General features: G+C 45.7%; 5 protein-coding genes across 14 annotated transcripts in view; 3 read left to right on the top strand and 2 right to left on the bottom strand.

The window, feature by feature from the left end:
- The window catches only part of LOC135530278 (lysyl oxidase homolog 4-like), a gene marked incomplete at its 3' end in the record, with an annotated part of 29,173 nt that extends 18,167 nt beyond the window's left edge, over positions 1-11,006 (bottom strand). Inside the window, exons 1-4 of the mRNA XM_064958627.1 lie at positions 10,599-11,006; positions 7,511-7,786; positions 6,636-7,282; positions 3,999-4,210 (exon numbers count right to left, since the gene is read on the bottom strand). Coding sequence (XP_064814699.1) covers positions 3,999-4,210; positions 6,636-7,282; positions 7,511-7,775 — 1,124 coding nt within the window. The remainder of the gene's footprint in view (positions 1-3,998; positions 4,211-6,635; positions 7,283-7,510; positions 7,787-10,598) is intronic.
- Positions 11,007-20,945: 9,939 nt separating this feature from the next.
- Positions 20,946-31,183, bottom strand: LOC135530277 (uromodulin-like). The gene is made up of 9 exons (XM_064958626.1): positions 31,093-31,183; positions 26,747-27,550; positions 26,359-26,445; positions 25,706-25,893; positions 24,178-24,329; positions 23,482-23,730; positions 23,189-23,339; positions 21,549-21,624; positions 20,946-21,363 (listed from the first exon to the last, which is right to left on the bottom strand). Exons 1-9 carry the CDS (start codon positions 31,154-31,156, stop codon positions 21,344-21,346), a joined length of 1,791 nt encoding a protein of 596 aa, XP_064814698.1. The 5' UTR covers positions 31,157-31,183; the 3' UTR covers positions 20,946-21,343.
- A 5,849-nt stretch (positions 31,184-37,032) lies between these two features.
- On the top strand, positions 37,033-56,346 carry LOC135530284 (zinc finger protein 37-like). Of its 8 annotated transcripts, none has more exons than XM_064958643.1 (4): positions 37,033-37,193; positions 37,887-38,012; positions 54,255-54,865; positions 55,023-56,346. In XM_064958643.1, exons 3-4 carry the CDS (start codon positions 54,575-54,577, stop codon positions 55,908-55,910), a joined length of 1,179 nt encoding a protein of 392 aa, XP_064814715.1. In that variant the 5' UTR covers positions 37,033-37,193; positions 37,887-38,012; positions 54,255-54,574; the 3' UTR covers positions 55,911-56,346. The 8 variants fall into 8 exon arrangements, with proteins under 8 accessions (XP_064814715.1, XP_064814717.1, XP_064814716.1 ...); XM_064958645.1 differs by lacking the exons at positions 37,033-37,193; positions 37,887-38,012 and adding exons at positions 42,396-46,565; positions 53,932-54,022; XM_064958644.1 differs by lacking the exons at positions 37,033-37,193; positions 37,887-38,012 and adding exons at positions 42,396-46,565; positions 47,013-47,225.
- Positions 40,995-41,783, top strand: LOC135530275 (zinc finger protein 239-like). Its single transcript, XM_064958624.1, has one exon. It carries the CDS (start codon positions 40,995-40,997, stop codon positions 41,781-41,783), a length of 789 nt encoding a protein of 262 aa, XP_064814696.1.
- Positions 56,347-58,174: 1,828 nt separating the features above from the next.
- LOC135530283 (zinc finger protein 37 homolog) lies at positions 58,175-66,123 on the top strand. Of its 3 annotated transcripts, none has more exons than XM_064958636.1 (4): positions 58,175-58,298; positions 60,320-62,415; positions 64,052-65,256; positions 65,840-66,123. In XM_064958636.1, exons 2-4 carry the CDS (start codon positions 61,450-61,452, stop codon positions 65,943-65,945), a joined length of 2,277 nt encoding a protein of 758 aa, XP_064814708.1. In that variant the 5' UTR covers positions 58,175-58,298; positions 60,320-61,449; the 3' UTR covers positions 65,946-66,123. The 3 variants fall into 3 exon arrangements, with proteins under 3 accessions (XP_064814708.1, XP_064814710.1, XP_064814709.1); XM_064958637.1 differs by lacking the exon at positions 58,175-58,298 and adding an exon at positions 58,368-58,791; XM_064958638.1 differs by lacking the exon at positions 65,840-66,123 and having other exon boundaries at positions 64,052-65,829.
- Positions 66,124-70,573: the final 4,450 nt, after the last annotated feature.

Raw genomic sequence — 70,573 nt, 5'->3', positions numbered from 1 at the left:
GCACCAGCCATCGGTGTAAAAATAAATAATACTGGCTGGCAAAGTGGGAGGCCCTCTGCTCTTCCAAATGACTGGCTGGCAAAGTGGGAGGCCCTCTGCTCTTCCAAATGACTGGCTGGCAAAGTGGGAGGCCCTCTGCTCTTCCAAATGACTGGCTGGCAAAGTGGGAGGCCCTCTGCTCTTCCAAATGACTGGCTGGCAAAGTGGGAGGCCCTCTGCTCTTCCAAATGACTGGCTGGCAAAGTGGGAGGCCCTCTGCTCTTCCAAATGACTGGCTGGCAAAGTGGGAGGCCCTCTGCTCTTCCAAATGACTGGCTGGCAAAGTGGGAGGCCCTCTGCTCTTCCAAATGACTGGCTGGCAAAATGGGAGGCCCTCTGCTCTTCCAAATGACTGGCTGGCAAAGTGGGAGGCCCTCTGCTCTTCCAAATGACTGGCTGGCAAAGTGGGAGGCCCTCTGCTCTTCCAAATGACTGGCTGGCAAAGTGGGAGGCCCTCTGCTCTTCCAAATGACTGGCTGGCAAAATGGGAGGCCCTCTGCTCTTCCAAATGACTGGCTGGCAAAGTGGGAGGCCCTCTGCTCTTCCAAATGACTGGCTGGCAAAGTGGGAGGCCCTCTGCTCTTCCAAATGACTGGCTGGCAAAGTGGGAGGCCCTCTGCTCTTCCAAATGACTGGCTGGCAAAGTGGGAGGCCCTCTGCTCTTCCAAATGACTGGCTGGCAAAGTGGGAGGCCCTCTGCTCTTCCAAATGACTGGCTGGCAAAGTGGGAGGCCCTCTGCTCTTCCAAATGACTGGCTGGCAAAATGGGAGGCCAGCACAGGGCCACTAACTGACTACTGAGGTGAAATGTTTGTCTAAAATCCTCTAGAGTTGTGTGTGTGTGTATAAACACCTTTAAGCGCTGTGTCAACATTGGCCTAATGTTCTCTTTGAAACAGATTTAGAAACTGTAGAGAGATTTGGAGAGACGAAATGCTGGCATCTAATCACTGTTATTTCCTCTGAGAGGGGAACAGCAAACGTGGCAATGTTTTCATCTCATGAAGAAAAAGAACAACAACAAAAAGCTTTTTTTTCTCTCTCTCTGGCGGTGAAACATTCACAACCTCTCACAGCCTTTCTCCAGCCTCACACCTCGTCAACTGGGGCAGAAAACCTCTGTTAAAAAAGCTGGAAATCTTCCCCAAAAAGGGGATTCCTAGACGAGAAAAATGTGGAGGTCTCGGTGGGTTTAGTGACATAGAGTTGGAGAGAGGGCACCTCTTTGGGTCTTTGCCACAATGGTGTGCTAAGTGCCTCCCCTATCCAACTCTATGGTTTGTGATCTCAATCAGGAAGTGATTGTAAAGAGGAACAGATCTTTTTAAATGTAGCAGTGTGTGTGTGTGTGTGTGTGTGTGTGTGTGTGTGTGTGTGTGTGCCCTCCACCTCTCCATCTCTCTATCTCTCTGCCTCTCCATGTCTCTATGCATGTGTGTGTGAAAGGATATGTGTGTGTGTGTGTTTATTCAGCAGCCTAACCTGGACATTAGCTGTAATTATCTGGGATGTAAAGATAGTTTAGGGTAGAGGAGACATCCTCCACACAGGCCGTAAATAAAGGCTGTGGCTGGACAGACAGACAGAGGTGGTCTGTGTGTCTGTAGGCTTTAAAGGTCTGTGCCTTTATAAAGGTTATTTACAGCTGGGGACAGACAGATGGACGAGATTCACCGAGACGTCCATCGCCCGGGTAATGGATTCTACAGGTCTAAGTGTTCTAGAATATGACTGTAGAAGTGACATGTGGGAGACTTGGGGAAATAATGGAACTACTGTAGCCTACAAAAACACAAACAAAGATAATTGTATCAATAAACGTTTCTCACTGAAAGACACAAACCTTACCCAACCAAACCATGTATAGCCACAAACACAGATACTGAAACCAGAGGTAGAGAGAGAACAGAGAGAGAGAAATAGATAGAGAACGAGCGATAGACGGGGTGAGAGATAGACGGGGTGAGAGATAGAGAACGAGCGATAGACGGGGTGAGAGATAGACGGGGTGAGAGATAGACGGGGTGAGAGATAGAGAATGAGAGAGACGGGGTGAGAGATAGAGAATGAGAGATAGACGGGGTGAGAGATAGATGGGGTGAGAGATAGAGAATGAGAGATAGACGGGGTGAGAGATAGACGGGGTGAGAGATAGAGAATGAGAGAGACGGGGTGAGAGATAGAGAATGAGAGATAGACGGGGTGAGAGATAGATGGGGTGAGAGATAGAGAATGAGAGAGACGGGGTGAGAGATAGAGAATGAGAGATAGACGGGGTGAGAGATAGACGGGGTGAGAGATAGAGAATGAGAGATAGACAGGGTGAGAGATAGACGGGGTGAGAGATAGAGAATGAGAGATAGACGGGGTGAGAGATAGACGGGGTGAGAGATAGAGAATGAGAGATAGACGGGGTGAGAGATAGACGGGGTGAGAGATAGAGAATGAGAGAGACGGGGTGAGAGATAGAGAATGAGAGATAGACGGGGTGAGAGATAGATGGGGTGAGAGATAGAGAATGAGAGAGACGGGGTGAGAGATAGAGAATGAGAGATAGACGGGGTGAGAGATAGACGGGGTGAGAGATAGAGAATGAGAGATAGACAGGGTGAGAGATAGACGGGGTGAGAGATAGAGAATGAGATAGACGGGGTGAGAGATAGAGAATGAGAGATAGACGGGGTGAGAGATAGACGGGGTGAGAGATAGAGAATGAGAGATAGACGGGGTGAGAGATAGACGGGGTGAGAGATAGACGGGGTGAGAGATAGACAGAGAATGAGAGATAGACGGGGTGAGAGATAGACAGAGAATGAGAGATAGACGGGGTGAGAGATAGACGGGGTGAGAGATAGACAGAGAATGAGAGATAGACAGGGTGAGAGATAGACGGGGTGAGAGATAGACGGGGTGAGAGATAGAGAAAGAGAGATAGACGGGGTGAGAGATAGAGAATGAGAGATAGACGGGGTGAGAGATAGACGGGGTGAGAGATAGAGAATGAGATATAGACGGGGTGAGAGATAGACGGGGTGAGAGATAGACAGAGAATGAGAGATAGACAGAGAGAGATAGACGGGGTGAGAGATAGAGAATGAGATATAGACGGGGTGAGAGATAGACGGGGTGAGAGATAGACAGAGAATGAGAGATAGACAGAGAGAGATAGACGGGGTGAGAGATAGAGAATGAGAGATAGACGGGGTGAGAGATAGACGGGGTGAGAGATAGACAGAGAATGAGAGATAGACAGGGTGAGAGATAGACGGGGTGAGAGATAGACGGGGTGAGAGATAGATAGAGAAAGAGAGATAGACGGGGTGAGAGATAGACGGGGTGAGAGATAGACGGGGTGAGAGATAGATGGGGTGAGAGATAGATAGAGAATGAGAGAGATAGAGAAAGAGAGATAGAGAAAACTAGAGAGTTTTTACAAGACTTATAGGAAGTGCTGTCGTATGCTTTTTCCACCGGTTGTGTATAATTACATGAGATTAGAGGATCCGTTCCTGGTCTCCATCCAAACACACATGATGCTCCTCCTACAGCCAGCCTCTGACATTAACAACATACTATTTAAGGCTACGTCCCAAATCACACACTATGTTTGACCAGGGCTTTGATAAAAAGTAGTGCACTAAAAAGGCTAGCTAGTCATTTGGGACACACACCTGCTCTTTAAGACTATTTAAAAGTGCACAGCCTACTATGATGAGGCAAAGTCCAGACACGCAGGCATGGTTAGCCCAATGCTGGTGAGTAACTGCTGTGTGGATGGTGGTAGTAATGCTGGCTCTGCACCCCCCCCACATACACACACACACACAAGCACTCACACATGCACACACACACACAAGCACTCACACATGCACACACACACACACACATTTAAGTGAAAAATGAGGATGTCAAAATGGGGACACACCTTTCCAGACACAAACACACCCTCTCTCCCTTACCTGTAGACGGTGTGGTCGTATGCTTCGGCGGAGGGGTATCCCAGCATGCCACACACCACACGGCTGCCGCTGAGGTCCCAGCCCTGGTCACACACATGACGCCACCTCCCAGCATGCTTCACTTCCAAAACGCCCTCTGACAGCAGGCCGGTACGGACGCCTGTCAGAACGGGCCGGAGACGTACCTCCTCTAGTCTCACCCTACTGGCCGTCTGGGAGAGGAGGGGGGGGGAGAGAGAGGGGGGAGAGAACAGAATCTAACTTTAGTTGCCATCGCAGTCTCTACACAACAAGGACATGAAGGAACAAACACACTGAAAACAGGGTGTGTGTGTGTGTGTGTGTGTGTGTGTGTGTGTGTGTGTGTGTGTGTGTGTGTGTGTGTGTATGTGTGTGTGTGTGTATCAAAAGTTTCGGGTAGAACCTTAGAAATGTTCCTGTTTTTTAAATAAAACATTTATGCCCATTAAAATAACATCAAATAGATCAGAAATACAGTGTAGACATTGTAAATTACTATTGTAGCTGAAAACGGCTACAATAGCTTAAATTAAATAGTACCCGCAAAACACCAGTCTCAACGTCAACAGTGAAGAGGCAACTCCGGGATGCTGGCCTTCTAGGCAGAGTTGCAAAAAAAAAGCCATAACTCAGATTGGCTAATAAAAAGAAAAGATTAAGATGGGCAAAAGAACACAGACACTGGACAGAGGAACTCTGCCTAGAAGGCCAGCATCCCGGAGTCGCCTCTTCACTGTTGACGTTGAGACTGGTGTTTTGTGGGTACTATTTAATGAAGCTGCCAGTTGAGGACTTGTGAGGCGTGCCTAATGTACTTGTCCTCTTGCTCAGTTGTGCACCGGGGCCTCCCACTCCTTTTTCTATTCTGGTTAGAGCCAGTTTGCGCTGTTCTGTGAAGGGAGCGTTGTACGAGATCATCAGTTTCTTGTCAATTTCTCGCATGGAATAGCCTTCATTTCTTAGAACAAGAATAGACTGACGAGTTTCAGAAGAAAGTTCTTTGTTTCTGGCCATTTTAAACCTGTAATCAAACCCACAAATGCTGATGCTCCAGACATTCAGCTAGTGTAAAGAAGGCCAGTTGTATTGCTTCTTTAATCAGGACAACGTTTTTCAGCTGTGCTAATGTAACAGTATAGCTTCCGTCCCTCTCCTCGCCCCTACCTGGGCTCAAAACAGGGACCCTCTGCACACATTAACAACGGCCTCCCAAAAAGCATCGTTACCCATCGCGCCACAAAAGACGCGGCCCCTGCAGAGCAAGTAGCAAACTACTTCAAGGTCTCAGAGCGAGTGATGTCACCGATTGAAACGCTATTAGCGTGCACCCCGTTAACTAGCTAGCCATCGGTTACACTAACATAATTGCAAAAGGGTTTTCTAATGATCAATTATCCTTTTAAAACGATAAACTTGGATTATCTAACACAACGTGCCATTGGAACACAGGAGTGATGGTTGCTGATAATGGGCCTCTGTACGCCTATGTAGATATTCCATAAAAAAATCTGCCGTTTCCAGCTACAATAGTCATTTACAACATTAACAATGTCTACACTGTATTTCTGATCAATTTGATGTTATTTTAGTGGACAAAAAATGTGCTTTTCTTTCAAAAACAAGGACATTTCTAAGTGACCCCAAACTTTTGAAGGGTAGTGTATATGTGTGTGTATACAGTATGTGTGTATATGTGTGTGTGTGTATTACGTTCCAAAACAGTGGTAAGGTCATGAACTTAGCTTCAGTATATAAGATGTTACGAGGTCTAACAGATGGGTAGGTGATAGATGGGCTGGTCTTTCCTCTGTGGAGGCTCTGCAAACAGCCCTGTGTTTAGGGAGTTGGGTCTGTTTACCTACTAGAGGTTGAGGCCTGAACGTGCGGGATACTGCCCATTATGAATTGGATCCGGAAAAGGCCTGGTTTTAGGGCCGTCTGTAATTACGGCGTGCCTATCGGGCTGTGGGCTCCTGGCTCCACCAACCAGCTTCCTGTACCCCGAGAGTTGCCATGGGGCTACGTGAGGCGACCGTGGATCGGTACAGTACAGTAGTGTTGGGGTGTTGAGTGTGTGGGGGCAGGTGTGTGTGTGTGGGGGTGGGAGGGTTGAGTGTATGTTTGTGAATGCGAGAGAGAGAAAGGGGAAGCAAGAGAGAGGCAGAGCAAGACAGAGAGGATGAGAGAAAGGGGAAGCAAGAGAGAGGCAGAGCAAGACAGAGAGGATGAGAGACAGGGGAAGCAAGAGAGAGGCAGAGCAAGACAGAGAGGATGAGAGACAGGGGAAGCAAGAGAGAGGCAGAGCAAGACAAAGAGGAGGAGAGAAAGGGGAAGCAAGAGAGAAGCAGAGCAAGACAGAGTGGATGAGAGAAAGGGGAAGCAAGAGAGAGGCAGAGCAAGACAGAAAGGATGAGAGAAAGGGAAGCAAGAGAGAGGCAGAGCAAGACAGAGAGGATGAGAGAAAGGGGAAGCAAGAGAGAGGCAGAGCAAGACAGAGAGGATGAGAGAAAGGGGAAGCAAGAGAGAGGCAGAGCAAGACAGAAAGGATGAGAGAAAGGGGAAGCAAGAGAGAGGCAGAGCAAGACAGAGAGGATGAGAGAAAGTGTTTTTCGTCACCTGTCCGTCTGTGATGTCAACGAAGCCCACGTTGGTGATGTCTGCCTCTGGTTCAACATGGTTCCCACTGGGCTGCCTGGGGATCTCTGCCTCCCATCTGGCCGCCTGTGGTCCGGTCCGCCCCACATCCTGGGCCTGCCTGTAGGCTGCACCATTCCCCAGCCGGGGGGGGATCTGATGCCCCTGGGGCACGGCCAGGTTCTCCTGTCTCGTCCTGGCCTCCCCTCCCGCCTGACTCTGGCCGTTCCGGGTACGCAAGTGGATATCATGACCCCGACGCTGTTGCCGTGAACTTTGACCCTGACCTCTGGGGGTGTTGCGGTGGAGGGCGATCTCATGACCCCTTCTCCCGGGGGATGTGATGTGAGCAGGGGGAGGAGGGGCCACCCCTTCTTGGACTGTGGCTAGACGTGGCGGTGTGGAGAGGTTGGGGATCCTCTGTGGTCGGGCCGAGGCCACTGGGACGGCCAGGGATGTGGGGGAGCCCTCTACCTGGTTAGGGGAGTAGTCGACCCTCCTCTGGGTGCTACAGACGACCCCCAGGTCCTCAGAGTGGGTGCAGTCATTTATCCCCCAGCCGTTGGAGTGACAGTCAGACAGGGAGAGCTCCGTCCCCATGCAGTGCACGTTATCCAACCAGATCAGACCTAATGGGACAAGAAGGGGCACACTTCCTCGTTAGCAGCCAATCAAGAGCGATCAATAAGATACAACGGATTCTCCCAGTTGACCAGCCCACATAAGTAAAGGTTGAACCGATGTCACGAAACATAATCTCCAGACAGGCAGAAGACGGGCAACAGTGACGCTCTCTTGTGAAAGCCTTAAGTTCCAGCAACGAAGAGGATTATTAAGGAAGTAAGGTGTTACCGTACCTTGTCCTTCCCCAAACTTAGAGCTGTGAGCCCAGGTGAGACTGCGTGAGAAGCCCAGCTCTCGACACACCACGTTGGCCAGGTTAATATCCACCTCGTCATCACACACCGTCCCCCACGCCCCATTATAGAACACCTCTACGCGACCCTCGTTGGGGCCCCGCCTCCCACCTGCCAGGCGCACCCTCGGCCCTGATCCCTGGGCAAGGGAGGGGGAGAGGAGGGGAAGGAGGAGGGAACTCACACACAGGAGGAGGCCCAACATCCTTATTCAGTCTGGAACGGAGAGATCACGAGAGACAGAGAGAGACAGAGAGAGACAGAGAGAGAGACAGAGAGAGACAGAGAGGGAGATAGAGAGAGATAGACAGAGAGAGTGATAGAGAGAGTGATAGAGAGAGACAGAGAGAGACAGAGAGAGACAAAGAGGGAGATTGAGAGAGATAGACAGAGAGAGTGATAGAGAGAGTGATACAGAGACAGAGAGAGACAAAGAGGGAGATAGCGAGAGAGAGAGAGCGACAGAAAGGGTGATAGAGAGAGAGAGAGACAGAGAGAGAGAGAGAGAGACAAAGAGGGAGATAGAGAGAGATAGACAGAGAGAGTGATAGAGAGAGTGATAGAGAGAGACAAAGAGGGAGATAGAGAGAGAGCGAGAGAGAGAGAGCGACAGAGAGGGTGAAAGAGAGAGAGAGAGAGAGAGAGAGAGAGAGAGAGAGACAGAGAGAGAGAGAGAGAGACAGAGAGAGAGAGAGAGAGAGAGAGAGAGAGACAGAGAGAGAGAGAGAGAGAGAGAGAGAGAGAGAGAGAGAGAGAGAGAGAGTGACAGAGAGGGTGAAAGAGAGAGAGAGAGAGAGAGAGAGAGAGAGAGACAGAGAGAGAGAGAGAAAGAGAGAGAGAGAGAGAGAGACAGAGAGAGAGAGAGAGAGAGAGAGAGAGAGAGAGAGAGAGAGAGAGAGAGAGCGACAGAGAGAGCGATAGAGAGAGAGGGAGAGAGAGAGAGAGACAGAGAGACAGAGAGAGCGACAGAGAGAGTGACAGAGAGAGCGACAGAGAGAGCGACAGAGAGAGAGACAGAGGCAGAGAGAGACAAAGAGGGAGATAGAGAGAGAGAGTGTGCCACAGTGAGTGTGCCACACGGAGAGACAGAGAGAGAGACAGAGACAGAGAGAGACAAAGTGGGAGATAGAGAGACAGAGAGAGACAAAGAGGGAGATAGAGACAGAGCGAGAGAGAGAGCGACAGAGAGGGTGATAGAGAGAGAGAGGGAGAGAGAGAGCGAGAGAGAGAGAGAGAGAGAGAGAGAGAGAGAGCGATAGAGAGAGAGGGAGAGAGAGAGAGCGAGAGAGAGCGACAGAGACAGAGACAGAGAGAGACAAAGAGGGAGATAGAGAGAGACAGACAGAGAGGGGGACAGAGACAGAGAGGAGAGAGAGAGAGAGAGAGAGAGAGAGAGAGAGAGAGAGAGAGATATCACTTAAAATCACGCACAAAAAAATACATTGTTTCTCAGACACTTGTGAAAATTACATAAAACCAATCAACACTATTGTAAACTACCAACATGAAAAGCCTTTTGAAATGATAGTTTGTTTGTGCACCAACCCCCAGTAGAACCCTCAGATCAGATGGAAACATTCCACTGTGGAAACATGCCATTAGTCAGGCACACACCTCCATGTATCCAACGGCCTTAGAGCCAGAGAACAGCCCCCGAAGCACAGTGGAAATAACACTGATAACAGAAGCACAGAAGCACTCAGTGTCTCTGCCTGCGTTCCAAATGGCACCCTATTCCCTACATAGTGCACTTCTTTTGACCAGAGCCCTATGGGCCCATAGTGCACTATATAGGGAATAAGGTGCCATTAGGGAGTTAACCAGAAAGGGGAAGAGAGTAGCGACCGACCAAAGCTAAAATCAGCAGAGGCCCGTCCACAAACCCTCAAACCTCGTCTAGTTATACTGAGACAGCCAGGCAGGCAAATAAACAGGGCCTTAAAAATGCCCACACACACAAACAACACAGTATCAGGCTGCTACTGTGTGTAAGATGAGCTGCATCTCAATGCTCTGAATATTGGTTTCCTCTCCTCGTCTCCTTGCCTTCATCTGCACTAATATTAAGATCCAGAACAGGTGAGAGTATGGATGACTGCACTTTCATCTGTCCGGTGCTTTCACATCACGTTTACATCAGTGCAGATGAAGGGAAGGAGACAAAGACAGGAAAGGAGAAGAGGAGGGAGTAATCCACTGTAGCGTATTGAGACGCATCCACAGTCAAATTAGTGGAAGGTTACAGTGTTGGGTAACATTTGGTTCTAGACAAGACAAGACAAGGGAAGCACGACACTGGAGAATCTAAATGCTGTAACCATGAAGGTAGAGAGGAGAGAGAAGAGGGGGAGAGAGGAGGAGAGGAGAAGTGGAGAACGGAGGAGAGAGGTGGGAGAGAGGAGGAGAACGAAGGAAGAGAGGAGAGAGGTGGGAGAGAGGAGGAGAGGAGGAGAGGAGAAGAGGAGAACGGAGGAGAGAGGTGGGAGAGAGGAGGAGAGGAGAACGCAGGAGAGGAGAGAGGTGGGAGAGAGGGAGGAGAGGAGAAGAGGAGAACGGAAGAGAGAGGTGGGAGAGAGGAGGAGAGGAGAAGAGGAGAACGGAGGAGAGAGGTGGGAGAGAGGAGGAGAGGAGAGAGGTGGGAGAGAGGAGGAGAGGAGGAGAGGAGAAGAGGAGAACGGAAGAGAGAGGTGGGAGAGAGGAGGAGAGGAGAATGCAGGAGGAGAGGAGAGAGGTTTGAGAGAGGAGGGGAGCAAAAAAGAAGAGAAGAAAAGTGGGGGGAGTGAGACCCAGCGAGGGATGGAGAGATGGAAGAAGACAGGAGGAGAAGAGGACTGGAGAGAAGAGAAGTGAAGAGTGAAGACAGAATAGATGGAGGTAAATGACAGATGATAGGAGGGAGATAAATAGATAGAAAGATAACAGAAAGATGAGAGAAAGAACAAATGAAAAGAGCGAGGAGAGAGAGAGAGAGAGAGAATGAAGAAGGGATGGGATGAATAAAAGTGAACAAAATCAATTCATAACTCACCTGGCAGTTGTGCTCTGTCTCAGAGTCACCAGCTCTCTCTCTCTGTCTCGGAGTCACCAGCTCTCTCTCTGTCTCAGAGTCACCAGCTCTCTCTCTCTCTGTCTCAGAGTCACCAGCTCTCTCTCTCTGTCTCGGAGTCACCAGCTCTCTCTCTGTCTCAGAGTCACCAGCTCTCTCTCTCTCTGTCTCAGAGTCACCAGTTCTCTCTCTGTCTCAGAGTCACCAGCTCTCTCTCTGTCTCGGAGTCACCAGCTCTCTCTCTCTCTCTCTCTGTTTCGGAGTCACCAGCTCTCTCTCTCTCTGTCTCGGAGTTACCAGCTCTCTCTCGCTGGGACGGAGTGGGTGAGTGAATGAAAGAAAGAGGGCAGGAAGACTTGTCTGGCTTTCTCTCTGTTCTCTCCCTCCCTCTTTCTCTGTCACTCCCTCGTTTTAGTCACTTTCTCCATCCCTCCCATTTTTTCTCCATTATGTAAAAGTAATTTTTTCTCCATTTAGTCATTTTCCTATGCTGGTCCTTTCACTGAACCCCTCCACTCCACTCACACCTGTTACCCTTAAAAAAGGGTTTTATTTATTTAACCTTTATATAACTAGGCAAGTCAGTTAAGAACAAATTCCTATTTACAATGACGGCCTACCGGGGAACAGTGGGTTAACTGCCTTGTTCAGGTGCAGAGTAACAGATTTTTACCTTGTCAGCCCAGGGATTCCAGGTAGCCTCACTCTAACCATTAGACTACCTGCCACCACAAATCCACCTACCTACCCTTACCCCCTCTGCCACCCAACCAGGAGCCCCAAATCTAGCATGGCAAGGTGAGCACATGCTTTGGTTGACTACACCTCTCTCTCTCTCTCTCTCTCTCTCTGTCCCCCCCCTCTCTCTCTGTCTCCCTCCCCTACCCCCTCTCTCTCCCCCTCTTCCCCCCTCTCTCTCCCCCTCCTCTCTCCCCCCTCTCTCTCTCTCACTCTCTGCCCCTCTCTCAATTCAATTCAATTCAATTCAAGGGCTTTATTGGCATGGGAAACATGTATTAACATTGCCAAAGCAAGTAAGGTAGATAATATATAAAGTGAATATATAAAGTGAAAAACAATAAAAATTAACAGTAAACCTCTCTCTCTCTCTGTCCCCCCCTCTCTCTGTCTCCCTCCCCTACCCCCTCTCTCTCCCCCTCTTCCCCCCCTCGCTCTCCCCCTCCTCTCTCTCTCTCTCTCTCTGCCTCTCTCTCTCTGTCCCCCCCTCTCTGTCTCCCTCCCCTACCCCCCTCTCTCTCCCCCTCTTCTCCCCTCGCTCTCCCCCTCCTCTCTCTCTCTCTCTCTCTCTGCTTCTCTCTCTCTCTGTCCCCCCTCTCTCTCTCTCTGTCTCCCTCCCCTACCCCCTCTCTCTCCCCCTCTTCCCCCCTCGCTCTCCCTCCTCCTCTCTCTCTCTGCCCCTCTCTCTCTCTCTCTGTCCCCACCTCTCTCTCTGTTTCCCTCCCCTACCCCCTCTCTCTCCCCCCCTTCCCCCCTCGCTCTCCCCCTCCTCTCTCTGTCTCTCTCTCTCTCTCTCTCTCTCTCTCTCTCTCTCTCTCTCTCTCAGTCTAATTGTACAGAAGGATCCTGGGCTCAAACCAACACCCACAATTAGTGGTGCAGTGAAATAAATACATGCTCTTCAGCAATAACCTGTTGAGAACTGTTGCTCCTCCCTCTTTCCCTTTTTCATTTTCTTTCACTATTTATATCTGTCAATTTATTCTCCCTGTCTCTCTCTCTCTCTTTCTCTCTCTCTCTCTCTCTCTCTCTTTCTCTCCCTGTCTCTCTCTCTTTCACTCAGTCTCTCTCTCTCTTTCACTCCCTGTCTCTCTCTCTCTCTCTTTCTCTCCCTGTCTCTCTCTCTCTTTCTCTCCCTGTCTCTCTCTCTCTCTCTCGTTCTCTCCCTCACCCTGTCTCTCTCTCTCTCTCCCTGTCTCTCTCACTCTCTTTCTCTCTCTCCCTGTCTCTCTCTCTACCTCTCTCTCTTTCTCTCCATCTCCCCCTCTCTCTCTCCCTCTCTCTCTCTTTCTCTCCCTCTCCCTCTCCCTGTCTCTCTCCCTCTCCCTGTCTCTCTCTCTCTCCCTCTCTCTCTTTTGTAACTGTGTTTTGTAACTTCCCTGCCCTACTCACTGGTTTAAGGCCAGAAAGTTACTTAACAGAAACTTCTCACCATTGACAATAACAGGTTAGCATGTCTTGGGGGTATGATATTTTCACAACAGTAATTCATACAACAGGAATTTGCATTTTCTTGCCCACCCACTTTTAACCCCACCACTCACCCCATCTACCCCCCCCCCCTCCCCCCACCCATCCCTTCCATTTGGCCAGGTAAAGAGCAGACAAATCATAACAAACTCTTAAACATAAATAAAAATAACAATAACAAAAATAATAATCATATAATAACAATTATAATAACAATAATAACAATAATGATCACAATAATAACGCAAGAAACAAAGCAAAAACATGCAACAAAAAAAATGTATTATAATAAAAGCATATGAAAAGTCGAAGTAGAGTTATTTATTTGATAGTCAGCGACAGCGTCTGACTACTGTAAAACCATTGGCCAAAAGGCCAGCCTGAACTTCCTGTCTGGAGAGTGTCACACAGAGGTAGTGAACACACACACAATGCAAACAATGGTAACCTTGGAGACAATGGAACGTTACAAATGCTCATGTATCAAAATGTTTTACAGCAAACAATGGAAAACTACTACGATTGTTTATATCCAATATTAGCTATAAGCTAAAACATTGGAACTGAGCATGGACCCGAGCTGAGGCCTGCTGTTTAACTTAGCTACTGTATCCACAACACAACGAAGCAGACCACAACTACATAAAACAAAACTAAGACTACTTTATTTGCAAGAGTCTTTAGTGGTGCCAATTATTTAGACATCTACCTTTTGAGACAATACGTATTACTTGTTAAACAAGATCTCTTTCTCTGGCAATTGTATTAGTATAAAATAATATAACTTCCTCCTTTTTTGTAGCGTACAATGTAGCTCAGTATTTGATTTATGTATTTTATACAGTCGTTACTGCTCATCTTTTATCAAGGGTGTCAATCATTTTGGACCTCACTGTATAACCAAGCTATAACAACTTGGCATGTCTTACGACTGTCACCTCATTCAGGTACCAAGGGGACTGGATGCCAGCGTCATCCCCGAGGGACACTTCATGGACAACAAGAAGGCTTCTGAGAAGCTGCTTGGGTCCTTTCATATAACTCACAATGGTTTTTCAATCATTTCCAAACCCACTGTGTTTCTTTCCCTGTACCTGAGTGAATCCATTCCCTCTGTGATCCACTCACATGTCTGGTTGTTGACTTTAAATAAACATCATCTATCCACAGGTGTAGGTCAAACTATGGTGGTAGGCCTTTCCCTCTGATAGGCTCGGGGTGGAAGTTTCAACCATATTGCTTATTCCAATCAAATCCTCTCATATCTCCAGAAGTGCATAGGTCATCAGGTTTAGGGAGCGATTTGGGATTGGTACTGAGAACGTGGTAATTCTGTAGAGTGCTTTCAGCGGGCAAGTGTATTCTATAAATCATTTTTCATTGTTTTAAATGGGAATGTCATTTGCCCTCTGTGACATCATCATAGCGTGCCTGTAAAAAGGGGGAGGGGCTCAGCCAGCCCACTGTAGAAATAATGACATCGCCACCATAGTTTTTAAAGGGATGTTGGGGTCTTTAAATGTCAATAGCCTCATTATTGAGACTTTAGCGCTGGTATAAAACGTCTTAAAGGATTTCATGTTCCCACACAAGCCTTTGTTTAATGAAGATGATGCAGAAATCTTCCATTATAAACTTAACTTGAAGCTCACTTTAACCACGTGGTAAAAAAAAATGTAAACCTTAAAATAGTGTTCTGTTTGTCTTCATGATTCGGCTTCACTCAAAGTTCACATATGAACGACTCAACTCAAAGTTCACATAAGAGAAAGTTTGGCTGTTGGCCCAGTCCTGAATCAATCCCGAGCAGTGGAGGCTGCTGAGGGGAGGACAGCTCATAATAATGTCTGGAACGGAGCAAATGGAATGACATCAAACAACTGGAAACCACGGAAACCATGTGGTCCACCAACGTTCTGTGATCCCTAGACTCTAATCCAGTGTTTCCCAAACCCCTCCTGGATCACTCTCGTCTCTCCACTTGTTTGATGTATTCCAGTAGTAGCACCAGCTGTTCTCGTCAACCTGTGTAGATCTGATAGAATGGGATGAATAAGCAATATGGTAGTAGGTCAACCCTGCCCTCTGATAGGCCAGGAGTTTTCATCATATTCTTTCCTATCCAATCCTTTCAGGGACCATATGTATTTTTTGGGTTGGCAGGTAGCTTAGGGGTTAGAGTGTTGGGCCAGTAACCGAAAGGTTGCTGGATTGAATCCCCAAGCTGACAAGGTAAAAATCTGTCGTTCTGCTCCTGAACAAGGCAGGTAACCCGCTGTTCCCCGGTAGAGCGACATTAGAAATAAGAATGAGTTCTTAACAGACTTGTCTCGTTAAATAAAAGGTCATCAAATGTACATGTATCATGCAGCTCAGAGTAGGAGTGATTTATGATAGTTTTTAAATCATAATGAATAAGATGACATGGACAGGGTGGGGTCAGGGGGGGTCTGATAAGATGACATGGGCGGGGTGGGGTCAGGGGGGGTATTTGATAAGATGACATGGACGGGGTGGGGTCAGGGGGGGTATTTGATAAGATGACATGGACAGGGTGGGGTCAGGGGGTTTGATAAGATGACATGGACGGGGTGGGGTCAGGGGGGTTTGATAAGATGACATGGACAGGGTAGGTTCAGGGGGGTCTGCTAAGATGACATGGACGGGGTGGGGTCAGGGGGGGTCTGATAAGATGACATGGACGGGGTGGGGTCAGGGGGGGTCTGATAAGATGACATGGACGGGGTGGGGTCAGGGGGGGTATTTGATAAGATGACATGGACAGGGTGGGGTCAGGGGTGGGTTCAGGGGGGTCTGATAAGATGACATAGACGGGGTGGGGTCGGGGGGTCTGATAAGATGACATGGACAGGGTGGGGTCAGGGGGGGTCTGATAAGATGACATGGACAGGGTGGGGTCAGGGGGGGGATCAGTGGGGGTCTGATAAGATGACATGGACAGGGTGGGGTCAGGAGGGGTCTGATAAGATGACATGGACAGGGTGGGGTCAGGGGGGTCTGATAAGATGACATGGACGGGGTGGGGTCGGGGGGTCTGATAAGATGACATGGACGGGGTGGGGTCTGATAAGATGACATGGACGGGGTCAGGTCAGGGGATCTGATCCTAGATCTGTGCTCGTACCTTGATGCAGTATTCATACCCCTTGGATTACTTCACATTTTATTATCTTTAAACGTGGAAGTCAAATGGATTTAAATGTAATTGTTGGTCAATAACCTACTGAAATAACTCTGTAATGTCAAAATGGAATAAAAAAAATAAAAAAAATAAAAAAAGACTCAACTCAAGGTTCACATACGAACGACTCAACTCAAAGTTCACATACGAACGACTCAACTCAAAGTTCACATACGAACGACTCAACTCAAAGTTCACATACGAACGACTCAACTCAAAGTTCACATACGAACGACTCAACTCAAAGTTCACATACGAACGACTCAACTCAAGGTTCACATATGAACGACTCAACTCAAAGTTCACATATGAACGACTCAACTCAAAGTTCACATACGAACGACTCAACTCAAAGTTCACATATGAACGACTCAACTCAAAGTTCACATACGAACGACTCAACTCAAAGTTCACATATGAACGACTCAACTCAAGGTTCACATATGAACGACTCAACTCAAAGTTCACATATGAACGACTCAACTCAAAGTTCACATACGAACGACTCAACTCAAAGTTCACATATGAACGACTCAACTCAAGGTTCACATATGAACGACTCAACTCAAAGTTCACATATGAACGACTCAACTCAAGGTTCACATATGAACGACTCAACTCAAAGTTCACATACGAACGACTCAACTCAAAGTTCACATATGAACGACTCAACTCAAAGTTCACATACGAACGACTCAACTCAAAGTTCACATATGAACGACTCAACTCAAGGTTCACATATGAACGACTCAACTCAAAGTTCACATACGAACAACTCAACTCAAAGTTCACATACGAACGACTCAACTCAAAGTTCACATACGAACGACTCAACTCAAAGTTCACATACGAACGACTCAACTCAAAGTGAAGACAAGAGGATGACGTGGCCCAGAAGCAGTCCACAGCTCCTGTCCCCAAGCCGAGGCACCTGTGTAGATCAGGGCTGTAGGTGCACTGCCTTGTAAAAGTAGTCCTACTCCTTGGATTTATTCACATTGTATTGTTACAAAGTAGGATTCAAATGGTTGAATTGTGACAAGAAAATCAACAATCTACGCAAAATACTCTGTAATGTCAAAGTGGAAGAACAAAGCGATTAATTCTGAAGGGAAAATACACCAATCCAGTTGTTGCATAAGTATTCCGCTCTCTGAGGTAATACATGTTAGAAACACCTTGGGCAGCGGTTTCAGCTGTGAGTCTTCTTGGGTAAGTCTCGAAGAGCTTCACACACCTGGATTGTGCAATATTAGGCCATTAGTCTGTTCAGAATTCTTCAAGCTTTGTCAAGATGTTGGGGATCATGGCTCGACAGTAATGGCCAAGTCTTGCCATAGATTGTCAAACAGATTTAAATCAAAACTGTAACTCGGCCACTCAGGAACATTCACTGTCTTTGTAAGAAACTCCAGTGTAGATTTGGCCTTGTGTTGTCAGTTATTGTCCTGCTGAAAGGTGGATTCCTCTCCCAGAGTGTGGTGTAAAGCAAGGTTTCCTCTAGGATTTTTGCCTGTGCTTAGCTCCACCCCTTTTCATTTTATCCTGAAAAAAACCCTAGTATTTGCCGATGACAAGCATACCCATACCATGATGCAGCCACCACCATGCTTGAAAAATAAAAGGTTGAGTGGGTTACTCAGTGATGTGGTGTGTTGGATTTGCCCCAAACATAAGGCTTTGCATTTAGGCCAAAAAATGTATTCCTTTTCAGTACTGTTTTGCAGTATTACTTTAGTGGCTTGTTGCGTACATGAATGTTTTGGAATATTTGTATTCTATATACTTGTATTCTTCTTTTCACACATTTAAGTAATCATTGTGGAGTCACTACAATGTTGTTGATCCATCCTCAGTTTTCTCCTATCACAGTCACTGAACTCTGTAACTGTTTTAAAATCACCAATGGCCTCATGGTAACATCCCTGAGCAGTTTCCTTCCTGTCCTGCAGCTCAGTTCAGAAGGACGACTGTATCCCTGAGCAGTTTCCTTCCTGTCCTGCAGCTCAGTTCAGAAGGATGACTGTATCCCTGAGCAGCTTCCTTCCTGTCCTGCAGCTCAGTTCAGAAGGACGACTGTATCTTTGATGTGTCTGGGTGGTTTAATTCATCATCCACCGCATCATTATTAACTTGGTCAAAGACGCTTAAAGAGATATTCAATGTCTGATTTGTTATTGTTACCCATCCACCAATCACTGCCCTTCTTCATGAGGCTTTCTCAAAGCTCCCTGCTCTTTGTTGTTGAATCTTGACTGAGGGACCATACAGATGTTGTATGAATGGGGGACAGAGGATGGGTTAGTCATTCAACCACTGTTATTTCACACAGAGTGAGTTCATGTAACTTATAAGGCGTATTAGGTTTGCCTAAACAAAGCGGCTGTATACCTACGCAACGACTAGATTTGAGTTTTGACATTTTTATGAATCTTTTTTTATTTTTTTAATTCGAATTTTTAGAGTTATTTCAGTAGGTTATTGACCAAAAATTACATTTAAATCCATGTCATCCATTCAGACCCCCCCTGACCCCACCCCGTCCATGTCATCTTATCAGACCCCCTGAACCCACCCTGTCCATGTCATCTTATCAGACCCCCCTGGCCCCCCTGACCCCACCCAGTCCATGTCATCTTATCAGACCACTCCTACCCCCCTGACCCCACCCTGTCCATGTCATCTAATCAGACCCCCCTGACCCCACCCCGTCCATGTCATCTTATTAGCCCCCCTGACCCCACCCTGTCCATGTCATCTTATCAGACCCCCCTGCCCCCCCTGCCCCCACCCTGTCCATGTTATCTTATTAGCCCCCCTGACCCCACCCTGTCCATGTCATCTTATTAGCCCCCCCCCCCCCTGACCCCACCCTGTCCATGTCATCTTATTAGCCCCCCTGACCCCACCCTGTCCATGTTATCTTATTAGCCCCCCTGACCCCACCCTGTCCATGTCATCTTATCAGACCCCCCTGACCCCACCCTGTCCATGTTATCTTATTAGCCCCCCTGACCCCACCCTGTCCATGTTATCTTATTAGCCCCCCTGACCCCACCCTGTCCATGTCATCTTATCAGACCACTCCTGCCCCCCTGCCCCCACCCTGTCCATGTCATCTTATCAGACCCCTCCTGACCCCACCCTGTCCATGTCATCTTCTCAGACCCCCCTGACCCCACCCTGTCCATGTCATCTTATCAGACCCCCCTGCCCCCCACTGACCCCACCCCGTCCATGTTATCTTATTAGCCCCCCTGACCCCACCCTGTCCATGTCATCTTATCAGACCACTCCTGCCCCCCTGCCCCCACCCTGTCCATGTCATCTTATCAGACCCCTCCTGACCCCACCCTGTCCATGTCATCTTCTCAGACCCCCCCTGACCCCACCCTGTCCATGTCATCTTATCAGACCCCCCTGCCCCCCCCTGACCCCACCCTGTCCATGTTATCTTATTAGCCCCCCCCTGACCTCACTCTGTCCATGTCATCTAATCAGACCCCCCTGACCCCACCCTGTCCATGTCATCTAATCAGAACCCCCTGACCCCCTCCTGACCCCACCCTGTCCATGTCATCTCAATCGGGATTGATTCAGGACTGGGCCAACAGCCAACCTTTCTCTTACCACAGCGCCACAGCTCCACCTAGTGGAGAGACTGGAGAACTGATACCTCTTAAAACTTTCCCCAAACCAACAGCACCTTGGTGCTTTACAGACAGCTCTGTTGAGGTTTAGAGGGTTATCATCTTGATAACAGTAACTGTTTTACAGACTCTAGCTTGACCCTGTTAATGAGCTCTTTGTAATAAACACACACACCTGCACACACCCACACAAACGAGGCCTGAAGGCACAACCCACATTGAGTTTACAGTAACAATGGAGAGAGGTGGAAGGTCCTCAACCAACAGTAACAATGGAGAGAGGTGGAAGGTCCTCAACCAACAGTAACAATGGAGAGAGGTGGAAGGTCCTCAACCAACAGTAACAATGGAGAGAGGTGGAAGGTCCTCAACCAACAGTAACAATGGAGAGAGGTGGAAGGTCCTCAACCAACAGTAACAATGGAGAGAGGTGGAAGGTCCTCAACCAACAGTAACAATGGAGAGAGGTGGAAGGTCCTCAACCAACAGTAACAATGAAGAGAGGTGGAAGGTCCTCAACCAACAGTAACAATGGAGAGAGGTGGAAGGTCCTCAACCAACAGTAACAATGACGAGAGGTGGAAGGTCCTCAACCAACAGTAACAATGGAGTCATAAGAAAGGAGCATCATAAACTACTACTCAAACTGTCATGGTCATTCTGAAGATTTTCATTGTGTTATTCTACAGTGGAACAAACAGCACTATTTCAATACACCAATCAGTCTTCCTGCTTTGGTAAAACAACCTAGGAAGTGTTCAGTACATTGACTAAATACATATCACGAATGTCACTTGTCTTTAACAAGTTTAGCCAGTTTTCCTAAAATCTGCTATGGTCAATTAGTACTTTCGCCTATACCAAATAAACCACACATTGTTCTCAATCCCTTGTTGTTCTGTAAATATGTGTTTAACCTGCCTTATATGTTTACAACCTGTTAAATAGACAATCATCAGACAACGAGCATCATCATACAGAGTTATTTATTGACATCATCAAATCACAGCTTACACACACACAGCAACTCAGGTTTGGTTGGAACTTACACACACAGCAACTCAGGGTTGGTTGGAACTCACACACACAGCAACTCAGGGTTGGTTGGAACTCACACACACAGCAACTCAGGTTTGGTTGGAACTTACACACACAGCAACTCAGGGTTGGTTGGAACTCACACACACACAGCAACTCAGGGTTGGAACTGGAACTCACACAGCAACAGGGTTGGTTGGAACTCACACACACAACTCAGGGTTGGTTGGAACTCACACACACAGCAACTCAGGGTTGGTTGGAACTCACACACACAGCAACTCAGGGTTGGTTGGAACTCACACACACAGCAACTCAGGGTTGGTTGGAACTTACACACACAGCAACTCAGGTTTGGTTGGAACTCACACACACAGCAACTCAGGTTTGGTTGGAACTTACACAATGATTTGAGGAAATGATCAGTCCTAAAACAATGCAAGTCTGTGTGTATACAACATACACAGTACAATGAAATCACACTGTAGTGCATAAATTCATTACTAGAATCAAAACAAGTATTTCTGTGCCCTTGAAAGTTACACTGGGCTGTAGGTTGGGATGGAGATCAGGGGAGTAGTGCAGGAGGGACCCCATCCTTCATATGACATGCTGGGGGCTCCCAAGGCTCACTCCAGACTCTGGGCCCCTGAGGGTCAAAGAGAATCTGACTGTTAAAGAGGAAACACACCAGAACGACAGCCGAGTGCTTTTGACCAGAATATCGGCCATTAATTTTTGTTCTTTTCCCGACTACTCTACATTTTGGTCCAAAACCTCTACAATATATTAGCTCATAACCTATGTAAGTCATTACTAAAGTAAAATATTTACAGGTGATTGGCCCGATGGTGAGCGGCTTGAGGCGGATGGACTTGGACACAGAGCGGGATCTCCTCCTGGAACACACCTGTAGAGAGAGAGACAAACCACTAAGTCAGAGAGACCAAACACTAAGTCAGAGAGACCAGCCACTAAGTCAGAGAGACCAAACACTGAGTCAGAGAGACCAACCACTGAGTCAGAGAGACCAACCACTAAGTCAGAGAGACCAAACACTAAGTCAGAGAGACCAAACACTAAGTCAGAGAGACCAAACACTAAGTCAGAGAAACCAACCACTAAGTCAGAGAGACCAACCACTAAGTCAGAGAGACCAACCACTAAGTCAGAGAGACCAACCACTAAGTCAGAGAGACCAAACACTAAGTCAGAGAGACCAAACACTGAGTCAGAGACCAACCACTAAGTCAGAGAGACCAAACACTAAGTCAGAGAGACCAAACACTAAGTCAGAGAGACCAACCACTAAGTCAGAGAGACCAAACACTGAGTCAGAGACCAACCACTAAGTCAGAGAGACCAAACACTAAGTCAGAGAGACCAGCCACTAAGTCAGAGAGACCAAACACTGAGTCAGAGAGACCAACCACTGAGTCAGAGAGACCAACCACTAAGTCAGAGAGACCAAACACTAAGTCAGAGAGACCAAACACTAAGTCAGAGAGACCAAACACTAAGTCAGAGAAACCAACCACTAAGTCAGAGAGACCAACCACTAAGTCAGAGAGACCAACCACTAAGTCAGAGAGACCAACCACTAAGTCAGAGAGACCAAACACTAAGTCAGAGAGACCAAACACTGAGTCAGAGACCAACCACTAAGTCAGAGAGACCAAACACTAAGTCAGAGAGACCAAACACTAAGTCAGAGAGACCAACCACTAAGTCAGAGAGACCAAACACTGAGTCAGAGACCAACCACTAAGTCAGAGAGACCAAACACTAAGTCAGAGAGACCAAACACTAAGTCAGAGAGACCAACCACTAAGTCAGAGAGACCAACCACTAAGTCAGAGAGACCAAACACTAAGTCAGAGAGACCAAACACTGAGTCAGAGACCAACCACTAAGTCAGAGAGACCAAACACTAAGTCAGAGAGACCAACCACTAAGTCAGAGAGACCAACCACTAAGTCAGAGAGACCAAACACAGAGTCAGAGAGACCAAACACTGAGTCAGAGACCAACCACTAAGTCAGAGAGACCAACCACTAAGTCAGAGAGACCAAACACTGAGTCAGAGACCAACCACTAAGTCAGAGAGACCAAACACTGAGTCATAGTGACCAAACACTAAGTCAGAGAGACCAAACACTGAGTCATAGTGACCAAACACTAAGTCAGAGAGACCAAACACGGAGTCATAGTGACCAAACACTAAGTCAGAGAGACCAAACACTGAGTCATAGTGACCAAACACTAAGTCAGAGAGATCAAACACTGAGTCAGAGACCAACCACTAAGTCAGAGAGACCAACCACTAAGTCAGAGAGATCAAACACTAAGTCAGAGAGACCAACCACTAAGTCAGAGAGACCAACCACTAAGTCAGAGAGACCAACCACTAAGTCAGAGAGACCTGAAAGCCCAAGGAGGGAGCTAATGAGTCTGAGAAGAACATCAGGACTCACTGGAGTGCAGGAGGAGCTCCTCTGGTCACACAGGCTGAGGCTGCAGTGCAGGAAGACGTAGCGGTATTCCCCCTGCAGTAGAGCAGAGAACGAAGCCCTGAGGGACGAGCCACTTTCCTCCACTGTCACCTGGGTACGATTTGTAGGACACCTGGGAGGAGAGCCAAGAAACAGCAACGGTTTCAAGGCATGCACGGCAACACAGACCGTACACAGCAACAAACACAACCATACTTCACACACAAAACAAACACACATGGACATGCAAACAGCCGATGAACAGAGTCATGGACCTGTCCTGAATCATGTAGGTCCGTGGGAGATTATCAGGGCTGGGTGATTCCGTGGAGTAGCAGTCTTCCAGAACAACAACAAAACGTTCTGCCTCGGACTCCTCTACGGACACGCCCACGTGCAGGGAGGAACCCACAATCAGGGTGATTGGCTGACCAGCTGGGTAAGGCTGTGTGTAGTTGGAGTCGCGGTACAGAGACATGGAGGCCTTGGCCTTGGCACCGACTCGGACGACTTTATGACCAGTTCTGTGAAGAGGTACAAAGGTACAAAGAGGTGACGCTACAAATCAAATCAAACTTTATGAACATTAAAATAACAGTTGAATGTTCATAATGATGACACTGTTAGACTAAACAGTTCCAAAAAGGGTTCTTTGGCTGTCCCCCATATGAGAACCCTTTCTGGTTCCAGGTTGAACATGTTTTGGTTCTAGGTAAAACCCTCTGTGGAGAGGGTTCTATATGGAACTCAAAATAATTATATCTGGAACCAAAAGGTTTCTTCCTGGAACCAAAAGGGGTTCTTCAAAGGGTTCTCCGATGGGTTCTCCTATGGGTTCTCCTATGGGTTCTCCTATGGGGACAGCTGAAGAATCCTTTTAGGTTCTAGATATCAGTTTTTTTTTAAATAATAGTGTCGTCTGCACAAAGACAACAGAATATACAGAATGGACTTTCTGCATATCTTCTCACAGTGGGAGAGGTCTGATGGCCACATCCAGACTGCTCTCTGTCTCCAGAGGATAGACACAGGAGAAGGGAAAGCCGAAGGGTCGGGAGCCGTTCCTCCCATCTACTGGATAAACTAATAAGCTGTTGGAGTAGACAGCATGGGTGGTGTTTGTCTGGGGAAAAGGGAGCAGAGGGATAAGAAATATGTCATATTCATGCATTTATTAGGCCTGCTTGCATTAGTGATGTGTAGACTACCGTGAAATCACAGTGATTTGTCTGAGAATTAACCACCGTTAACACTAATGTCACATCGTCTTCAGCCCGATTTTAAAGAGTCCTATTGAGACCAAGGTCTCGTGACAAGACCAGCAGCCATTACACATTAAACGTTAGAGACACACATGCTTCAGTCAAGGCAGGAGCATAGAAAACACAAAAAATACAAAAACACAATTGAAAAAACAAGCGGAGGTTCCTCCACCAACAATGTGAACTGAAAGACACCACTGCACCCCGCGTAGCTCGGTTGGGACAGTATGGCGCCAGAGTTGTGGGTTCGATTCCCACCAGGGACCAGTATGAAAAGTATCAACGTATATTCACTCACTACTGCAAGTCGCTCTGGATCAGAGCGTCTGCTGAATGTCAAATGTAACTGTAGGTTATTCTGAAGGTCGTTCCATAAGTACGATGTGAATCAACTAAAGTGTTTCGTAATAATTCATAAAACGCCTCCAGGGAAAATATTGGGGCAGCAATATAGAACCTTCTTGAGCATAAAGTGAAAATATTGGGGCAGCAATATAGAACCTTCTTGAGCATAAAGTGAAAATATTGGGGCAGCAATATAGAACCTTCTTGAGCATAAAGTGAAGATATTGGGGCAGCAATATAGAACCTTCTTGAGCATAAAGTGAAAATATTGGGGCAGCAATATAGAACCTTCTTGAGCATAAAGTGAAGATATTGGGGCAGCAATATAGAACCTTCTTGAGCATAAAGTGAAGATATTGGGGCAGCAATATAGAACCTTCTTGAACATAAAGTGAAAATATTGGGGCAGCAATATAGAACCTTCTTGAGCATAAAGTGAAGATATTGGGGCAGCAATATAGAACCTTCTTGAGTATAAAGTGAAGATATTGGGGCAGCAATATAGAACCTTCTTGAGCATAAAGTGAAAATATTGGGGCAGCAATATAGAACCTTCTTGAGCATAAAGTGAAGATATTGGGGCAGCAATATAGAACCTTCTTGAGCATAAAGTGAAGATATTGGGGCAGCAATATAGAACCTTCTTGAGCATAAAGTGAAAATATTGGGGCAGCAATATAGAACCTTCTTGAGCATAAAGTGAAAATATTGGGGCAGCAATATAGAACCTTCTTGAGCATAAAGTGAAAATATTGGGGCAGCAATATAGAACCTTCTTGAGCATAAAGTGAAAATATTGGGGCAGCAATATAGAACCTTCTTGAGCATAAAGTGAAAATATTGGGGCAGCAATATAGAACCTTCTTGAGCATTAATTGAAAATATTTCTCACCTCCAGAGTGTTTCCACAGTGTCCCTCCCGTCGCTCCACCTGGTACCACACTGAGCCGTTACGATCCTCGTGGGCGGAGCAGCGTCCGTCAGCCAGGTGGACAGAGGAAGCATCCAGACCAGCAGCCTCCAGGTAAACATTTGGAAGGCCCACCTTCAGGAGGCTCCGCCCACACACCAGCTCTGGAGCTAAGTAAACAACTCAGGAGGTTATTTAAGCAATAAGGCGTGTGAACAGGTACATGTGGGAGACTGAGATCTCTGTGTGGCTTCTTATACACCACGCAACACGGAATGCCTGCATACATCCCTCAGCCGTGGTATATTGGGCATATACCACAAACCCCCAAGCTGCCTTATCAACCAATCATCATTCAGGGCTGGAACCCTGAATGTTGATTGGCTGAAAGCCACGGGTATGAGGAAAACATGTATTTTTATTTTTTCTAATTCCATTGGTAATCAGTTTATAATAGTAATAATGCACCTTGGGGGTTTGTGACATATGGCCAGTATACCACGCCTCCTCTGACCTTATTGGTTCAAAGATACGCCTCTTAAAGATGCATCATTTCACCCCGAAATCTCTGCGTTTCATAGTGTTTGAAAAAAATACTGATCTGACAATACAGTTTATATTTGTTCAGCACTCACCTTTCCTCTCACATCTCCAGTTGGTCACATTGTCTCTCACACAGGCATCAAACACTCCACATGTGGAACACACCGTGGTGTTGACATCTGGAAGAGACAGAGGTAGTGTTAAATGACTTTGTTATGTCTAGTTATTTGAACACTCTTGATGTCTTTAAGAAACAGTGACAAGGACATTATGACGTCATACCTGCACATTGACAAGGACATTATGATGTCATACCTGCACAGTGACAAGGACATTATGACGTCATACCTGCACAGTGACAAGGACATTATGACGTCATACCTGCACAGTGACAAGGACATTATGACGTCATACCTGCACAGTGACAAGGACATTATGACGTCATACCTGCACAGTGACAAGGACATTATAACGTCATACCTGCACAGTAGGCCATGTTGCATGTTGTTGTAGGGACAAACTTGTAGACATAGTAGTTTCCATAGCAGGCTTTGACATGGATGGGATTTTGCCTCCAGTAGCAGCAGTCATAATAATAGTGTCCACAGACGCTCCTCTGAACCACCCCGTCTAACAGCTGGGGATGAGCTAATGGAAGCCACAAGGGGATCTCCGTCCCACACATGTATTTCTCCACACACCTCTCTGGCATCTGAACACTGGTGTTCCCCAGGAACAGGCGATACCAGCCCTGCCAGTTGACAGACGAGTCACAGTGGTAGCCGTTAGCTGCAGCGTGGTTGGTGGTGGAACGCCAGTCGTCATTCAGTACAGTGTAGTGCTGGCAGGGGTCTGCACAGTAAGATGTTCCACCAACACTGATACAGTCCTCTCCCACTGGACACCGTCTCCCCCCGCACTGAAACTGTACTGAACGGGAGTCGCCAGGACTGGAGTGGAGGTCGTCTTCAGGAGGCACCAGGCAGTTGAAGGATCCGGGGGTGTTCTCACAGACCTGAGGAGGGCTGCAGGGTTGGTCTGGGAGGGAACACTCGTCAACGTCCACACAGCCCAGCTCCGAGGACCAGCCGTAACCTTGACGACAGCAGGAGCCTTTAACGCAGAACTCACGGTCGTAGCAGGTGATGCCGTCGCCAACGAAGCCATCTTGACAGGTGCAAGTGACGGACCAGGTTTGGAAAGCATCTCCCCTCCCACGTTCCACAGGTGAGTCTAGGCAGGTGGCTTGGTCATGACACGCCTCACAACTGGTAACAACCGTACCTGAGAAAACAATTCCCCCATAAAGCTGATGACAAGACACCACATTCAATTTAATCAATAAGGCCCAAGGAGGTGTGATATATTGGCCGTTATAAACTGGGTAGTTTGGGTCCTGGATGCTGATTGGTTGACAGACGTGGTATATCAGACCGTATACCACGGGTATGACAAAAACATTTATAATTACTGCTCTAATTACGTTGGTAAACAGTTATAATAGCAATAAGGCACCTTGAAGATTTGTGTTATATGTCCAATATACCACAGGCTAAGAACAGCCCTTAGCCGTGATATATTGGCCATATACAACACCCCCTCGTGCCTTATTGCTTAAATATACCACAAGTATGATGCAAAATTACTTGTTTACTGTTATAATAATACTTTGGTAACTAGTTAATAATAGCAATAATGCACATCAATGGGTTTGTGGTATATGGCCAATATGTCACTGCTAAGGGCTGTATCCAGGCACTCCCCTTCACATCGTGCCTAAGAACAGCAACACATAAAACCTCACATAATTCTGCTAAAAAACGATTGCAATTTATCTCATCCAGTGGTACAGTTGAAGTCATTAGTCATTTACATACACCTAAGCCAAATACATTTAAACTCAGTTTTTCACAATTCCTGACATTTAATCCTAATAAGGAATTCCCTGTTTTAGGTCAGTTAGGATCACCACTTTATTTTAAGAATGTGAAATGTCAGAATAATAGTAGAGAGAATTGTTTATTTCAGCTTTTATTTCTTTCATCACATTCCCAGTGGGTCAGAAGTTTACATACACTCAATTAGTATTTGGTAGCATTGCCTTTAAATTGTTTAACTTGGGTCAAACGTTTTGGGTAGCCTTCCACAATAAGTTGGGTGAATTTTGGCCCATTCCTGCTGACAGAGCTGGTGTAACTGAGTCAGGTTTGTCGACCTCCTTGCTCGCACACACTTCTTCAGTTCTGCCCACAAATGTTCTATAGGATTGAGGTCAGGGCTTTTACTGTGGATATACAGTATATCACAAAAGTGAGTACACCCCTCACATTTTTGTAAATATTTGAGTATATCTTTTCATGTGACAACAATGAAGAAATGACACTTTGCTACAATGTAAAGTAGTGAGTGTACAGCTTGTATAACAGTGTAAATTTGCTGTCCCCTCAAAATAACTCAACACACAGCCATTAATGTCTAAACAGTGGCAACAAAAGTGAGTCCACCCCTAAGTGAAAATGTCCAAATTGGGCCCAAAGTGTAAATATTTTGTGTGGCCAGCATCATTTTCCAGCACTGCCTTAACCCTCTTGGGCATGGAGTTCACCAGAGCTTCACAGGTTGCCACTGGAGTCCTCTTCCACCATTTGGAAATTGCTCCCAATGATGAACCAGACTTGTGGAGGTCTACAATTTTCTTTCCCTCATCTTCCAAAAAGGGTTCTTCAGATGAAAATGTTTTTTGGTAGAACCCTGACCTTCTGCAAAGAACCCTTTTGGAACCCTGTTCCATGGTTAAGGGCTGTTCCTGTGCCTGGATACAGCCCTTAATAGTAGTTTATTGGCTGTACACCACAAACTCTCGAGATGCCTTATTGTTATCATAAACCGGTTACCAACATAAATATAACAGTAAACAAATTGTGTTGCGTTATACCCATGGTATATTGCCTAACATACGGCTGGAATTCTGTTTTTAGCCAATCGGCATCCAAGACCCGAACTACCCGATTTATAATAAGCTTTATATTAATGATCCAGACTTTAATCATCAATGCCCCTTCAAAGGAACGTGCCAGAATGATAGAACATTTACATTTAAGTCATTTGGCAGACGCTCTTATCCAGAGCGACTTACAAATTGGTGAATTCACCTTCTGACATCAGTGGAACAGCCACTTTACAATAGTGCATCTAAATCATTTAAGGGGGGGGGGGGTGAGAAGGATTACTTTATCCTATCCTAGGTATTCCTTGAAGAGGTGGGGTTTCAGGTGTCTCCGGAAGGTGGTGATTGACTCCGCTGTCCTGGCGTCGTGAGGGAGTTTGTTCCACCATTGGGGGGCCAGAGCAGCGAACAGTTTTGACTGGGCTGAGCGGGAACTGTACTTCCTCAGTGGTAGGGAGGCGAGCAGGCCAGAGGTGGATGAACGCAGTGCCCTTGTATGGGTGTAGGGCCTGATCAGAGCCTGGAGGTACTGCGGTGCCGTTCCCCTCACAGCTCCGTAGGCAAGCACCATGGTCTTGTAGCAGATACAAACATGCTCTAAATCATCTGAAGATAGGGAACAAGTCCATTGCTTATGAAATTCGCTGTCATATATCCTTTTTTTTGGAGGCAAAATCTATGCTGTGTATCCTACTTGCTGATTCATTAAACTCGGCATGTGAAGAACTACAACCAGTGAGCAAGTCAGAAATGTCTGAATTTCCTGCACATGAACACGGCAGTAGCCCTCCACTGCTTTCAAGGATCACCACCTTCCGGAGACACCTGAAACCCCACCTCTTTAAGGAATACCTAGGATAGGATAAAGTAATCCTTCTCACCCCCCCCCCCCTTAAATTATTTAGATGCACTATTGTAAAGTGGCTGTTCCACTGGATGTCAGAAGGTGAATTCACCAATTTGTAAGTCGCTCTGGATAAGAGCGTCTGCCAAATGACTTAAATGTAAGTGTAAATGTAAGGGACCATCTTAAAACTGCAACACCTACAATTGCATGTCAAAAAATGTCAATATCTTCTCAACCACGTGACATAGTGAACCTATAACAGTTGGTTTGAGATGGTTAAGTCATGTGGTTGCAAAGACATTTTTCAGTTAATCACTTGCACTTTTAAGCTCTGAGTACACAGACAATAAGCCATTGAAATCAACGGAACAGAACAACAAAAAACAACTTGTTCTCTATCGTCAGCTGATTCAGAATATTACATTTTTGACATCCTGTCACGTTCCGTTGAATATTTATTGAAGAGCAAAGTCTGAATCTTTAAAATAAATCTATAAACATTGCGGTTGACAAGACAAAGGGGTGAAGTCTCAAAGAAACATTTTAAGTTCCATAATTAAGTTCCACTTTAAGTTCCATTTTAGGTTCCACTTTAAGTTCCATTTTAAGTTCCATAATTTTTAAATCAGGAGTGGTTAATTATTGCCCAGATCTTTAACACAATAACACAATATCCCCTATGACGTCCCATTCCCTGTATAGTGGCAGGGCTCTGGTCAAAAATGGTGTATCACATAGGGATTAGGAAGCCATTTGGGACTCAAACCAACGTCTTGAAAGGGCAATAAAGAAGGTTAAATGCACATCTTACACTTGTCGAATACCGTGCTGAGTTAATAAATAATAATACTGAGGTAAAGGAAGGAGAGGAATATATATATATATATATAAAGGAAGTCAGAATATTGCTTGCTCCCCCCAGTGCTTTATTCTTGCACACAAAGCTTCCATCACCCATAACCTGTACTGGGGAGCAGCAGTATTCTGTGTGAAGCTCTCATTCCGTTCCCTAAATGAGAATCAAGCCTTTACCTGAGCCGTCTGCAGCAACATGTCTAAAGAACAAGAGCACCATCAGAACACCCGACGACAGCATTCTGTTCAGCTTCTCTTCAGATCAGACACACGACTGGAAAATAAAGAATTTAAAAATAATATTGTTTTTTGTTGTTGGTACAGTTATAGCCAAAGGGAGCACTTCCGGCAGAGGAAGCTGATTAAAAATGTTTTCTTCCATCATAAACCTACGTGTTTTGGCCTAAAAGTCTCCATCAGGGTCAAAACATGATAAAGGCTAACGAGCGAAACAAACACGTTTTATAATTGAAGAAGCGTTTAAAAATAACAAATGATCAACTTCCAGAGTTCCTGAATTCACTTCAATTGTGGCAAAATCAAACAATAAAATGTGAAGTATTTTCATGCAGAAGGAATAAGATATAGTTGAAACTATGGAAAAAGACATCGCTCACTTACCAATCAGCATATGATGGATTTGACCATTGAGCTAGAGAATATATCCAGTAGTTTTTCAGGGGAGGAGGGGGTGGTGGGCCGCATCATGTGACTACAGTAAAAGGAATATTGTTTTTAACGGAGTTACTAATTAATCGTTACTAATTAACTATTAGAAATATAATCTATGCCAGTTAGCCTTGTGCCAATGTGCCCATGGTGATGACACTGAAACATTGAACAAATGAATAAAGTGTATTGTTTAAACCAGTGTTTCCCAATACCAAAAGGGGGGGGCGGGTGGGTTACATTTTGCCCGAGCACCGAACACATTTGATTCAGCTAATCAACTCACCATCAATCAAATTGGATTTGAATCAGGTATGTTAGCACATTGTAAAAATGTGTCCCCGTTCGGGTCCCCAGGACCCGGATTGGGAAACACTGCTTTAAAGGGACATTTCACTCGTCAATGAAAGACTTTCAGACCTCAAAAGTAGACTGGTTTCAGGGTTTCAAGATGAAACCCACAACATTGGTTGTGTAGATCATGCCATATGCCTCAATACAAAGGGTTTTCTCCAATGCTGATCTTTTCCATTCACTCTGACATGAGTTAACTTTGGAAGTCTGAAAACTGAAAACGTCTGACAGCCTTTTAGTTGAAGGTGTAATGTCCCTTTATTACCTGTATGGAGCTGAACTAATGAGCTCATCACTCGGAGTGTTATGTTGGTCTGTCATTGATAATAAGTCATGACCATAGGTCCTACTGGTCGGAGCCAGAAGGGCCCATTGGGCGGGAGCCTATCGGTCGTCATTATGGGCAAGTGACAAAGTCAGAAGCTCCGCCTCTTTCAAAAATGTTTCTTCTTCTAATCTGATTTTAAACCTAACCTTAACCACACTGCTTACTTTAGGCCAAACCATAACGTTAAATGAAGACCAACCACACTGCTTACTTTAGGCCTAACCATAACGTTATATGAAGACCAACCACACTGCTTACTTTAGGCCTAACCATAACGTTAAATGAAGACCAACCACACTGCTTACTTTAGGGCTAACCACAACGTTAAATGAAGACCAACCTCACTGCTTACTTTAGGCCTAACCATAACTTTAAATGAAGACCAACCACACTGCTTACTTTAGGGCTAACCATAACGTTAAATGAAGACCAACCACACTGCTTACTTTAGGCCTAACCATAACGTTAAATGAAGACCAACCTCACTGCTTACTTTAGGCCTAACCATAACTTTAAATGAAGACCAACCACACTGCTTACTTTAGGGCTAACCATAACTTTAAATGAAGACCAACCACACTGCTTACTTTAGGCCTGACCATAACGTTAAATGAAGACCAACCACACTGCTTACTTTATGCCTGACCATAACATTAAATGAAGACCAACCTCACTGCTTACTTTAGGCCTGACCATAACATTAAATGAAGACCAAAAAGCCCATTTTGATTTCCTCTTTCTCTAGCCCTGAGGCAGAATGATGTACCAGTACACCCCCTGGACAGGACACTAGTCTATCTCCCGTTTCTGTAAGGTGAGGCAGCTTGATGTACCAGTACACCCCCTGGACAGGACACTAGTCTATCTCCTGTTTCTGTAGGGTGAGGCAGCTTGATGTACCAGTACACCCCCTGGACAGGACACTAGTCTATCTCCTGTTTCTGTAGGGTGAGGCAGCTTGATGTACCAGTACACCCCCTGGACAGGACACTAGTCTATCTCCTGTTTCTGTAGGGTGAGGCAGCTTGATGTACCAGTACACCCCCTGGACAGGACACTAGTCTATCTCCTGTTTCTGTAGGGTGAGGCAGCTTGATGTACCAGTACACCCCCTGGACAGGACACTAGTCTATCTCCTGTTTCTGTAGGGTGAGGCAGCTTGATGTACCAGTACACCCCCTGGACAGGACACTAGTCTATCTCCTGTTTCTGTAGGGTGAGGCAGCTTGATGTACCAGTACACCCCCTGGACAGGACACTAGTCTATCTCCTGTTTCTGTAGGGTGAGGCAGCTTGATGTACCAGTACACCCCCTGGACAGGACACTAGTCTATCTCCTGTTTCTGTAGGGTGAGGCAGCTTGATGTACCAGTACACCCCCTGGACAGGACACTAGTCTATCTCCTGTTTCTGTAGGGTGAGGCAGCTTGATGTACCAGTACACCCCCTGGACAGGACACTAGTCTATCTCCTGTTTCTGTAGGGTGAGGCAGCTTGATGTACCAGTACACCCCCTGGACAGGACACTAGTCTATCTCCTGTTTCTGTAGGGTGAGGCAGCTTGATGTACCAGTACACCCCCTGGACAGGACACTAGTCTATCTCCTGTTTCTGTAAGGTGAGGCAGCTTGATGTACCAGTACACCCCCTGGACAGGACACTAGTCTATCTCCTGTTTCTGTAAGGTGAGGCAGCTTGATGTACCAGTACACCCCCTGGACAGGACACTAGTCTATCTCCTGTTTCTGTAGTGAGACAGCTTGATGTACCAGTACACCCCCTGGACAGGTCACTAGTCTATCTCCTGTTTCTGTAAGGTGAGGCAGCTTGATGTACCAGTACACCCCCTGGACAGGACACTAGTCTATCTCCTGTTTCTGTAGGGTGAGGCAGAATGATGTACCAGTACACCCCCTGGACAGGACACTAGTCTATCTCCTGTTTCTGTAGGGTGAGGCAGCTTGATGTACCAGTACACCCCCTGGACAGGACACTAGTCTATCTCCTGTTTCTGTAGGGTGAGGCAGCTTGATGTACCAGTACACCCCCTGGACAGGACACTAGTCTATCTCCTGTTTCTGTAGGGTGAGGCAGCTTGATGTACCAGTACACCCCCTGGACAGGACACTAGTCTATCTCCTGTTTCTGTAGGGTGAGGCAGCTTGATGTACCAGTACACCCCCTGGACAGATGCCATCACTGATATCAAGTTATATTTATTGGAGAACCCAATATCTCCATGATAATCTTCTTAGTTGTGCTCACAGTACATTCACACACACACACACACACACACAATAAACGTGTGTAATTGTCATCAGTCAGTTACGCAAGAAACTCTTATCTAATGCTGTACAAACAATCCTCTGGTCCATTCTCAAAAACATCATAAAATGTAGCCTACTGGTTAATCTTAGTGGTCTGATTAAATAAATTCACAACTGAGTTAGGAAATAGGATACACACAAACAAACACACACACTGCCACACACACACACACACACACACACACACACACCTGGATTTAATCCAAGGTGTATTATAGAGCAGCTATCCTATGATGTATATTGTCGTGTGTTGAATTGGATTGAATCCCAGTCCCAGTACAAGGGCCTGAAGGCAACACCCACATTGAGTTTAATGTAACAATGGAGAGAGGTGGAAGGTCCTCAACCAACAGTAATAATGAAGAGAGGTGGAAGGTCCTCAACCAACAGTAACAATGGAGAGAGGTGGAAGGTCCTCAACCAACAGTAACAATGAAGAGAGGTGGAAGGTCCTCAAGCAACAGTAACAATGGAGAGAGGTGGAAGGTCCTTAACCAACAGTAACAATGGAGAGAGGTGGAAGGTCCTCAACCAACAGTAACAATGGAGAGAGGTGGAAGGTCCTCAACCAACAGTAACAATGGAGAGAGGTGGAAGGTCCTCAACCAACAGTAACAATGAAGAGAGGTGGAAGGTCCTCAACCAACAGTAACAATGAAGAGAGGTGGAAGGTCCTCAACCAACAGTAACAATGGAGAGAGGTGGAAGGTCCTCAACCAACAGTAACAATGGAGAGAGGTGGAAGGTCCTCAACCAACAGTAACAATGGAGAGAGGTGGAAGGTCCTCAACCAACAGTAACAATGGAGAGAGGTGGAAGGTCCTCAACCAACAGTAACAATGGAGAGAGGTGGAAGGTCCTCAACCAACAGTAACAATGGAGAGAGGTGGAAGGTCCTCAAGCAACAGTAACAATGAAGAGAGGTGGAAGGTCCTCAAGCAACAGTAACAATGGAGAGAGGTGGAAGGTCCTCAACCAACAGTAACAATGAAGAGAGGTGGAAGGTCCTCAACCAACAGTAACAATGAAGAGAGGTGGAAGGTGTGTGTGTGTGTGAAAGTGTGTAGATATATGTGAATGCACTCCTTAGCGCCCCCACCCCTCTTCCCCCGCACAGTTGTGAGATATGATTTGAATAAAGCTGATTTTAAACACAAAAAACTCATGTCAGGAAAATAAAAAAGGTGAAACTAATCTATGCCTGTTCTGATAAAAACCTCTGGGCATTTAGCCTCGGGGGATGCCTTGCTTCACCACACCCTCCTTCCTTGCTCCTGCCCTGCCTCTTCCACCAATCCATTTGTTTTTATGGACAGAAAAGAGCAGAAGCTCTGAGCTGTCCGATCAGGTCCATTGTCTGTTGTCGGCTCGGACACACTGGCTTCTGTGACAGCATAGGCAACACCATTTAAGGGCCATCTCCATTCGCCTTCTATGAGTTAGTAATCAACCTGAAAGGGTGCCTGCCTTCATGTTCCAATCCAACCAAAAGTACACATGGTCGTCCATGCGGGAGAGAAACATGACAAATGCACAAAGTGAGAAAGGCTATAGTGGGTCTTTTTTTTTGCTCTTCATTTCCAAATCATCCTAAAGCATCTACAAATGTATTGTGTAGCTCAATGAAGTTACTTACAGGTGAATTGGACATGAAGTGTGAAAATGCTTAGGTACCATTGACGTGCATTGGATTCGTGCCGTAAAATGCTAAAAAGTTAGCTTTTGAAACAGTGACCAGGTAAACAACACCAAAGCATCTGTTGCTGTCAGAGCTTGTCCATAGACTGCTGAATGTAATGTGGGTGAACTATCCAAGTCCTGGTCTAAAGAGCAAGAGAACTGTTGGTTATTAGCCTATAGGACTAGCTAGGTTTAATCTGTGTTCGGGAAGTCGTCCCTCACTGTTGTAAATCAAACCCCTCCATAGTGTCAGTGTTGAGTCTGGTCCTGATTGGTAACACTGGCCAGGGTCGGGGTGCAGCAGGAAACGCCATCCTGGTTGCCGTGACAACAGAGTGCCAGTGTTGGACCGGGCCAGCTGCTGCTACTGCTACCGGACCAACCCCCCGTAAAAAATAATTCTATCAAATGATGGGAAAAAAAAAATCATTATTTATTTTTTTTAAATCTGAATTAGCGTATAATTTTATGACCAAATTAAATTATTTAAAAAATGAATGAAAAGCAAATCTATACTGTCTCTTCAAACAGTAGATACGTGTTTTACCATGTGGATTTACGAACAGATAGTTATTTCACTGACAGTACACGTACAGATGATTATGGGCAACCCATAAGAATTAGGGGGTAGGTCTATCTTTATCTCTTATAGAGCATACTTGGAAATGGGACGATATGTCTGATTCATCCGATCCGCTAGGTGGCAGCATTGAGAATGTGGACGTCGAACAAAATCACCAGAACCAGTCACTACTTCCTTTGAGCTGTGGATTCATGTGCGTTATTGTTTATCTTTGAATGCAAATGTGTTTAATGCAAACTGGGATTGCAATTATTTCCTGATATAACTGTACTGGCTTCTCATTAAACCGACTCTGAACACCCATGCCCGCCTCAGATTGTTGCCTTCGTCTCTGCAGGTAGGCTATTTGATGTCTCTTGCAGTAGTAACTAGCTAGCTGATGTTTAGCTCGCTCTGGGCCAGCCGATGTTTAGCTAGCTCTGGGCCAGCCGATGTTTAGCTAGCTCTGGTCCAGTGCGTGTAACTCTACTTAGGAGCAACTCGTTGTCTTTGCGCGATTAGACCAGAGCAAGCTGACCAAACATCATAAATCAGCCAATCAACTGAATAACTACAGTAGCTATAGCTTTCTACAATGCAAGCTATCAAATAAACTTCGCTTTAAGTATCTGTCGAGTTAATTGTCAGTATGTAATCAATGCATTATTCATCCAAAAGTAACTAAGGTACTGCTTCGTTTTGCACCAACATAATACATTTGGTAGACGTTTTTTTAATCTTTAAAAGAGACCTCTCTTGCAGCAATATGTAGTGTTGAATTTCACAATGAAGATCTATTTATCCTATAATGATCTCATAGATTTTTAGGTTAATGATGTGAAAGGTTTAAAAACCAGTCAGGGGGTCTTTCTCACCAATAATTGTTGATTTAATATATCTACTTTGGAGAGATAATGCTATTGGATTCCTTATTGTTAGTTAATTTGATTGAGTCTAATTTATATTCTTAAATCTTACGATGTAGGCTTAATTTTCTCAATTCTAGTATTCTTATTTACTTTCTCTCCATTGAATCCATTATTTCTTACAGATGATGACCAGCTCTGTCTTTAAAGGAGAGGACAAGACATCCCCCACATGGTTCCAGCCTAGAGCTACAAGATCCTGAGACATCAGTTTAACAGAACATGTTTCTCTGCCCAGATTGAGACTAGGGGTAATGTTCCCCTGCTCAGATGTTATTTCATCAACCATTGCTATAACATGATGTGGTTAGTTGAAACTTAAAATACATATCCAGGCGTTCTGAGGTCAGGCGTCAGCAACTTCTGAGCAGAGGAACGCGCCTTACATCAACTCAAAATAGAGGGAGGAGATTCACTGCATAGCGTTAACCTGAATCATCTCAAAATGGCTGCTATCGTGAGACTCCACAGACTAACGAAGGATCAACTGTCTCTCGCTGCTCAGAAGAACAATAACAAACCAGGCAGAAAACCAACGAAGAAGAACAACTCCACCACCAGAGGAAGGAAACAATCCACAGGAAAAGGAAACAACTCTGCTGACAGTGAAAGTGTTTCTAGCCAGGTATCATCGGCCCCTAAGTGGTGGGGTCGCCCCAAGGGAAGCCAAAACAAACCCAAGATAAGTATACAACTCTCCAGCGCCATCTTGAGGCCTGACGAGGTAAAACAAGAGGTGGGTTTAAAGTGGTGGCTTTTAAATGAACATTTAATTGATATATTGTATAGCATTTGTATCTGTCTGTGTGAATGTTACAGCTATATGTTTACTAGATATCTGTCTGTGTGAATGTTACAGCTATATGTTTACTAGATATCTGTCTGTGTGAATGTTAAGCTATATGTTTACTAGATATCTGTCTGTGTGAATGTTGCAGCTATATGTTTACTAGATATCTGTCTGTGTGAATGTTGCAGCTATATATTTACTAGATTTCTGTCTGTGTGAATGTTGCAGCTATATGTTTACTAGATATCTGTCTGTGTGAATGTTGCAGCTATATGTTTACTAGATATCTGTCTGTGTGAATGTTGCAGCTATATGTTTACTAGATATCTGTATGTGTGAATGTTAAGCTATATGTTTACTAGATATCTGTCTGTGTGAATGTTGCAGCTATATGTTTACTAGATTTCTGTCTGTGTGAATGTTAAGCTATATGTTTACTAGATATCTGTGTGTGAATGTTGCAGCTATATGTTTACTAGATATCTGTATGTGTGAATGTTGCAGCTATATGTTTACTAGATATCTGTCTGTGTGAATGTTGCAGCTATATGTTTACTAGATATCTGTCTGTGTGAATGTTGCAGCTATACACTACCGGTCAAAAGTTTTAGAACACCGACTCATTCAAGGTTTTTTCTTTATTTTTACTATTTTCTACATTGTAGGAGAATAGTGAAGACATCAAAGCTATTAAATAAACATATGGAATCATGTAGTAACCAAAAGTAACCACAAAGCAAAATATATTTGAGATTCTTCAAGTAGCCACCCGTTGCCTTGATGACAGCTTTGCACACACTTGGCATTCTCTCAACCAGCTTCATGAGGTAGTCACCCGGAGTGCATTTCAATTAGCAGGTGTGCCTTGTTAAAAGTTACATTTGTGGAAGTTCGTTCATCAATGCGTTTGAGCCAATCAGTTGTGTTGTGGCAAAGGGGGGGTATACAGAAGACAGCCCTATTTGGTAAAAGACCAAGTTCATATTATGGCAAGAACAGCTCAAATAAGCAAAGAGAAACAACAGTCCATTACTTTAAGACGTGAAGGTCAGTCAATGTGGAACATTTCAAGAACTTTGAAAGTTTCTTCAAGTGCAGTCGCAAAAACCTGAGTTAAATCTGCTGCAGAGGATAAGTTCATAAGAGTTACCAGCCTCAAATTGCAGCCCAAATAAATGCTTCAAAGTTCAAGTAACAGTCACATCTCAACATCAACTGTTAAGAGGAGACTGTGTGAATCAGGCCTTCATTTTCGATATTGCTGCAAAGAAACCACTACTAAAGGACACCAACAAGAAGAAGAGACTTGATTGGACCAAGAAACACGAGCAATGGACATTAGATCAGTGGAAATGTGTCCTTTGGTCTGGAGTCCAAATTGGAGAGTTTTGGTTCCAACCGTCTTTGTGAGATGCAGTGTGGGTGAACATGTGTATTTCCCACCGTGAAGCCTGGAGGAGGTGGTGTTATGGTGTGGGGGTGCTTCGCTGGTGACACTGTCTGTGATTTATGTAGAATTCAAGGCACACTTACTTAAACCACGTGGCTACCACAGCATTCTGCAGTGATACGCCTTCACATCTGGTTTGCGCTTAGTGGGACTATAATTTGTTTTTCAACAGGACAATGACCCAACACACCTTCAGGCTGTGTAAGGGTTATTTTACCAAGAAGGAGATTGATGGAGTGCTGACTCAGATGACCTGGCCTCCAAAATCCCCCGACCTCAACCAAATTGAGATGGTTTGGGATGAGTCGGGCTGCATAGTGAAGGAAAAGCAGCCAACAAGTGCCCAGCATATGTGGGAACTCCTTCTAGACTGTTGGAAAGGCATTCCAGGTGAAGCTGGTTGAGAGAATGGCAATAGTGTGCAAAGCTGTCAAGGCAAAGAGTGGCTATTTGAAAAATCTCAAATATTTTGATTTGTTTTTTGCTTACATGATTCCATATGTGTTATTTCATAGTTTTGATGTCTTCACTATTATTATACAAAGAAAATAGTAAAAAATAAAGAAAACCCCTTGAAGTAGGTGTTTTAATAAACATTGACTGGTAGTGTATGTTTACTATATATATATATATATATGTCTGTGAATGTTGCAGGTATATGTTTTACTAGATATCTTTATGTATCATACCACCACCACTGTTTCCTCTTGGAAAATAAAGCTCTTTTATTCTAAACCAGGTGAAACAAGAGATGGACGAGCTGCCTATCGGTACAAGAAGTGATGAACACTGGTTGAACTCAGTGAAGCCAGAGAGCTACGACCCAGAGATGGGTAACACCAGGGGACCTACAGAGAGCGACCCCAGGACAGATGCACATCAGCTGGGTATCAAGACGGAGGATGCCCCCCTGTACCACCAGGATGGAGGGAGGCGGCTGCGGTCGGCTACCGTTCAGCTGTTCAATCTGGCTGCGTTGCGGTCTGAGCCGGAATGGCGGCCTCGCAACCAGAAGGTCCGCCGGTTCCCGTGTGTCCAGACTGCGGCCAGAAGTTCTTCTCCAAAACCACGCTGGAGATCCATTCCCGGATCCACACCCAGTACCGGCCGTACTCCTGTGAGGTTTGCCATAAAACCTTCTCCAGGAAAGGCGGTCTGGTCGAGCACCGACCAATCCACGAGGCGGAACGCCCCTTCGCCTGCCTCCAGTGCGGCAGAACCTTCACGTTCAAATCCAACCTGACCCGCCACATGCGTTTCCACAGCGACGCGCGGCCCTACGTCTGCTCCCAGTGCGGCCGAGGCTTCAAGATCTCCGCCCAACTCAAGAGCCACATGATTTCCCACAGCGGGTATAAACCGTACGTGTGCCCGGAGTGCGGCCAGAGTTTCGTCCGTTACATGAGTCTCAAGTATCATCGGCTGAGCCACACCGGCGAGCGCCCGCTGTCCTGCCCAGAATGTCCCATGACCTTTGCCCGGCCGCACACCCTTATGATCCACCGGCGACAGCACACCGGGGAGACGCCGTTCTCTTGCCAGGACTGTGGGAAGAGGTTCAAGCAGGGGTGCCAACTGAAAGACCACGTTAGAAGGAAACACACAGGGGAGAAACCGTACAAATGCTCCGAGTGTGACAAGTGCTTCGTCACTTCGGCGTCTCGTAAAGTGCACATGGTTGTCCACACAGGAGAGAAGCCGTACCAATGCACAGAGTGCTGTAGGAGATACAGTCAGAGTGGGGGCCTGAAGAGGCACAGGTGTGAGCAGCAAACCAGGTGAGCGGAACCTTGGGGTTACGCCCCAAATGGCACCCTATTCTCTAACTAGTGCACTAGGGACCATAGGGCTCTGGTCAAAAGTAGTGCACTATATAGGGAATAGGTCTCTGGCCAAAAGTAGTGCACTATATAGGGAATAGGGCTCTGGTCAAAAGTAGTGCACTATATAGGGAATAGGGCTCTGGTCAAAAGTAGTGCACTATACAGGGAATAGGGCTCTGGTCAAAAGTAGTGCACTATATAGGGAATAGGGCTCTGGTCAAAAGTAGTGCACTATATAGGGAATAGGGCTCTGGTCAAAAGTAGTGCACTATACAGGGAATAGGGCTCTGGTCAAAAGTAGTGCACTATATAGGGAATAGGGCTCTGGTCAAAAGTAGTGCACTATATAGGGAATAGGGTTCTGGTCAAAATTAGTGCACTATATAGGGACTAGGGTGCCATTTGGGATGTAGACCCAGTGTTCTGAGTGTAGGAACTGGAGAGAACTGGAGTGGATCCTTAAAGCAGTACAAATCAAATGTATTTATATAGCCCTTCTTACATCAGTTGATATATCAAAGTGCTGTACAGAAACCCAGCCTAAAACCCCAAACAGCAAGCAATGCAGGTGTAGAAGCACGGTGGCTAGGAAAAACTCCATAGAAAGGCCAAAACCTAGGAAGAAACCTAGAGAGGAACCAGGCTATGAGGGGTGGCCAGTCCTCTTCTGGCTGTGCCGGGTGGAGATTATAACAGAACATGGCCAAGATGTTCAAATGTTCATAAATGACCAGCATGGTCAAATAATAATAATCACAGAGGGTGCAACAGGCCAGCACCTCAGGAGTAAATGTCAGTTGGCTTTTCATAGCCGATGATTAAGAGTATCTCTACTGCTCCTGTTGTCTCTAGAGAGTTGAAAACAGCAGGTGTGGGACAGGTAGCACGTCCGGTGAACAGGTCAGGGTTCCATAGCCGCAGGCAGAACAGGTGTAAGCAGCCACGTAGGTGACAGAAGCCAGGTGAGAGGATTCTCAGGTGTCCTGAGTTGGGAAACTGGCCTTTGTTTATGCAGGATTTAAAGGAGAAATCTGGGATTGGTACATACATATATATATTTTTTACTTTGATTCTTGAAGAATATAACTTAGAAATAAATGCCTCTTGAATATAGTTAAATTGTCTGACCCCATCAGAACTCTAAATCAGTTATTGAACCCTCAATAGGCTGTTCCATTGACTGTTCTATCAGTTATTGAACCCTCAATAGGCTGTTCCATTGACTGTTCCATCAGTTATTGAACCCTCAATAGGCTGTTCCATTGACTGTTCCATCAGTTATTGAACCCTCAATAGGCTGTTCCATTGGCTGTTCCATCAGTTATTGAACCCTCAATAGGCTGTTCCATTGACTGTTCTATCAGTTATTGAACCCTCAATAGGCTGTTCCATTGGCTGTTCCATCAGTTATTGAACCCTCAATAGGCTGTTCCATTGACTGTTCTATCAGTTATTGAACCCTCAATAGGCTGTTCCATTGGCTGTTCCATTAGTTATTGAACCCTCAATAGGCTGTTCTATCAGTTATTGAACCCTCAATAGGCTGTTCCATTGGCTGTTCCATCAGTTATTGAACCCTCAATAGGCTGTTCCATTGACTGTTCTATCAGTTATTGAACCCTCAATAGGCTGTTCCATTGGCTGTTCCATTAGTTATTGAACCCTCAATAGGCTGTTCTATCAGTTATTGAACCCTCAATAGGCTGTTCCATTGACTGTTCCATCAGTTATTGAACCCTCAATAGGCTGTTCCATTGACTGTTCTATCAGTTATTGAACCCTCAATAGGCTGTTCCATCAGTTATTGAACCCTCAATAGGCTGTTCCATTGACTGTTCTATCAGTTATTGAACCCTCAATAGGCTGTTCCATTGGCTGTTCCATTAGTTATTGAACCCTCAATAGGCTGTTCTATCAGTTATTGAACCCTCAATAGGCTGTTCCATTGACTGTTCCATCAGTTATTGAACCCTCAATAGGCTGTTCCATTGACTGTTCCATCAGTTATTGAACCCTCAATAGGCTGTTCCATTGACTGTTCCATCAGTTATTGAACCCTCAATAGGCTGTTCCATTGACTGTTCCATCAGTTATTGAACCCTCAATAGGCTGTTCCATTGACTGTTCCATCAGTTATTGAACCCTCAATAGGCTGTTCCATTGACTGTTCCATCAGTTATTGAACCCTCAATAGGCTGTTCCATCAGTTATTGAACCCTCAATAGGCTGTTCCATTGACTGTTCCATCAGTTATTGAACCCTCAATAGGCTGTTCCATTGACTGTTCTATCAGTTATTGAACCCTCAATAGGCTGTTCCATTGACTGTTCTATCAGTTATTGAACCCTCAATAGGCTGTTCCATTGACTGTTCTATCAGTTATTGAACCCTCAATAGGCTGTTCCATTGACTGTTCCATCAGTTATTGAACCCTCAATAGGCTGTTCCATTGACTGTTCCATCAGTTATTGAACCCTCAGTAGGCTGTTCCATTGACTGTTCCATCAGTTATTGAACCCTCAATAGGCTGTTCCATTGGCTGTTCCATCAGTTATTGAACCCTCAATGGGCTGACCTGTTTTCCCTGTGATGCAGTCCCACTCTCACCTGATGTGTGATGTGAACGTTGCGGGACGGTTTCCCCAGACGCAGATTAAGCCAAGTCCTGGAATTAAAAGCAGGAGAATCTCCCGTGTCATAGGTTTTTATCCTAGCGCTCGGCTTCATCTGTGGAAACCGGACCTCCATGTTGGATAACAGTCTTTTGTATTGAAACTTCAAATCAAATTTTATTTGTCACATACGTTCATGGTTAGCAGATGTTAATGCGAGTGTAGCGAAATGCTTTGTATAAAAAAAACATGCATCTACTATTAATGGCCCGGTTGAGACTGAAAGCCGTTTGTTGAAGACGATTCTTACACCTCTACACCAGCATTGCTTGCTGTTTGGGGTTTTAGGCTGTGTTTCTGTACAGCACGTTGAGATGTCAGCTGATGGAAGAAGGGCTTTATAAATACATTCGATGTGATGATTATCAGGATGTATAGAACAGGTTGTACCATGACGACGGGTGGAACGGAGTAAATGGAATGGATTCCAACACATGGAAACCGTATACAGGTTGTACCATGACGACGGGTGGAACGGAGTAAATGGAATGCATTCCAACACATGGAAACCGTATAAAGGTTGTACCATGACGACGGGTGGAACAGAGTAAATGGAATGGATTCCAACACATGGAAACCGTATACAGGTTGTACCATGACGACGGGTGGAACGGAGTAAATGGAATGGATTCCAACACATGGAAACCGTATACAGGTTGTACCATGACGACGGGTGGAACGGAGTAAATGGAATGGATTCCAACACATGGAAACCGTATACAGGTTGTACCATGACGACGGGTGGAACGGAGTAAATGGAATGGATTCCAACACATGGAAACCGTATACAGGTTGTACCATGACGACGGGTGGAACGGAGTAAATGGAATGGATTCCAACACATGGAAACCGTATACAGGTTGTACCATGACGACGGGTGGAACAGAGTAAATGGAATGGATTCCAACACATGGAAACCGTATACAGGTTGTACCATGACGACGGGTGGAACAGAGTAAATGGAATGGATTCCAACACATGGAAACCGTATACAGGTTGTACCATGACGACGGGTGGAACGGAGTAAATGGAATGGATTCTAACACATTGAAACCGTATACAGGTTGTACCATGACGACAGGTGGAACGGAGTAAATGGAATGGATTCCAACACATGGAAACCGTATACAGGTTGTACCATGACGACGGGTGGAACGGATTCTAACACATGGAAACCGTATACAGGTTGTACCATGACGACGGGTGGAACGGAGTAAATGGAATGGATTCCAACACATGGAAACCGTATACAGGTTGTACCATGACGACGGGTGGAACGGAGTAAATGGAATGGATTCCAACACATGGAAACCGTATACAGGTTGTACCATGACGACGGGTGGAACGGAGTAAATGGAATGGATTCCAACACATGGAAACCGTATACAGGTTGTACCATGACGACGGGTGGAACGGAGTAAATGGAATGGATTCCAACACATGGAAACCGTATACAGGTTGTACCATGACGACGGGTGGAACGGAGTAAATGGAATGGATTCCAACACATGGAAACCGTATACAGGTTGTACCATGACGACGGGTGGAACAGAGTAAATGGAATGGATTCCAACACATGGAAACCGTATACAGGTTGTACCATGATGACGGGTGGAACAGAGTAAATGGAATGGATTCCAACACATGGAAACCGTATACAGGTTGTACCATGACGACGGGTGGAACAGAGTAAATGGAATGGATTCCAACACATGGAAACCGTATACAGGTTGTACCATGACGACGGGTGGAACGGAGTAAATGGAATGGATTCCAACACATGGAAACCGTGTTTGATGCCGTTCCACCTGTTCCGCTCCATCCATTACCACAAGCCCGTCCTCCCCAATTAAGGTGCCACCAACCTCCTGTGGTGCCATGCTTATGTCATTCATGCCCAACTGATTTAATAGAACTGATCAATAAGCGTGTTGGTGAGTGATAAGGGCCGGTCAGAAAGAGGAGGCCGTAAAAGGGATGGTTTAAACAACACTGACAGGTTCAGGGACGCTCTTTAAGGAATGATGGAGGAGATTACAATGTAACTGAAGAATCAAACTGCTTAAAAGGTGAGATCCCTTTTGGCTACTAAACCAGAGCCATGTCTTACGTATCCAGCAGGTTAGTGTGATTAACAGGGTTGGCTGTAGGGAGGATCTATGTGACATTTGGCTTTGACCTTGTAGCCTAACGGGGCAGTTGAAGGGCACTATGGAACACGCCAGCACTGCATGAACTTTAAACTTGAGCGTTGACTAAAAGTAGATGAATGAATCTGCTATGTTCTGAGCAAACTAAATGGACTACGAATGAATATATATATTTTTTTACTTATACTGATTAAGGAGGTATATTAAAGACTTAAAAACAATATGAAATATAACATGAATCAATTTCAAATTGCTGCAATATTGCTTGCTATAAGTTACATTGAGACAAGATGTCCCATAACATCTGTTCAGTCATTTGGTGACCTGTTTTTCTTGAAGCGACTATTTTTTTATTAACTCTCTCAGTAGACGACAACGTATCAAAGTAAAACAAACCTGTTTCATTGATGAGGTCATTCCATGGCACTTCCTGTAACCCCGTTGATAATGGCTGACCTTCGACCTCAGCTCTTCAGGCTGTCTCAGGGAGATATACAAACATTTCCAAATCACACAAGTACACACTTGTACAAGTGTGAAACAGGACAAATAGAAGCACCTGCGTACCATACTGTCGAGGTAAATGTTATTAAATATTTGCTTATGTCAGGAGGGAAGGAATTACTGGGAAATTAAAACGTTGATAATGAACACAAAGGAAGTAATGCTGCAACTCCTGGGCTGTCGGGAGGAGTCATAGTTGATTACCAGAATTTAGTCAAATATTCTGACTTAAAAAAACAAAATAAATGCTTTAAATCAATATATATAGTAGCGTTAGATTGTACTTCTAATGTTTTGATTTCACCTCTGTTACACTAAACAATAAAGAAGACTACCACAGTATGGCTGAGGTCATTAGAGGAGAACAGACTGAGGTCATTAGAGGGGAACAGACTGAGGTAATTAGAGGAGAACAGACTGAGGTAATTAGAGGAGAACAGACTGCGGTAATTAGAGGAGAACAGACTGAGGTAATTAGAGGAGAACAGACTGAGGTAATTAGAGGGGAACAGACTGAGGTAATTAGAGGAGAACAGACTGAGGTAATTAGAGGAGAACAGACTGCGGTAATTAGAGGAGAACAGACTGAGGTAATTAGAGGAGAACAGACTGAGGTAATTAGAGGGGAACAGACTGAGGTAATTAGAGGAGAACAGACTGAGGTAATTAGAGGGGAACAGACTGAGGTAATTAGAGGAGAACAGACTGAGGTAATTAGAGGGGAACAGACTGAGGTAATTAGAGGAGAACAGACTGAGGTAATTAGAGGGGAACAGACTGAGGTAATTAGAGGAGAACAGACTGAGGTAATTAGAGGAGAACAGACTGAGGTAATTAGAGGAGAACAGACTGAGGTAATTAGAGGGGAACAGACTGAGGTAATTAGAGGAGAACAGACTCAGGTAATTAGAGGAGAACAGACTGAGGTAATTAGAGGAGAACAGACTGAGGTAATTAGAGGAGAACAGACTGAGGTCATTAGAGGAGAACAGACTGAGGTAATTAGAGGAGAACAGACTGAGGTAATTAGAGGGGAACAGACTGAGGTAATTAGAGGAGAACAGACTGAGGTAATTAGAGGAGAACAGACTCAGGTCATTAGAGGAGAACAGACTGAGGTAATTAGAGGGGAACAGACTGAGGTAATTAGAGGGGAACAGACTGAGGTAATTAGAGGAGAACAGACTGAGGTAATTAGAGGGGAACAGACTGAGGTAATTAGAGGAGAACAGACTGAGGTAATTAGAGGAGAACAGACTGAGGTAATTAGAGGGGAACAGACTGAGGTAATTAGAGGGGAACAGACTGAGGTAATTAGAGGGGAACAGACTGAGGTCATTAGAGGGGAACAGACTGAGGTAATTAGAGGGGAACAGACTGAGGTAATTAGAGGAGAACAGACTGAGGTCATTAGAGGGGAACAGACTGAGGTAATTAGAGGGGAACAGACTGAGGTAATTAGAGGGGAACAGACTGAGGTAATTAGAGGGGAACAGACTGAGGTAATTAGAGGGGAACAGACTGAGGTAATTAGAGGGGAACAGACTGAGGTAATTAGAGGGGAACCGACTGAGGTAATTAGAGGAGAACAGACTGAGGTCATTAGAGGGGAACAGACTGAGGTAATTAGAGGGGAACAGACTGAGGTAATTAGAGGAGAACAGACTGAGGTCATTAGAGGGGAACAGACTGAGGTAATTAGAGGGGAACAGACTGAGGTAATTAGAGGGGAACAGACTGAGGTCATTAGAGGAGAACAGACTGAGGTAATTAGAGGAGAACAGACTGAGGTCATTAGAGGGGAACAGACTGAGGTAATTAGAGGAGAACAGACTGAGGTAATTAGAGGGGAACAGACTGAGGTAATTAGAGGGGAACAGACTGAGGTAATTAGAGGGGAACAGACTGAGGTAATTAGAGGAGAACAGACTGAGGTAATTAGAGGAGAACAGACTGAGGTAATTAGAGGGGAACAGACTGAGGTAATTAGAGGGGAACAGACTGAGGTAATTAGAAGGGAACAGACTGAGGTAATTAGAGGGGAACAGACTGAGGTAATTAGAGGAGAACAGACTGAGGTAATTAGAGGAGAACAGACTGAGGTAATTAGAGGGGAACAGACTGAGGTAATTAGAGGAGAACAGACTGAGGTCATTAGAGGAGAACAGACTCAGGTAATTAGAGGGGAACAGACTGAGGTCATTAGAGGAGAACAGACTGAGGTCATTAGAGGAGAACAGACTGAGGTAATTAGAGGAGAACAGACTGAGGTAATTAGAGGAGAACAGACTGAGGTCATTAGAGGGGAACAGACTGAGGTAATTAGAGGAGAACAGACTGAGGTCATTAGAGGAGAACAGACTGAGGTAATTAGAGGAGAACAGACTGAGGTCATTAGAGGGGAACAGACTGAGGTAAGAAGCCCCTCAGAATGAGCTTGTCATTTTGTTTTTGGTGTCTTGACTTTTCCTGGTTTCAGGTTCATGAATGTCATCACTTATAGGACTCATTTAGATTGTCTCTGATGTTCTCTGGGCAGAAAGCCCCAGGCCTTGTCGTCCAGAGTATCAGTAGCTCAGAGAGTCTTACTGACACTCATTTAGATTGTCTCTGATGTTCTCTGGGCAGAAAGCCCCTGGCCTTGTCGTCCAGAGTATCAGTAGCTCAGAGAGTCTTACTGACACTCATTTAGATTATCTCTGATGTTCTCTGGGCAGAAAGCCCCAGGCCTTGTCGTCCAGAGTATCAGTAGCTCAGAGAGTCTTACTGACAGTCATTTAGATTGTGATGTTCTCTGGGCAGAAAGCCCCAGGCCTTGTCGTCCAGAGTATCAGTAGCTCAGAGAGCCTTACTGACACTCATTTAGATTGTCTCAGATGTTCTCTGGGCAGAAAGCCCCAGGCCTTGTCGTCCAGAGTATCAGTAGCTTAGAGAGTCTTACTGACACTCATTTAGATTGTCTCTGATGTTCTCTGGGCAGAAAGCCCCTGGCCTTGTCGTCCAGAGTATCAGTAGCTCAGAGAGTCTTACTGACACTCATTTAGATTGTCTCTGATGTTCTCTGGGCAGAAAGCCCCAGGCCTTGTCGTCCAGAGTATCAGTAGCTTAGAGAGTCTTACTGACACTCATTTAGATTGTCTCTGATGTTCTCTGGGCAGAAAGCCCCAGGCCTTGTCGTCCAGAGTATCAGTAGCTCAGAGAGTCTTACTGACACTCATTTAGATTGTCTCTGATGTTCTCTGGGCAGAAAGCCCCAGGCCTTGTCGTCCAGAGTATCAGTAGCTCAGAGAGTCTTACTGACAGTCATTTAGATTGTCTCTGATGTTCTCTGGGCAGAAAGCCCCAGGCCTTGTCGTCCAGAGTATCAGTAGCTCAGAGAGTCTTACTGACAGTCATTTAGATTGTCTCTGATGTTCTCTGGGCAGAAAGCCCCAGGCCTTGTCGTCCAGAGTATCAGTAGCTCAGAGAGTCTTACTGACACTCATTTTTACTGTGTTTTACATTTGATTCATGCATTTCACTCTGTTGTTCATGCAGATAAATTATGATTTAAACGAATGTGAAATCAACCAAAATATTTCACCCTGTCATTGAATTTAGGTTGAAGTTGGGTGGGGGAAAAAAACACATTTCCCTTTAAGTTGATGACCTTTGGCAAATCCAGTCAGTTTTCCACGTTGATTCAACGTCATCACATTGAATATTTTTGGTTTAAATGATGTTGAAACAACATTGATTCAACCATTCTTTTTTGCCCAGTGGGACAGTAAGATGTGAGCTTAGAATAGTTCTGCTGGGTATGACTGTAGGAGGAAAGAGTGCAACAGGAAACACCAAACTGGGGAGAAATGTCTTCACAGTAGAGACTTCCTCTGTGTCTGTGACCACAGTGTCAGTCAGAATATGGAGTTCTGGACGGGACCAACATCATTGTCATGGAAACCCCAGGCGTAATCAGTGAAATGCCTGGATCTCTCTCATCCTCGTGTTCTACTGCTGGGGGGGTTATTCACTGACGAGGAGAAGGAACGCTGTGAAGTCAATCCAGGAGAGTTTTGGATCACAAAGTTCACCAGAGTGCTGTTAAAGACCTGTTACAGGGTAAACCTATAATGGCCTGTCTGAAGAGCAGTCCAAACCTTCAGGTGCTCAATGCTAACTGGTGGTGGATCCAATGTCTTCAACATTGAAGTCAAAGGCAACATTGGAGAAGTTAAATGACTGCTTGACAATATTGATACAGTATCATACCAGAACTGGGGATACTACTACATGGAAGAGGCAGAAAGATCAGAGCTGAAGAGCAACGGAGGAGAGAAGAGGCAGAGAGATCAGAGCTAAAGAGCAACAGAGGAGAGAAGAGGCAGAAAGATCAGAGCTGAAGAGCAACAGAGGAGAGAAGAGGCAGAAAGATCAGAGCTGAAGAGCAACAGAGGAGAGAAGAGGCAGAAAGATCAGAGCTGAAGAGCAACAGAGGAGAGAAGAGGCAGAAAGATCAGAGCTGAAGAGCAACAGAGGAGAGAAGAGGCAGAAAGATCAGAGCTGAAGAGCAACAGAGGAGAGAAGAGGCAGAGAGATCAGAGCTGAAGAGCAACAGAGGAGAGAAGAGGCAGAAAGATCAGAGCTGAAGAGCAACAGAGGAGAGAAGAGGCAGAGAGATCAGAGCTGAAGAGCAACGGAGGAGAGAAGAGGCAGAAAGATCAGAGCTGAAGAGCAACAGAGGAGAGAAGAGGCAGAAAGATCAGAGCTGAAGAGCAACAGAGGAGAGAAGAGGCAGAAAGATCAGAGCTGAAGAGCAACAGAGGAGAGAAGAGGCAGAAAGATCAGAGCTGAAGAGCAACAGAGGAGAGAAGAGGCAGAAAGATCAGAGCTGAAGAGCAACAGAGGAGAGAAGAGGCAGAAAGATCAGAGCTGAAGAGCAACAGAGGAGAGAAGAGGCAGAAAGATCAGAGCTGAAGAGCAACAGAGGAGAGAAGAGGCAGAGAGATCAGAGCTGAAGAGCAACGGAGGAGAGAAGAGGCAGAAAGATCAGAGCTGAAGAGCAACAGAGGAGAGAAGAGGCAGAAAGATCAGAGCTGAAGAGCAACAGAGGAGAGAAGAGGCAGAAAGATCAGAGCTGAAGAGCAACAGAGGAGAGAAGAGGCAGAAAGATCAGAGCTGAAGAGCAACAGAGGAGAGAAGAGGCAGAAAGATCAGAGCTGAAGAGCAACAGAGGAGAGAAGAGGCAGAAAGATCAGAGCTGAAGAGCAACAGAGGAGAGAAGAGGCAGAAAGATCAGAGCTGAAGAGCAACAGAGGAGAGAAGAGGCTGAGAGATCAGAGCTGAAGAGCAACAGAGGAGAGAAGAGGCTGAGAGATCAGAGCTGAAGAGCAACGGAGGAGAGAAGAGGCAGAAAGATCAGAGCTGAAGAGCAACGGAGGAGAGAAGAGGCAGAAAGATCAGAGCTGAAGAGCAACAGAGGAGAGAAGAGGCAGAAAGATCAGAGCTGAAGAGCAACAGAGGAGAGAAGAGGCAGAAAGATCAGAGCTGAAGAGCAACAGAGGAGAGAAGAGGCAGAAAGATCAGAGCTGAAGAGCAACAGAGGAGAGAAGAGGCAGAAAGATCAGAGCTGAAGAGCAACAGAGGAGAGAAGAGGCAGAAAGATCAGAGCTGAAGAGCAACAGAGGAGGGAAGAGGCTGAGAGAGGTGAAGGTGAAGAGCAAAGAAAGACAATATTTTACAACATACATTTTCTGCCTTAAAGGAGGCAAAACAAATCCGGACATAAAAGATCTAGCACAACGAGCTACATTAAGTTGTCTCTTCAAACAGTAGGTATGTGTATTACTATGTGGTTATGGTTCTAGGTGCAGATCATTCATTTGCAGACAGTATATCCACAGATGAATAGAGAAAATCCATAAGAATTGGGTCTATAAGAATATCTCTAATAGAGCATGTTGTAGTATGGAAATGGAACGAAATGTCTTCATCCGCTCCGCTAGGTGGCAGCACTGAGAATGTGGAGGTCTTGGAACAAAATCAGCAACAGTCGTCACTACTTCCTTTGCACTGTGGATACATGTGGTATTGTTTATCTTGGAATGCAACAGTGTTTCTTGCAAACAGGGATTGCAATTATTTATCTGAAATAAAATGTACTGGTTTTTCAGTAAACCGACTCGTACCAGCCATGACCACTGCAGATTGCTGCCTCCGTCCCTGCAAGTAGGCCATTAGATGTCTCTTGCAGTGGTAGACCAGAGCTAGCTGACCAAGCATCATCGACGAGCTCGCTACTGAATAACTACAGTAGCTTTCGCTTTCCACAATGCAAGCCTATCAAATAAACTTCGCTGCAAATATCCAACGGGGGAGTTGATTATCAATATATAATCAATGCGGTATTTATCCAAAAGTAACTTTAGATTCGAATTCGTTTTGCACCAACAGAATGCATTTGGTGGACTTTGTTTTATCCTTAAAAAAGACTCATACAGCAACATGTAATTAGTGTTGTATTTCACCATGAAGTTATATTTAACCTAGAGCTATCTTGTGGATTTTTAGTTTAGGGATGTTAAAAGTAATTTAAAAAAACTGTCTTAGACACCAATAATTGTTTATTTAAAGATGCAATATGTAACTTTTTGGGCTACCGGGACCAAATTCACATAGAAATGTAAGTTATAGATCTGTCATTCTCATTGAAAGCAAGTCTCAGAAGCGGTTGATCTGTTCTATGTGTACTATTTCTATGCTTCCCGTTCCTAAAATGTGTTTTATGCATCTTTTACAACAGCTTCAGACAGCTGAAAATACTACACTGATTATGGAAAAGATACTTCACAATGATTCTCTACACTATACATGCTGGTTTTGTCAAACTGAAAGTAGGTGAACTATTCAAACTTTATCAACCAGGAAATGGCGGAGGGATTTCTGCATAGGGCATCTTTACTATATTTATGTATCTACTTTGGAGAGATACTATTCGTTTCCCTTATTCTTATTTTTTGGGTCAATTCTATTCTTTTCTAGTTGATATGCTTATTTTCTTTCTTTGTGGGCTTAATTTTCTCAATTATTATTGACTTTCTCTCTATTGTATATTGTTTCTTACAGATGATGACCAGCTCTGTCTTTAAAGGAGAGGACAAGACATCCCCTACATGGTTCCATCCTAGAGCTACAAGACCCTGAGACATTAGTTTAACAGAACACGTTTCTCTGCCCAGATTGAGACTAGGGGTAATGTTCCCCTGCTCAGATGTTACATTCATCAACCAATGGTTGCCTGCCACACCATCGACGGTGTTATAGACTGACAGATTGCTATAACATGATTTGGTTAGTTGATACGATGCCTGGATAGGTATTTTAACTAAGATCTGTCAGGCGTCAGCAACTTTTGACCAGAGAAACTCGCCTTACATCATCTCAAAATGGCTGCTATCGTGAGACTCCACAGACTAACGAAGGATCAACTGTCTCTCGCTGCTCAGAAGAACAATAACAAACCAGGCAGAAAACCAACGAAGAAGAACAACTCCACCACCAGAGGAAGAAAACAATCCACAGGAAAAGGAAACAACTCTGCTGACAGTGAAAGTGTTTCTAGCCAGGTATCATCGGCCCCTAAGTGGTGGGGTCGCCCCAAGGGAAGCAAAAACAAACCCAAGATAAGTCTACAACTCTCCAGCGCCATCTTGAGGCCTGACGAGGTAAAACAAGAGGTAGGTTTAAAGTTGTGGCTTTTAAATGAACATTTAATTGAGATCTTGTATCGCATTTGTAACGCTTTGTGAATGTTGCAGCTATATGTTTACTAGATATCTTGACTGGTTTGTAAGTTTCCTCAGAGAAAAATAAAGGTATTCTAATTTAAACCAGGTGAAACAAGAGATGGACGAGCTGCCTATCCGGACAAAAATTGAACACTGGTTGAACGCTGTGAAGCCAGAGAGCTACGACCCAGAGATGGGTAACGCCAAGGGACCTCCTACAGAGAGCGACCCCAGGACAGATGCACATCAGCTGGGTATCAAGGCAGAGGATGCCCCCCTGTACTTCCAAGATGGAAGGAGACGCCTGCGGTCGGCTACCAGCCGGCCGTTCAATCTGAATGCATTCTGGTCCGACCCAGAATGGCGGCCTCTCAACCAGAAGGTCCGGCGGTTTCCGTGCCCACACACAGTCCCGGCCGTGCTCCTGCGAGGCCATAAGACGTTCTCCCGGAAAGCCGGCTTGGACGGTCTGGTCGAGCACCTGCCGATCCACGATGCGGAACGTCCCTTCGTCTGCTCCCAGTGCTGCAGAACCTTCACGTTCAAATCCAACCTGACCCGCCACATGCGTTTCCACAGCGACGCGCGGCCCTACGTCTGCTCCCAGTGCGGCCAAGGCTTCAAGATCTCCGCCCACCTGCCACATGACGGCCCACAGAGTTACATGAGTCTGAAGTATCACCGGCTGAGCCACACCGGCGAGCGCCCGCTGTCCTGCCCAGAATGTCCCATGACCTTTGCCCGGCCGCACACCCTTATGGTCCACCGGCGACAGCACACTGGGGAGACGCCTTTCTCTTGCCAGGACTGTGGGAAGAGGTTCAAACAGTGGTGCAAGCTAAAAGAGCACGTCAGAAGGAAACACACAGGGGAGAAACCTTACAAATGCTCCGATTGCGACAAGTGCTTTGTCACTACGGCATCCCGTAATGCACACATGGTTGTCCACACCGGAGAGAAGCCGTACAAATGCATGGAGTGTGGTATTAGCTAGTCAGAGTAGGAATCTAATGCAGCACATGAGATACACAGGGGAGAAACCATACAAATGCTCTGAGTGCGACAAGTGCTTTGTCAATTCTATGTTGCGTAAAGTGCACATGGTTGTCCATACAGGGGAGAAGCTGTACAAATGCACGCAGTGCAGTAAGAGCTACAGTCAAACTGGGTCCCTGAAGAGGCACAGGTGTAAATTTGATTTTGATTTGATTATGACTACATTGAATTACAGAGCTTTGATCTAAGTTTTGGTTCGACTCATTGTTGACTTTTATTTACTCCCATTTTATGTGAGTGTGAATGATGGTCATATGTCATTAAGGAGATACATAATTGTCAAAACATTCTGTATCATACATTGTTGTCCAACACGTTTGTATACTGAAGTCAAATTCTGTAACAAATCATGAAATAAATTGAGATTTTTTTAATGTAAACTAATTATTTAACAAATGAAAAGATCTACAGTGTACAAAACATTAAGAACACCTCTTTCCATGACAGACTAACCAGGTGAAAGCTATGATCCCTTATTGATGTCACTTGTTCAACCAGTGGAGATGAAGGGGAGGAGTCAGGTTAAAGATGAAGGGGAGGAGTCAGGTTAAAGAAGGATGTTTAAGCTTTGAGACATGGGTTGTGTATGTGTGCCATTCAGAGGGCAAATGGGCAAGACAACATATTTACGTGCTTTTGAATGGGGTATGGTAGTGGGTGCCAGGCACACCGGTTTGTGTCAAGAACTACAACGCCTCTGGGTTTTTCCACGCTCAACAGTTCCCGTGTGTATCAAGAATGTTCCACCACCCAAAGGACATCCAGCCTACTTGACACAACAGTAGGAAGCATTGGAGTCAACATGGACCAGCGTCTCTTTGGAGTCCGTGCCCAAATGAATTGAGGCTGTTCTGAGGGAAAAAGTGGTGGGGGTTCAACTCAATATTAGGAAGGTGTCCTTGATGTTTCGTACACTCAGTTTATACTGTCTCTAAGGTTTATGTAGAGGTAATGATTGTAGATCGTACACGCACAGATGAATAGGGGAAACCCATAATAATCTATCTAATTGGTATTGTACATGTATTAAATGGAACGAAATGTCTAATTCCTCCACTCCGCTAGGTGGCAGCAATGGTAATGTGGATGTCTTGACCAAGAAGAGCAGGAGAAGCAGTCACAACTTCCTTTGATCTGTCTGTTCAGGGTTGCCATATTCGCAGTTTTGACATTTGGGCAACTTTGAAAATGATGTCACGGGTGAAAATGTATTGGTTGCGGGTTTTTGGGCTACTTCTAAGTTGCACCGCGGTCGCCATGGCATTTCTCTTAAAAAATAAACACTGGCTGTTGACAAACATTCAGTTGATATACATATGAATATTTTATCCAATGATTGAAATTAAGACCGATCCTCAGTAGCCTATCCCAGCAGGTTATAGGGAAACACAAGCACTTCTTACCTCAAATCGCCAAACTATTCATGTAGAATAAATTAGTATTCATTTGAACTAAGCAATACGCTAAATTGTTTAGTTTACATTTTGCCTCGTCTACTGTAGACTATCTGAAATTAGATGTAGGCCTATCAGGGGCTATAGGCTACCTGCATCTATCTAAGCAAACCATGGCGAAGTTGAATTACAATCATAACCCCAGATTTTAAGTTTGTAGCCTATGCTTATTAAAATGACAAGGCAATCTCACAAATGGTCAATTTATAACGGTTTGTCATCTTAACATCTGGCTTCATACTAACAGCACAATTGACAGAAAATAGCCAAACATTCAGGGTTTTTTTCCATCCAAAGTGTTTCTCGCTCAGATTTGTAGATCCTCCGTCCCTGAACATTGTCCAACTTTCATCACTCAAACTCTGTGTATTGATCTATAGTTATGCACAAAAGTGATTTATTGACAATTATAACCCGAGTTCGAGCCCTGAATGCTGATTGGCTGAACGCTGTGGTATATCAGACCATATACCATATGGGTATGACAACTTTTACGTTGGTAACCAGTTTATAATAGCAATAAGGCACCCTGGAGGTTTGTAGTATATGTCCAATAAGGTTTTATCCAGGCACTCTGCGTTGCTTCACGCATAACACATTTAGCATGTAGTTACGTCTATGTTCCTTGTTAATAGGCTAATAACGTTATGGGAAAACGGTTTATTACAACTCATCTCGATGTGAGAGAAAAAATAGTCCTTGTTTCAGGGCTTTTGCCCAGGTTTTTCACATGACCTGGCAACCCTGTGTATGGATAGCAGTGTTTATTACAAACAGGGATCGTAATTATTTCTCAGAGATAAATGTACTAGCTTGTCGGACCAACTCGGATCACTCATACCCGCTGAAGATTGCTGCCTCCGTCTCTGCAGGTAGACTGTCCGTTTCTAGACTTGACAGTTAATGCAGTTGTTGTCTCTCCAGGCTGGATCACATCCGGCCGTGATTGGGAGTCCCATAGGGCGGCGCACAATTGGCCCAGCGTCGTCCGGGCTTAGCCTGGGGTAGGCCGTCATTGTAAATAATAATTTGTTCTTAACTGACTTGCCTAGTTAGACATTTTTTATAATTTAGGGCTTTCCTCGAGCCCCTTTTCACCTAATAACGTTAGCAGCTAGCTACTGTAGCTAGCTTCCGACCGGAACATAACCAAACCACGACACATAGACTATACAGCTACAAGTAGCGAGTGGAGTTACAAATGGACTAAACAAGTTAAATGTATTCCCTGTGATCAAATATTTTTCACACACATAGCTACGTGTTGCCTACTGTACTTGGACCCCTGCTCCCTGCATGTCCCACTCTCCGATGGCGAATAGACTGAAGACACACAGGCTTTATCTCCTTGTTTGCGATCCGCAGGTCGGGATGTTTTATCTGGTTACATGTACATTGAACATGTTTTGTTATTGTTGTAAAATCAACAATGAAGATGGTGGTGAATGGGAAAGAATGATTGTTTCCCCCAATTTATGGGCGTGGTCGATGGTAATTTATTTGTATTACTTGAATATAGACTCGGACAGTTCTGCTCATACAATGAACACAAATATAAACGCAACAAACTGTTGTTCCCGTTTAATTAGCTGAACTATCGTTTACATCACTGTTAGTGAGCATTTCTCCTTAGCCAATATAATCCATCCATTGGACAGGTCTGGCATATCAACAAGCTGATTATGATCATTACACAGGTGCACCTTGTGCTGGGGACAATAAAAGGCCACTCGAAAACATGCACTTATGTCACACAACACCACAGATGTCTCAAGTTGAGGGTACGTGCAATTGGTATGCTGACTGAAGGAATGTCCACCAGAGCTGTTGCCAGATAAGTTAATGTTCATTTATTTACCGTAAGCCACCTCCAACTTCACTTCAGAGAATTTGGCAGTAGGTCCAACCGGCCTCACTACCGCAGACCACATGTATGGCGTTTGAGTGTGCGAACGGTTTGCTGACGTCAACGTGGTGAAAAGTGCCCCATGGTGGCGATGGGGTTATGGTATGGGCAGGCATAAGCTATGGACAACGAACACAATTGCATTTTATCGATGGCAATTTGATTGCACAAACATATTGTGACGAGATCCTGAGGCCCATTTAAAAAAAAAAATCTAATGTGACCAACGGATGCTTATCTGTTTCACCAGTCATGAGAAATCCACAGCTTAGGGCCTAATGAATTTATTTACATTGACTGATTTCCTCATATTAATTGTAACTTCGTATTTGGTAGTGAGTGGAAACACCAAGCAGATGCTTCACATTTATACATCCTCATTTACCTGTCTCATTGTTCCTTATTTATTTGCAAATTATGGTGGAAAATAATTTGACCTCTGTCATTGCCAACAAAGGGTATATAAGAAATTATTGTGATAAACTTTTGTTATTGACCAAATACTTATTTTCCACCATCATTTGCAAATAAATTCATAAAAAATCCTACAATGTGATTTTCTGGATTTTTTTTCTCATTTTGTCTGTCATAGTTGAAGTGTACCTATGATAAAAAGATGAGAGGCCTGTAATTTAAGTGGGAGAACTTGCACAATTGGTGGCTGACTAAATACTTTTTTGCCCCACTGTACATAGGTGCAGGGATGAGTAATTGGGTGATAGTCAGCTAGTGACAGCGACTTAAGTTCAGGACAGGATACTGGATAGAGGCCTGCTAGAGATGGCTATTTAAAAGTCTGATGGCCATGAGATAGAAGCTGTTTTTCAATCTTTCGGTCCCAGCTTTGATGCACCTGAATGGACCTCACCTTCTGGATAATAGCGGGGCGAACAGGCCTTGGATTCCCTTATTCTGATTTTGTCAATTTGAATATGTCTAGTTGATATTCTTCTTTATTCTTACATGTCTCTCCATTACTTCTTACAGATGATGACCAGCTCTGTCTTATAAGGAGACAAGCCATCACAATCACCCACATGGCACCAGCCTAGAGCTGTCTATGGCACCAGCCTAGAGCTATCTTATAAGGAGACAAGCATCACAATCACCCACATGGCACCAGCCTAGAGCTGCCTATGGCACCAGCCTAGAGCTGTCTTATAAGGAGAAGACAAGCCATCACAATCACCCACATGGCACCAGCCTAGAGCTATCTTATAAGTAGAAGACAAGCCATCACAATTACCCACATGGCACCAGCCTAGAGCTATCTTATAAGGAGAAGACAAGCCATCACAATCACCCACATGGCACCAGCCTAGAGCTGTCTTATAAGGAGAAGACAAGCCATCACAATTACCCACATGGCACCAGCCTAGAGCTGTCTTATAAGGAGAAGACAAGCCATCACAATCACCCACATGGCACCAGCCTAGAGCTGTCTATGGCACCAGCCTAGAGCTATCTTATAAGGAGAAGACAAGCCATCACAATCACCCACATGGCACCAGCCTAGAGCTGTCTATGGCACCAGCCTAGAGCTATCTTATAAGGAGAAGACAAGCCATCACAATCACCCACATGGCACCAGCCTAGAGCTGTCTATGGCACCAGCCTAGAGCTATCTTATAAGGAGAAGACAAGCCATCACAATCACCCACATGGCACCAGCCTAGAGCTGTCTATGGCACCAGCCTAGAGCTATCTTATAAGGAGAAGACAAGCCATCACAATTACCCACATGGCACCAGCCTAGAGCTGTCTATGGCACCAGCCTAGAGCTATCTTATAAGGAGAAGATAAGCCATCACAATTACCCACATTGCACCAGCCTAGAGCTGTCTATGGCACCAGCCTAGAGCTATCTTATAAGGAGAAGACAAGCCATCACAATTACCCACATTGCACCAGCCTAGAGCTGTCTATGGCACCAGCCTAGAGCTATCTTATAAGGAGAAGACAAGCCATCACAATCACCCACATGGCACCAGCCTAGAGCTGTCTATGGCACCAGCCTAGAGCTATAAGACCCTGGAAGTTTGAAACATTTACTGATATGAAGGCCGTTAGTTTAACAGAACAAGTTTCTCTGCCCAGGTTAACTACATCAACTCAAAATGGAGGAACTCAAAATGGAGGAAGGAGATTCTCTGCATAGCGTTAATCTGAATCAACTCAAAATGGAGGAAGGAGATTCTCTGCATAGTGTTAACCTGAATCAACTCAAAATGGAGGAAGGAGATTCTCTGCATAGCGTTAACCTGAATCAACTCAAAATGGAGGAAGGAGATTCTCTGCATAGTGTTAACCTGAATCAACTCAAAATGGAGGAAGGAGATTCTCTGCATAGAGTTAACCTGAATCAACTCAAGATGGAGGAAGGAGATTCTCTGCATTGCGTTAATCTGAATCAACTCAAGATGGAGGAAGGAGATTCTCTGCATAGCGTTAACCTGAATCAACTCAAGATGGAGGAAGGAGATTCTCTGCATAGCGTTAACCTGAATCAACTCAAGATGGAGGAAGGAGATTCTCTGCATAGCGTTAATCTGAATCAACTCAAGATGGAGGAAGGAGATTCTCTGCATAGCGTTAACCTGAATCAACTCAAGATGGAGGAAGGAGATTCTCTGCATAGCGTTAACCTGAATCAACTCAAGATGGAGGAAGGAGATTCTCTGCATAGAGTTAACCTGAATCAACTCAAGATGGAGGAAGGAGATTCTCTGCATAGCGTTAACCTGAATCAACTCAAGATGTCCGCTGCTGTTTCTTTACCCATCTTGAGACTCCACAGACTGACAAAGGATCAACTGTCTCTCTGTGCTCCCAGACTTAACCAGAACAACCCGAAGAAGAACAACAAACCAGGTAGAAAACCAACGAAGAAGAAAAACACCACCAGCAGAGGAAAGAAACAACCCACAGGAAATGGACACAACTCTGCTGACAACAAAAGTGTTTCTAGCCAGGTCTCAGTAGTGTCTAGACATCAGCACGGCCCGAAGGGAAGCAAAAATAAACCCAGGATCATTCTCAAATTCTCCCGCTCCATCTTGAGGCCTGACGCAGCAAAACAAGAGGTAGGTTTAAACTTGTAGCTTTTAAATTAAAATGTAATTGAGATCTTTTATACCATTCGTATCTGTGTGAATGTTGCAGCTGCAGTTCATTCGGAAAGTATTCAGACATCTCAACTTTTTCCACATAAAAAATGTTTAGCAATCTACACACGATACGATACCCCATAATGACAAAGCAAAACAGGTTTTTAGAAATGTTTACAAAGTATTCAGAACCTTTGATATGAGTCTCAAAATTGTGCTCAGGTCCATTCTGTTTCCATTGATCATCCTTGATATGTTTCTACAACTTGATTGGAGTCCATCTGTGGTAAATTCAATTGATTGGACATGATTTGGAAAGGCACACCTGTCTATATAAGGTCCCACAGTGCATGTCAGAGATAAAACCAAGCCATGAGGTCGAAGGAATTGTCCGTAGAGCTCTGAGACAGGATTGTATCGAGGCACCGATCTGAGGAAGTGTACCAAAAAATGTCTGCAGCATTGAAGGTCCCCAAGAACACAGTTGCCTCAATCATTTTTAAATGAAAGAAGTTTGGAACCACCAAGAGTCCTGACCAAGAAGCCGATGGTCACTCGGACAGAGCTCCAGAGTTCCTCTGTGGAGATGGTTGTCCTCCTGGAAGGTTCGTCCGTCTCTGCAGCACTCCACGAACCAGGCCTTTATGGTAGAGAGGCCAGATGGAAGCCACTCCTCAGTAAAAGGCACATGACAGCCTGCTTGGAGTTTGCCAACAGGCACCTAAAGGACTCTGACTATGAGAAACAAGATTCTCTGGTCTGATGAAACCAAGATGAAACTATTTTGGCCTGAATGCCAAGCGTCACGTCTGGAGGAAATCTGGCACCATCCCTACTGTGAAGCCTGGTGGTGGCAGCATCTTACTGTGGGGATGTTTTTCAACGGCAAGGACTGGGAGACTAGTCAGGATCGAGGCAAAGATGAACAGAGCAAAGTACAGAGAGATCCTTGATGAAAACCTGCTCCAGAGCACTCAGGACCTCAGACTGGGGCGAAGGTTCATCTTCCAACAGGACAACCACCCTAAGCACACAGCCAAGACAACGCAGGAGTGGCTTCGGGACAAGTTTTTGAATGACCTTGAGTGGCTCATCCAAAGCCCGGACTTGAACCCGATTGAACATCTCTGGAGAGACCTGAAAATAACAGTGAAGCAACACTCCCCATCCAACCTGACAGAGCTTGAGAGGATCTGCAGAGAAGAATGGGGAGAAATTCCCCAAATGCAGGTGAGCCAAGCTTGTAGCTTCATACCCAAGAAGACTCGAGGCTGTAATCACTGCCAAAGGTTCCAAAGGTGCTTCAATAAAGTACTGAGTAAAGGATCTGAATACTTACGTAAATGTGATAGTTTTTTACTTTTTAATACATTTACAAAAAAAAAAAAAATTAAACAGTTTTTGCTTTGTCATTATTGGTTATTGTTTATAGATTGAGGGGTGGGGGGTGTATTTAATCAATTTTAGAACAAGGCTAATGTAAGATTGAGGAAAAAGTCAAGGGGTCTGAATACTTTCCGAGTGCACTGTATATATTTACTAGATATCTTGACGTATCTTACTATCACTTAAGTTTCCTCTGGGAAAATAAAGCTCTTTTATTCTAAACCAGGTGAAACAAGAGATGGACGAGCTGCCTATCGGTACAAGAAGTGATGAACACTGGTTGAACTCTGTGAAGACAGAGAGCTACGACCCAGAGATGGGTAACACCAGGGGACCTACAGAGAGCGACCCCAGGACAGATGCACATCAGCTGGGTATGAAGATGAAGGATGCCCCCCTGTACCACCAGGATGGAGGGAGGCAGCTGCAGTCGTCTACCGTTCAGCCATTCAATCCGGCTGCGTTGCGGTCTGACCTGGAATGTTGGCCTCACAACCAGAAGGTCCCCAGGTTCCCGTGTCCAGACTGCGGCCAGAAGTTCTTCTCAAAAATTCAGTTTAAGTTTCATTCCCGGAGCCACACCCAGTACCGGCCGCACTCCTGCGAGGTTTGCCATAAAACCTTCTCCCGGAAAGGCAGTCTAGACGAGCACCGACCAATCCACGAGGTGGAGCGTCCCTTCGCCTGCCTCCAATGCGGCAGAACTTTCACGTTCAAATCCAACCTGACCCGCCACATGCGTTTCCACAGCGATGCACGGCCCTACGTCTGCCCCCAGTGCGGCCAAAGCTTCAAAATCTCCGACCACCTGAAGAGCCACATGACGGCCCACAGCGGGAATAAACCGTACTTGTGCCCGGAGTGCGGCCAGAGTTTTGTCCGTTACATTAGTCTCAAGTATCATCGGCTGAGCCACACCGGCGAGCGCCCGCTGTCCTGCCCAGAGTGTCCCATGACCTTTGCCCGGCCGCACACCCTTATGGTCCACCGGCGACAGCACAGCAGGAAAACGCTGTTCTCTTGCCAGGACTGTGGGAAGCAGTTCAACGAGGGGTACCAACTGAAAGACCACGTTACAATGAAACACACAGGGGAGAAACCATACAAATGCTCAGAGTGTGACAAGTGCTTCATCACTTCGGCGTCTCGTAAAGTGCACATGGTTGTCCACACAGGAGAGAAGCCATACAAATGCACAGAGTGCTGTAGGAGATACAGTCAGAGTGGGCACCTAGCGCAGCACATGAGGAGACACACAGGGGAGAAACCATACAAATGCTCCGAGTGTGACAAGTGCTTCATCACTTCGGCGTCTCGTAAAGTGCACATGGTTGTCCACACAGGAGAGAAGCCGTACAAATGCACAGAGTGCTGTAGGAGCTACAGTCAGAGTGGGTCCCTGAAGAGGCACAAGTGTGAGCAGCAAACCAGGTGAGAGGAACCTCGGGGCTACGCCCCAAATGGCACCCTATTCTCTAAATTGTGCACTAGGGCCCATAGGGCTCTGGTCAAAAGTAGAGCACTGAATAGGGTGCCATTTGGCACACAGCCCCAGTGTTCTGAGTGTAGGAACTGGAGAGAACTGGAAAGCGGGTCCTTAAAGCAGTACAGCTGGAAGCAGCCACGTAGGTGAGAGGGTTCTCAGGTGTATTGACGAGGGGAACTGGACTTTGTTCATACAGACACCGAGCTGCGTTCCCTATTCCCTAATATAGTGCACCACTTAATGACCAACTAAACCTACAGCTCTGATCAAAAGTAGTGTTGTTTCCCCTCCCCGTGTTACTGTTCCCCCCTCCCCGTGTTACTGTTCCCCTCCCCGTGTTACTGTTCCCCCCCTCCCTGTGTTACTGTCCCCCTCCCCGTGTTACTGTTCCCCCCTCCCCGTGTTACTGTCCCCCTCCCCGTGTTACTGTCCCCCTCTCCCCGTGTTACTGTCCCCCTCCCCGTGTTACTGTCCCCCTCCCCGTGTTAATGTTCCCCCTCTCCCTGTGTTACTGTCCCCCCCTCCCAGTGTTACTGTCCCCCCCTCCCAGTGTTACTGTTCCCCTCCCCGTGTTACTGTTTCTCTTCCTCTCTTTGCAGAACAAAAATGTAGTGCATTCAAGACCACGGACTGAGTTTGCAATACATCCTGCGGGGTCAGAGAAATAATTACATGAACTCTCATAGACTTTAGGCCTACTTTCCTGGACTGATAACTACACTGAACAAAAGTGTACATGCAACATGTAAAGTGTTGGTCCCATGTTTCATGAGCTGAAATAAAAGATCCCATTTTTCCTATACGCACAAAAAGCTTATTTCTCTCAAATGTTGTGCTCAAATTTGTTTACCTCCCTGTTAGTGAACATTTCTCCTTTGCCACGATAATCCATCCACCTGACAGGTGTGGCATATCAAGAAGCTGATTAAACAGCACGATCATTACACAGGTGCACCTTGTGCTGGGGGAAAATAAAAGGCCACTCTAAAATGTACACTTTTGTCCCACAACACAGATGTCTCAAGTTTTTGAGGGCTTGTGCAATCGACATGCTGACTGCAGGAATGTCCATCAGAGCTTTTGCCAGATAATTGAATGTTAATTTCTCTACCATAAGCCACCTCCATTTTAGAGAATTTTACAGTACGCACAACCAGCCTCACAACCGCAGACCACGTGTAATGGCATTAGAAACTATTACACTCAACTGAACGACTCGATTAGCGTAGTGTCAGCTAGCTACATAGTTGTCTTCGCTGTCTTCGTATCCAAGATAATTGTGTAGTTTAGAGTGTGTAGACTTAGAGTGATTATCTTAATTTACCGAGGTTAGCTAGCCAGCTATTTGTCGTCCTTAACGTAGGAGATGCTGCTAGCTAGCTAGCCAACAGCTAGCCAACCTCTACCGAATTGAACTTCAACTACCCGGTCAACATTCCGCGTCGCTCCACAGGTAGTATCACATTTTCATTTCACTTCATTACAGTACAACGGTTTGATTTGTTTGATCGTAGCTAGCCAGCTACATAGCCGTCTTTGTATCTAAGACAATTGTGTAGTCTAGAGCGATTTTCTAGGTTAGCTGGCCAGCTATTGTCGTTCTTTCAACGTAGCTAGCCAGCTAGCCCCCGAATAGCAGCACTGTAGAAACTATTACAGTACAACGGTTTGATTTGTTTGATCGTAGCTAGCCAGCTACATAGCCGTCTTTGTATCTAAGACAATTGTGTAGTCTAGAGCGATTTTCTAGGTTAGCTGGCCAGCTATTGTTGTTCTTTTAACGTAGCTAGCCAGCTAGCCCCCGAATAGCAGCACTGTAGAAACTATTACAGTACAACGGTTTGATTTGTTTGATCGTAGCTAGCTAGCTACATAGCCGTCTTTGTATCTAAGACAATTGTGTAGCCTAGAGCGATTTTCTAGGTTAGCTAGCCAGCTATTGTCGTTCTTTTAAGGTAACGTAACGCAATCAACCTGCTAGCTAGCCAGCTAGCCCCGAATAGCAGCACTGTAGAAACTATTACACTCGACGGAACGACTTGATTAGTGTAGTGTCAACATCGCAGCCACTACCAGCTAGCCTACTCCAGCAGTACTGTATCATTTTAGTCAATAAGATTCTTGCTACGTAAGCCTAACTTTCTGAACATTCGAGACGTGTAGTCCACTTGTCATTCCAATCTCCTTTGCATTAGCGTAGCCTCTTCTGTAGCCTGTCAACTATGTGTCTATCTATCCCTGTTCTCTCCTCTCTGCACAGACCATACAAACGCTCCACACCGCGTGGCCGCGGCCACCCTAATCTGGTGGTCCCAGCGCGCACGACCCACGTGGAGTTCCAGGTCTCCGGTAGCCTCTGGAACTGCCGATCTGCGGCCAACAAGGCAGAGTTCATCCCAGCCTATGCCTCCCTCCAGTCCCTCGACTTCTTGGCACTGACGGAAACATGGATCACCACAGATAACACTGCTACTCCTACTGCTCTCTCTTCGTCCGCCCACGTGTTCTCGCACACCCCGAGAGCTTCTGGTCAGCGGGGTGGTGGCACCGGGATCCTCATCTCTCCCAAGTGGTCATTCTCTCTCTCTCCCCTTACCCATCTGTCTATCGCCTCCTTTGAATTCCATGCTGTCACAGTTACCAGCCCTTTCAAGCTTAACATCCTTATCATTTATCGCCCTCCAGGTTCCCTCGGAGAGTTCATCAATGAGCTTGATGCCTTGATAAGCTCCTTTCCTGAGGACGGCTCACCTCTCACAGTCCTGGGCGACTTTAACCTCCCCACGTCTACCTTTGACTCATTCCTCTCTGCCTCCTTCTTTCCACTCCTCTCCTCTTTTGACCTCACCCTCTCACCTTCCCCCCCTACTCACAAGGCAGGCAATACGCTCGACCTCATCTTTACTAGATGCTGTTCTTCCACTAACCTCATTGCAACTCCCCTCCAAGTCTCCGACCACTACCTTGTATCGTTTTCCCTCTCGCTCTCATCCAACACTTCCCACACTGCCCCTACTCGGATGGTATCGCGCCGTCCCAACCTTCGCTCTCTCTCCCCCGCTACTCTCTCCTCTTCCATCCTATCATCTCTTCCCTCTGCTCATACCTTCTCCAACCTATCTCCTGATTCTGCCTCCTCAACCCTCCTCTCTTCCCTTTCTGCATCCTTTGACTCTCTATGTCCCCTATCCTCCAGGCCGGCTCGGTCCTCCCCTCCCCGCTCCGTGGCTCGACGACTCATTGCGAGCTCACAGAACAGAGCTCCGGGCAGCCGAGCGGAAATGGAGGAGAACTCGCCTCCCTGCGGACCTGGCATCCTTTCACTCCCTCCTCTCTACATTTTCCTCCTCTGTCTCTGCTGCTAAAGCCACTTTCTACCACTCTAAATTCCAAGCATCTGCCTCTAACCCTAGGAAGCTCTTTGCCACCTTCTCCTCCCTCCTGAATCCTCCCCCTCCCCCCCCTCCCTCTCTGCAGATGACTTCGTCAACCATTTTGAAAAGAAGGTTGACGACATCCGATCCTCGTTTGCTAAGTCAAACGACACCGCTGGTTCTGCTCACACTGCCCTACCCTGTGCTCTGACCTCTTCCTCACCTCTCTCTCCAGATGAAATCTCGCTTCTTGTGACGGCCGGCCGCCCAACAACCTGCCCGCTTGACCCTATCCCCTCCTCTCTTCTCCAGACCATTTCCGGAGACCTTCTCCCTTACCTCACCTCGCTCATCAACTCATCCCTGACCGCTGGCTACGTCCCTTCCGTCTTCAAGAGAGCGAGAGTTGCACCCCTTCTGAAAAAACCTACACTCGATCCCTCCGATGTCAACAACTACAGACCAGTATCCCTTCTTTCTTTTCTCTCCAAAACTCTTGAACGTGCCGTCCTTGGCCAGCTCTCCCGCTATCTCTCTCAGAATGACCTTCTTGATCCAAATCAGTCAGGTTTCAAGACTAGTCATTCAACTGAGACTGCTCTTCTCTGTATCACGGAGGCGCTCCGCACTGCTAAAGCTAACTCTCTCTCCTCTGCTCTCATCCTTCTAGACCTATCGGCTGCCTTCGATACTGTGAACCATCAGATCCTCCTCTCCACCCTCTCCGAGTTGGGCATCTCCGGCGCGGCCCACGCTTGGATTGCGTCCTACCTGACAGGTCGCTCCTACCAGGTGGCGTGGCGAGAATCTGTCTCCTCGCCACGCGCTCTCACCACTGGTGTCCCCCAGGGCTCTGTTCTAGGCCCTCTCCTATTCTCGCTATACACCAAATCACTTGGCTCTGTCATAACCTCACATGGTCTCTCCTATCATTGCTATGCAGACGACACACAATTAATCTTCTCCTTTCCCCCTTCTGATGACCAGGTGGCGAATCGCATCTCTGCATGTCTGGCAGACATATCAGTATGGATGACGGATCACCACCTCAAGCTGAACCTCGGCAAGACGGAGCTGCTCTTCCTCCCGGGGAAGGACTGCCCGTTCCATGATCTCGCCATCACGGTTGACAACTCCATTGTGTCCTCCTCCCAGAGCGCTAAGAACCTTGGCGTGATCCTGGACAACACCCTGTCGTTCTCAACCAACATCATGGCGGTGGCCCGTTCCTGTAGGTTCATGCTCTACAACATCCGCAGAGTACGACCCTGCCTCACACAGGAAGCGGCGCAGGTCCTAATCCAGGCACTTGTCATCTCCCGTCTGGATTACTGCAACTCACTGTTGGCTGGGCTCCCTGCCTGTGCCATTAAACCCCTACAACTCATCCAGAACGCCGCAGCCCGTCTGGTGTTCAACCTTCCCAAGTTCTCTCACGTCACCCCGCTCCTCCGCTCTCTCCACTGGCTTCCAGTTGAAGCTCGCATCTGCTACAAGACCATGGTGCTTGCCTACGGAGCTGTGAGGGGAACGGCACCGCAGTACCTCCAGGCTCTGATCAGGCCCTACACCCAAGCAAGGGCACTGCGTTCATCCACCTCTGGCCTGCTCGCCTCCCTACCACTGAGGAAGTACAGTTCCCGCTCAGCCCAGTCAAAACTGTTCGCTGCTCTGGCCCCCCAATGGTGGAACAAACTCCCTCACGACGCCAGGACAGCGGAGTCAATCACCACCTTCCGGAGACACCTGAAACCCCACCTCTTCAAGGAATACCTAGGATAGGATAAGTAATCCTTCTCACCCCCCCTCCCCCTTAATGATTTAGATGCACTATTGTAAAGTGGCTGTTCCACTGGATGTCAGAAGGTGAATTCACCAATTTGTAAGT

The sequence above is a fragment of the Oncorhynchus masou genome, unplaced genomic scaffold (genome assembly GCF_036934945.1).
Source record: "Oncorhynchus masou masou isolate Uvic2021 unplaced genomic scaffold, UVic_Omas_1.1 unplaced_scaffold_1313, whole genome shotgun sequence".
In the NCBI taxonomy this organism is placed as follows: Eukaryota; Metazoa; Chordata; class Actinopteri; order Salmoniformes; family Salmonidae; genus Oncorhynchus; species Oncorhynchus masou.
Note: the sequence above shows the minus strand (reverse complement) of the source record. Positions and strands in the feature narration are given on the sequence as shown.

Coding starts and splice junctions, on each gene's coding strand:
- LOC135530277 (XM_064958626.1), bottom strand. CDS start 31,156: ATGCTGTCGTCGGGTGTTCTGATGGTGCTCTTGTTCTTTAGACATGTT. Junction 24,330..25,705: donor ACTGTGGAAACACTCTGGAG/GTGAGAAATATT, acceptor CCTTTTCCCCAG/ACAAACACCACCCATGCTGT. Junction 21,625..23,188: donor GGAGCTCCTCCTGCACTCCA/GTGAGTCCTGAT, acceptor CTCTCTCTACAG/GTGTGTTCCAGGAGGAGATC.
- LOC135530275 (XM_064958624.1), top strand. CDS start 40,995: ATGGCGGCCTCGCAACCAGAAGGTCCGCCGGTTCCCGTGTGTCCAGAC.
- LOC135530284 (XM_064958643.1), top strand. CDS start 54,575: ATGGCTGCTATCGTGAGACTCCACAGACTAACGAAGGATCAACTGTCT. Junction 54,866..55,022: donor CTGACGAGGTAAAACAAGAG/GTAGGTTTAAAG, acceptor AATTTAAACCAG/GTGAAACAAGAGATGGACGA.
- LOC135530283 (XM_064958636.1), top strand. CDS start 61,450: ATGGAGGAACTCAAAATGGAGGAAGGAGATTCTCTGCATAGCGTTAAT. Junction 62,416..64,051: donor CTGACGCAGCAAAACAAGAG/GTAGGTTTAAAC, acceptor ATTCTAAACCAG/GTGAAACAAGAGATGGACGA. Junction 65,257..65,839: donor AAGTGTGAGCAGCAAACCAG/GTGAGAGGAACC, acceptor CCCCCCTCCCAG/TGTTACTGTCCCCCCCTCCC.